Raw genomic sequence first — 72,089 nt, 5'->3', positions numbered from 1 at the left:
CCGTGATTTATCAAATCAAGGTCCATTTTATAAAAAAAATGACATTTTTAGCCCATGAAACTGTGAATTTCCAATTAAAGCCCATTTTTGTGTAAAATGATACTTTTGGCCCACTAAACCGTGGGTTTTGAAATAAGACCCATTTTTATGGAAATTTACACTTTAGGCCCAAAATGACCGTGAGTTGTCAGTTAGCCCACTAAAACTGAAAATGGCACTAAAAGCCCTTTTTGTTTATCTTTATTGTCAAATATGGCCCTTTTTGCATTCTTTCTTTGTTTTCCTAGCAACTTTACCATGTTTAATCTTTTCAACATTCTGTAAAGTTACTTCAAGTAGTTAGTTTACAAATATCAATAAGACTTGGAAGATATTTCATTTTTTGTGAGTGTTTAACATGTTTTCATGGCATAATCACAACCTATCATGAAAAATACACACATACATGCATAATACTAATATTAATCACAAAACTAGCTTGTATTCTCCCCCAAAAATATAATAAAACTCAAAAACAAGGGGGACATGAAACCCACCTTAGCTTGATCGATTTTTGATGAGGAAATGAAGGAGATTTTTGGCCTTGAATGCTCCTTAGGGAAGAGTTTTCCAAACATAGATGTTTTCGAGGAAGCAAAACACGAAAATGGAGTGTAAGAAGGAGGATTTTTAGTGTAAACTTGGATTAAGACAATAAGGCTTAATAAGAGCTTACCAAGAGGGAAAGCTCGGAAGAAAGCTTCTTGAAACACACATAAAATCACGAAAGAATTTTTAGAGAGTTTTGAGAGGAAGAGAGAGGTATGATTGAATCTTGAAAAGAAAATGGTGGTGATGGAGAGAGGTTTGGTCGAGAATAAGGAGGAGAGGAGAGAGATGAAGATTTTGCATGTTGGTTAATGTGTTCTTGCATGTTTATTTGAGAGGTAAAACTCAGGATTACTAATTGTGTTTACTTTAGGGTTTAGGTCATTTTTAGTCATTTAACTTTTCTGAGTGTTTTTATTTTGGTCATTATACTTTGTTTAAGCTATCATTAGTCATTGAACATGTTTATTTTTGGTCATTTTGGTCACTCGAACCGGTGATAGCCGATATATAACATTTTCAATGTTATAATTAGTCATTGAACTTTTTCTTGGTGTTTTATTTTAGTCATTATATTTTGTTTAAGCTACTATTGGTCAATGAACTTTTTTATTTTTTATCATTTTAGTCACTCAATTTTTTATTATCATTTATAAAAAATTAAAAAAAAAAAAACTACAATTTTTTTCCATTTCTCCACAACTAAACTTGTTATATCAGTTATTTTAAAGTAAATTATATGAATAACCCTTGTGGCTAAATGTGCATCCGACCGTGCAATAGTCTTTTTTTAAAGTCATTAGAAGCGTTCAAGTTAAAAAAGTTAATTACTAAATGTGCACCTTATCGTAAATCACAAGGATTATTCATATAATTTACTCTAAATAATTGATGTAACAAATTTAGTTGAGGAGAAATGAAAAAAAAAATAGTTTTTTAAATTTTTTATAAATGATAATTAAAAAGCTACAATGGTAAATGAAAAAAAAATAAAAAATAAAAATTCAGTGATCAATGATAGCTTAAACAAAATATAATGACTAAAATAAAACATCTAGAAAAGTTCAATAACTAATTATAACTTTTATAATGTCGTTCGATTTTATATATCTGCTATCACCGGTTAGAATGATCAAAATAAACAAGTTCAATGACAAATGATAGTTTAAACAAAGTATAATGACCAAAATAAAACATTCAGAAGTTCAGTGACTAAAAATAACCTAAACTCTTTACTTTATCAATTCAAAAATAACCATATTTTTTAATCCTCTTGTGTAAACTTCTACTACTAAATATTTTTGAATCGTATGTTGAAGCACAATTCAGTGGAAACATGATGTTCCATGGATCCCGAATTTCCACTTTATCAGATTGGGTTATGCCAAAATAATGTTTCTTGAATCCTAATCCTTCAAGTTTATACGAAAAATCCATATTCTAATAAATGAATAGGTTTATTCTCCTATTGTCAAGTGTCATACTATTAGAACTCCTCATTAATATTGTATGTTACATATCATGCCACATGTTAACATATTAATTATCAATTTCAAATTTCAAATTTTAAAATTTTTACTCTAATTACATTAAATTATTAATTGATTCTCCATTTTAAATTTTAAATTTTAAATTTTTTTTCACTCTAATTATATTAAATTAATAACATTGAATTAACAAATTAAATTAAATTAATACAGATTATAAGGTGATATAATTTTACGTATTTATTTAAATCAACTATTATAATTTTATAAAACTGAAAAAAATATATATCTTAAATAATAATTTATTTAAAACAATTGATTAATAATTTTGATTTTTTAATATGAAAGTTTAATTAGTTTTATAATCGTGGTTCTCACGGGTTATAAATTAGTGAGATTATAAAAGCATGATTTTTTTTTCAAAAGATGCGTGATAGATAGGGATTCAGATTTGCACCACAATCACAATATAAATACTTAAATATTACATGTGGAAAGTATTCCACAATACACGATTTTCATTTTCACCAAAAATAACTGGGGTAGCGTCAAGGATGCCCCTTGTAACCTCTGCTGCAATAAGCTCACACAGTCTCTCGTCAATGGGCTCAGTGGTATCACCCGACCCAAATTCAGATCCTGATCCCCCTGCTCCGAACCATGTCACCACTATACTATATTGCAATACCACAAAACATAATGATCAACATGTCCGTAGAGGGGATCTTCTCACACCGGTCCTCCTTAGAGCTTCCAGATCTAACATTGGTTCGGGTACAGGTATGTGCTTTCAATAGTACGGGTCCAATACTACCTTCCACACCTACTCGTACCTTCCCCAAGGCTCTACCTGATAACTCTAATTCGTCCCAAAACAAATCATATCCACAGACCACCACATAGCTCAAATCCTAAGTTAACCTAAGATTTCCTCCATCCATATCAAACCATAACTCAATCATACTAGGTTACCTTATGCATGCAAATTATAAACAGAACTTGATCAAATAGACTTTCGAATAATAGACTCTGCCCTAAGACCATAACCAGACAAAGAACATGAAATAAGGCCAAATCAATCATTCTGAGGCTATAAGACCCTAACCGTATACAATTTTGAAAGCATACACATAGCAAGATTCATACGATTATCATAACTCACATATCAGTATAACATGGCTAACATACTGGGGGAACTACTTACTTGGCTCGGCCGATCGCGCACATTACACTCTCCTTTTTCTCATTCTAAAAAGTTTTCAACTTTTATTTTTTTGAAAACAATTTTACCATTTCCTTAGTTTGAGTCCTGATACACCCGAGAGTGTGCCCGAATCCATCAAACCAAGGCTCTGATACCAACTTGTAACGACCCAAATTTTCAAAAGAAAATTTTCATTTTTAACTAATCAAAAACATTTACCATAAGCCATAAAATCTCATTACATTTGTTTTCAAATTCACAATAATAACAATATTATTTCAAATCATCAAAGTGTCCAAAAAACGCTTGAGAGAGAGAGTGCATGTCACGCCATCAAGCCTTGCCCTTGCCCTTGGGCTTAGATGTACCTGAAACAATTCCACACACCGTAAGTTAATACTTGGTGAGTTCCCTATAGCATACCCCACCCACAATCCACATAAACACATATCATATTAGCTATAGAAGATACATATACCACATAAGCCATGCATACCACATATAGGGATGTTGTGGGCTCGTCCTTAGGGTCTTACTCCAGGATGCCATGGGCTCTTCACATGGTCTTACACGTAAGTGTCATGGGCTCTCCCATGGTATTTATTAAGAAAGCCATGGGCTCTCCACATGGTCTTACATTCGGTTTCCATGGGCTCTCCCATAGTCTTTAGTAGGAAAGCCATGGGCTCTCCACATGGTCTTACATCCAGGCGTCATGGGCTCTCCCATGGTCTTCATACAACATACCACATATACAACTAGCATACTTCCTAGTACATAACCAATGATCATGACTCATAACATAATTCCACCTAGTATACCACATATCATAAAATGGGTCGGATTTGGTGCCTTCGACCCATTGGTATGGTAATGAGACTCACCTCACGTGAATGTTGAACTGAAAAGCTAAGATCAGATAAATCCCACGCGCTGCTCCAACTCAACTGCCTATAGTTATCATGTGATTAACTTGTCACAATCTCGGAATACATAAATATCCTCAAAGTCAACCCTGGTCAAAGTCAAGGTCAACAGTCCATGTTGACCTCAACTCGGCGAGCGGATCCAGCAACTCGTCGAGTTACCTGAGTAACTCGTCAACTCGTCGAGTTACCTGTGTAACTCGTCGAGTTCCTCAATGTCCAGAGAACCGAAAACCCATGTAGATCGAATACTCCAATCCTCCACAAACATCACTTGGAATATCGAACAACGGGTAAACCCTACCCAACTCGTCGAGTTGGCTAAGGGACTTGACAATTTCCTTCAATCCTTTTTGTGTTCAAACCTTTTTAAGCTACCCAAAGCTCCAACTTGCAGATCTAGCCTCCTAGAGCATGGTTTCCACATAAAGTTGCAAACTTTACGTGAATGCAAGCTCTTAAGAGCCAAAACCAAGCTAAGGGAGGGGTTTTAGACTAAGAGAAGGGACAATTCTTGATAAATTCAGTGACTTTATAGCTCTAAGGACTTAGAGGAGTCCAGATCTGAAGTTTCAACTCCAGATCTTACCCAACACCTAAAATGTTTCACAAATATACTAAGAATGGCCTAAAACCCAAGGAAAATAGGTTCTAATGCTAGAATGATCAAGGTAACAGCTTGTTACCTTCAAATAAGTGCCCAAACGTTGTAGATGTTGGATCTACAATCTCCTTCCCATTCCAAGCTTCTCAACCTTCAAACTTCTTCAACAAAATGCACCAAAAACCCTCTCTCTTAGCCTCTCAAGCACAAGGGACAACAAAGAACGGATTATGATCTCTTCTCTGGGTAGTGAAGTGGTAAGGGAGGCCACAAGGGACAGGTTAAGTCCTTTATATAGGGTGCAAACCCTAAAAATTAGGGTTTTCCTTTACAACGCCTACTCGTCAAGTCGGGGCCTTCCAACTCGTCGAGTAGGATCTAAATCTCACATCCACATAAATGTCTCTACTCGACGAGTTGTAACTCCCTAACTCGTCGAGTCCGAGCCTAAAACCCTAAACTTGAAAAATTAAATAATACCTGGAACATGTGTTACATAAATTACTTAGAAATCAAAATAAATAATTTTTTAATATATTATGAGAATAATATATTAATTGGAAATAGTATTATTTAATTAATAATTAATCATAAATTAATTGGATTAATTAAAAATAGGAGGACTAAAGGTGACAATGTTCAATAGTTGAGAATTGAGGAATTTTAAAACCTCCCATAAAGGAGGGGGGGGGGGGGGGGAACAAAATCTAGAAGCCTTCTAGGGTTTCCTTAGGCTTTAAGGGTGCCCTAGATTCCCTAGGGAGGAAGAAAATGGATTAGTGTTATCTTAAAGATACCTACCTGATCCAACACCTTCCTAGACTCCTATATAAACCCCTAAGGGTTAAGAATTTTGTTCATGACTCTTCCAAGAAGCTTAGGTCCAAAATCCTTCTCTAATCTTCTCTCTCTCTCTCTCTCTCTCTCTCTCTCTCTCTTCAAGATCCTTGGTTGCTAGGGTTTATGTGTGAACCATTAGAGGCGCGACACTTGTGGCGCTTGCTACCAAAGGTTTTCAAGTAATGATTCAAGATTTTTTACAATAACAATCTTTAAGGTTAGTTTTCTTATCTTGTGAATTAGTTTGTTCATAAGAAAGTTTTGTAGATTATCCATTCATAATATGTTGCTATACTTGAAAGACATAGATCAAACTAGGTTGCATGTGCACTAATTATTTTGATTGTTTGAATAAATTTCCGCTTCGTGAATTGACCTTGTAACCACAAAAGCACATCATCGTGCTCCTTAAAGTGGTAGAAGAAGAAGTTAGAAGAATCATTCCTTGTAGGAGAGCTTAGAGATCCAGATTTAGCTCCATATTTTGGTGAATTTAGATGTATAAAGTCCATATCTTGTCTACTCTTTGCTTTGATCTACTCTTTAGCGTGTTTATGGTCATTTTGGTCCCTTTTGGTTGGTCTTGATGAGCTAAGGCCATTGTAGAAGCTAAACCTTTTAGATCTGGACGTTTTCAGGGTCCCTTATGCATAAAAATGCAAACTTTATGGTATTTGTGGACTCATACAAGTGTTAAGTCATTTCATAAGGTCTTTTGAGCTCTAAGAGCCTCATTAAGCCATGTATGCACGTAAAGTTGGCAACTTTACGTGATAAACTACCTTAAGGAAGTCAGATTTAATATTTGGTTTAAGTCTTAATCGATTAGGAGTTGAATAATGGAAGTTGGCTAAGTTGGTGGAGTATGTTGGGTGTATAGGCAAGTACGTTGCGTGTACAAGCCCTAAAGCGAGTACACTAAGCGTACGAGTTGAGTACGCCCTGCGTACTCAGCAGTAGGCTTCAAATTTTTGGGCTTCTTAGTATCGGTTCATGTTGGACTTTAGTTGTCTTGGGCCTTGTTGGGCCATCAAAATTCTATTTTTTGGTTGTTGATATTTTATTGGACTCTTTTGGTTGAAGGCCCAAGAAATGGATTTGGCCCCGATTTGGAAAATTAGGTCATATTTGGGCTTTGGGTAATTATTTTGGAATCTGGGCATTTGGACAATTGGATTGGGCCTTGGCCTTGGGCCTAGTCGGGTAAAGGGTAAAAAGGTCTTTTATCCTAGTTTGGACTCTTAGTGTGAGTCGGGATCCAATAATTATTTGGATATTATTTTGTGATTGATAGTGCGGGGATTTTAGCGGGCCAACAACTAGAGATTTATTTGTGAGATTCAACAGTGTGAGGTGATTTTCCTCACCGTATTTAGCGGGTCGAAGGCACCAATGCCGGCCCATGGTTTATTGTGTTAGGATGTTAGGTGTCTACGTTGCTCATGCATGCGTATGCATTGCTATGTTACCAGGCGAGGCCCGATGACTGTATTGTATGATATTTTTTGTAATTATTGTATTTGTTTATATGTTTATGTGTTGATATGCTTACCGGGCGGGGCACGATACCAGGTCGGGTCTGATGACCGACAGATCTGTATACCGAGTGGGGCTCGATGTATGGCGGGGCCCAGTATGTATTTATTACCTATGATATGTGGTAGTTTGGGGAACTCACCAAGCTTTGTGCTTACGGTTGTCAGTTTATGTTTCAGGTACTTTTGGTTCCAAAAGGGAAGAGCCCGAGATGATTGCAGAGCACACACCACTCGATTCCGCATATTGTGATTTACTCTGATAATGATGATGTATTGGTAGAATTTGATTACCTTGGTTTTATGATAATGATATGGTTTACTGTTTTATTAATTTTAAAAAAATGAAAAACTAGTAGAGTATGAACACGTGAGAACAGATTATGATATAACTCACAAGACTTATGGTCTAATGTTGTAGATTTTTCATGTGTTGCAAGTTCAGGCAGTAACCGTTATACGGGAGGAGATAGAAAAACCAAGGACTTGGACTAGAAGTAGATTTTACTTTTGATACTTCCTTATTGCTTGATTTTTATGGTTATGATTCATTGTAAACTTGATAATATCCTGAGATGTAAATTGTTTTTGAAAGTTTACACTTCCGTATTTTATAGAAAACTCTAATAAATCTACAAATATTCAGATAGAACATTTTGGGTCGTTACATGATCCTCAAGCATCATATAGTTGTATTTATGTTTATTATTGTTTGTCAAAATGGATTTGACTATTGTAGTTACAAAATTTTAAATTTGGTATTTTTCCATTATGCCATGATCCTTCAATTATTTTAAAATTCATCAAACCCCAATAATATACACATTACTTAAGTACAATCTAGAACATTCTAACTAATTCTCAAAACCATCCCAAATTACCACTAACTGACTAATATCATTAGGACCAATCGAATACCTTTGTCTTTCAATTAGCTACGATCAACTATTTTACCTTTTAACCCAACCATCGAAAGTCAATAACACTTATCAATTTTGTACCAAAGTGATCTTTCTATACGTATATCATGATCCCATCACCGGTTCAAACAAATCCCATATTTTAATGCGACAATCAGATGTAATTTTATAGAATTACGAAAAAAAATAAAGAGTTAATACCAGAGGCGAGTCTACCTGTATCTAAAGGGTGTCTTGGGACACCCCTTAGTTTTAAATTTTATTTACTAGATATAGCATAATTTTTCTAGGACACCTGTTGGCAAAACAAAGTGGACACCCTTGATAGTAACAAAGAAAAAAAAATAAACGATATTGGCCAATCATAATCTATTTTCAATCTTTACAACTTTTAAAAAACTTAAGAGCAAAACAATAGGAGTTGTTTAAGCAACAAAATATTTTACGAAAATATAATAATAGATATTCTTTCAAACCCAAGACTCATCTAATTTAAATGTAGAAAAAATATCGAAATGGAAAAACAAAAAACCTAAAAAAAATTACGATTTTGTGGATTAGCCGCTGTCAAAGTTCCTTCGTCTTTCTCAACTTTGGATTGCCACCGACCGCCGACTTCTTTAGTGTTGCCGATAATCACGTTTTGGTCGCCTTTGTTCTTTAGTGCCGCAAATTGTCTTGAACAGTTCTTGGTGTCAAAGGTTTGGACTTCTGATTGTCTTTAACATCATTATCTCCGGTTGCATCCATACGATCTCCGTCGCCGGCCCGTTATCGAACCGGACGGAATTGAAGAACCTGCGGCCGTCGACTTCTTCTCAGCATTCCATTTACTTTTGGTAAACCCTTTACTCTTTTATATCTCGTTTTATTTAGAATTGTTATATGGTGTAGAAACTAGAAACAATAAAGTGGGCATAGTTCACTGTATATATATGAGAAGTCATTGTCTATGCCTCTATGGAAAAGTTATAGTCTGTTCACCTGCTCTTGCTTTTGTTATTGTGTATGTAGGCAAATTGCCTTTATTTGTTTAATAAAGAATTAGACCAATAGGCTAGGCATATCAAATTACTTTTACATATTTCATTTATGTAGTTTGCTTTATTTATATTACTTTTACATATTTCATTTGTAGCGGTTGTTTGGTTTATTTATTTATATGAGTAAATATTTATTTTATCATTTTAGGTATAATGTTGATGTATTATAAAAAAAAAAGATGAAAGAAGGTCATTTATATAAGATATATTTATATAGCTTATTTCATTTATATAACATGTTCTGTAATATATTTTTATTAGATCTATATATTTATTTGTAGCAGTTGTAATTATTATTTATTTAGATGAGTAATTATCTATTTTATCATTTTAGGCATAATGTTGAGATATTATAAAAAAAAGGGTGAAACAAGCTCTTTATCTCATGATCATGGCAATTCACAACAAAATGATGAACATCAAACACCTTCTTCAAAATATATGAAAGTTGATTTAAACACACTTCCTGCGGATCCCGGAGAAAGGCCAAGCATGGAAATTTATCATGTAAATCAACGAGATGAGATTAGAAGATCCTATTTACAAAAAGGGCCTTATCAACCGCGAACTCATTCTTTCCAACAAAGAGAGATTGGAGGAAAACTTCGTAGATTTGTTCCCTCTTGGTTTGATGATCACAAATACTGGCTAGAGTACAATATTAAACTTGAAGCCGCATTTTGTTTATGTTGTTATCTATTTAAATATGAGATTAAAAACCAAGGTGGTTCAGATCATTTTGTAAAAAATGGATTTAATACTTGGAACAAGAGAACGAGTCTAAATCATCACGAAGATGGAAGTCCACATAATATGGCAATCCAAAAGTGTCAAAATCTGATGAACCAAAGACAATCCATAGCTACTGCTTTTGATAAGCAAACTGATTTGATGAAGACCAACCAACGCATCAGATTAAATGCTTCTATAGATTGTATTAGATTCTTACTGCGACAAGGGTTAGCTTTTCGGGGTCATGATGAAAGTGAAGACTCAACTAATAGAGGCAACTTTCTTGAACTTCTTCAGTTCTATGCTGATAGAAATGATAAAGTGGGTGGTGTTGTTTTAAAGAATGCTCCTAAAAATTCACAAATGACATGTAGTTCAATTCAAAGGGATATTGTACATGCTGCAGCAAAAGAAACTATTAAGACTATTGTGAAAGGTATTGGGGATGAATTCTTTGCCATATTAGTAGACGAATCACGTGACGTGTCTTGTAAAGAGCAAATGGCATTGGTTTTGCGGTTTGTGAATAGCCAAGGGGTTATTGTGGAGAGCTTTATTGGCATAAAGCATGTCAGTGACACTTCAGCTATGTCATTGAAGGCAACTATTTATTCATTTTTGACAGAATGTGGATTAAGTCCACATAGGATCCGAGGACAAGGTTATGATGGAGCTAGTAATATGAGTGGTGCATTTAATGGATTGAAGACACTTATTATGAAAGAAGTGAAATCTGCACATTTTATTCATTGTTTTGCTCACCAATTACAATTAGCACTTGTATTTGTTGCAAAGAATCACCCTGACATCAATGACTTTTTTGATTTGACTTCTCGTTTGTTAAACATGATTGGTTCTTCTTATAAACGTCGACACAAATTAAGAGAGAAACAAGCAACAAAAGTGGTGGAAGCATTGGCCACGGGTTTCTTTTATTTTATTTTCTTATTATTTTATGGTGATTTATATATATTTTTTGCTAATTTATTTTTTATGTTAATTTTAGGTGACATTCAAAGTGGTACAGGTTTGAATCAAGAAGTTGGTATCAAATGACCATGTGATACTCGTTGGGGTTCTCATTTTGGTTCACTCTTAAATATCAAGAGAACGTATTCTTCAATTTGTGAAGTACTTGAAGACATTAAAGTGGATAGTTATTGTCAAGATCATAGAGCAGAAGCACGTCGTCTCTTGAAGTCATTACAAACCTTTTATTTTATTTTTTGCTTACACTTGATGGTTGATATCTTAGGGGTCACAAATGATTTGAACATCACGTTGCAAAAAAAAGATCAAGATATTGTAAATGCAATGCATCAAGTGAGATCCTCTAAGACCAGACTTAAACAAATGCGAGATGAAGGATGGGAACCACTCTTAAATGATGTTACTTTGTTTTGCGAAAAATGTGATATTGAAATTTTGAATATGGAAGATCCATATTACAATGGAGCAAGTCGTCGCAAAGGTTCACAGGTTAGCAACTATAAAGTTAATCCATTTCTTCAAGTTTCTAAATTAATCATTAACCCGTTGTTCTATTTAATTCGCAGATTAACCACTTACATCACTATAAAATTGATGTATTTATTGCAGTCATAGATATGCAATCTCAAGAGCTCAACAATCGATTTAATGAAGTAAACACATCATTACTTGTTTCTATGGCTTCCTTTTGTCCAAGTAAGTCTTTTCAAGCATTTAATGTGGAAGAACTACTTCAGATGGCAACCTTTTATCCAAACGAGTTCCCAGAACATGACATTGGAACACTTAGAGCAAGTCTTCAAAATTATATTGTGGATGTACGTGGAGATGCAAGGTTTAATAACTTGAAGGGAATTGGAAACTTGGCAAAAATGATGGTTGAAACGAACAAACATACGATATATCCAATGGTGTATCTTCTACTAAAATTAGCATTGATATTGCCCGTTGCAACATCCACAGTGGAACGTGCTTTTTCTGCAATGAAGTTGATAAAGAACGATTTGCGTAATAAAATGGGTGATCAATTTATGAATGATTGTCTAGTTTCTTATATTGAGAAAGATGTGTTAGATGGTATTAGCAACGACATACTTATAGATTTTTTTAGGGATATGAAAACTCGTCGTGAACAATTGTAAGAAATTTATGATTTTTTTTAATTAGTTTGATCTTTGGTATTCAAGTTAATAAATATTTTCCTAAGATGGTATTACCGACAAACCGACCCAATAACCATTTTTTTGACACATTTATTTTATCATTTCATTTATGGGACACACGTTAGTTTGAATCCTGGATTCGCCACTGGTTAATACACAAACTCTTGTCAAGTTCTAGTAACAAATATATGTGATCCATTTACGAGGTGACAAACACCTCTAACTTTGTGGAATTATCACAAAGAAATCAAGAATCAATCCAACAACTCATGTCAAGTTTTATGAATACTCATGAATTTTCATCATTTTGCATGGTTGTTTAATTCTAGTTGTTGTAATCATAAAACACCAAAGACTCTTTCATCACTAAACAATTACAATTCAAGTAAGGTGGTTTCTTGAGTATATGGTTCATCTGTCTCTCCCTACCACACTATGTTGCAAAAACCAGAGTGTCATACAAATTGATGATAACGTCTTTCATGAGTGTACAAAAGAGATGGTCCAAAAAAATCCTACCTTTCTCACACTTCATTTGCCAACATATGGTTGGTAATTAAGAAGATTTATCTCTTGTCTCTCTCTAAAATAATTTTATGAAGGCACACATGTCTATCAGTTTTCATTTCTTAGTTTCCATACTCAAGTTTGATCATTCCTCCGCTTGAGTTTGAAAGGGTTGTTAGTGTATATTTTCATATTGTCCCATATTTCAAGGTTGTACTGGTATTTTTATCGTAGTTAGTAGTAGTTTATAAATATCTCTTAGATCATGCTTATTTGCATGATCATTTAGAAAACACTATAACGATAATCGAATTCTCAATACGATGAACAACCAAACTTTCGGTGCTCCGTCTTCATCTTCTTAAATCGATCAGTTGGTGGCCAATATTTGCTAACACTTTCAACCATCATTTTCCTAATTTTTTTGTTAATAAATGTTAGTGTGGTCTTAATTCAATCCGACATTTCATCAAACTCGAAATTTTTAAATTTGGCATTCACTTGACTTTAAATCTTTAATCACACCAAGTCTTTTTTGGTTATGCACTTCTAATGACAAATATTTGTCACCTTTTAAGTCCAACTATAGACTTCCATGAGAGTTATCCACGATAACCAATAAGCTAGCGCCACGTATACATTCAACCATAGAGAAACGGCTGCTTTTCATTAATTGCTTTCTTTCCTCGAAGTTTGAAAGGTCAAACTCCCAATCCATAAATTTCCAAATAAAAATACTTGAATAAAGAATTCCAAGACAGCAGGCTACAAGAATCCATACATCCGTACAAAACCCAAAGGGGGAAAGATAGCGGACATTGATAGGTTGTTGCTTGGAACCTCCGATTTACATACAGAAAGGTCAGTTGTTTCTCTTTCTGTCAGATTGTAATAAGACAATCATTCAATCACTTTTCAGGAGATCTTCAGTTTGGGATTGGGGATTTAGATAAGATCTCTATGGGTTTAGTCAAATTGTTCGATTTCCACTTTCTTTTTGTTTATTCTGTACTTGGATCTTAAAAGCGTATGTTTTTTCATTCGATTCCTCTTTGATTTGGGTTCTTCGTTCATGATTTTCGGTTTGCATACCAAGTGCTCGACGAAATTCCTCTGTGAGTTGGCGTGTTAAGTGTGATTATCTTTTGTTCTTTTGTTCTTTTGTTCTTTTGTATATTCGGATATGGTAGGATTTAATCCTACAATGGAAACACTTGAAGAAGATAATTTAATCGCTGCTGCTAATGTTATTGTCATGGCGCTTGATTCCAACAAGAAAATCACTAGCGAAACTAGAAAAATCTTAATGGATTTAGGCACCCGATTGACTTCCATGGCCAAAGTTAGTGTACACGAAGATGATGAAGAAAATGAAGATGAAGATGAAGAACTTGGTGATATCAAAGAACGGGTCAATTCGATTCAAGAAAAGATCATGAATTGGGAACGTGATGAATCCATGATATGGGATTCCGATCCTGAAGAAGCTAAAGAATATTTGAAAACAGTCGATGATGCCAGAAGATTATCAGAGAGCTTAGAGAATTTGAAACTCGGAAGAGACGATAACGCCCTTTTGAGAAACGTTAACGCTCTTCTTCAAACATCAATGGCGAGGATCGAAGAAGAATTCCGACATATGCTTGTTCATAATCGTCAAAACTTCGAGCCTGAACATTTCTCATTCCGTTCCAGTGAAGATGATGGTTTGGATGAGAATTCCGTTCTTTCGTTTGGGGATGATTCAATTGACGATTCCGTTCAACGAGATAGCATAAGCCGTGGAGCTGAAGTTTTTATAATGGATTTGGTCAATCCGGTGGTGATTCCGGACTTGAAAGGAATCGCGAATTCCATGTTTGATTCCAATTATGGTCGGGAATGTTCTCAAGCGTTCATTAGTGTCCGAAAAGATGCATTGGATGATTGTCTTTTTATACTCGAAATCGAAAAATTAAGCATTGAAGATGTTGTGAAAATGGAATGGGTTTCATTGAATTCAAAGATTAGAAGATGGACAAAAGCGATTAAGATCTTCGTTAGGGTTTATCTCGCAAGTGAGAAGTTTTTATGCGAGCAGATATTCGGGCAGGGGGAATCGGTGAGTTCGCTCTGTTTTACAGAGTCGTCAAAAGCTTCAATGTTGCAGCTTTTGAACTTTGCAGAAGCGATCGCCATCGGGCCACACCAACCGGAAAAGCTTTTGAGAATTCTCGACATGTATGAAGTTTTATCAGATCTCATGCCGGATATTGAAAATCTGTATTCCGATGAAAACGGGAGTTACATTAGAACGGAATGTCACGACGCTTTGATGCGGGTAGGAGATTGTGTGAAGGCGACGTTTATCGAATTCGAGAACAAAGTAGGGGCGAATACGTCAAACACCGCCTTCCCCGGCGGCGGAAACCACCATCTTACTCGTTACGTGATGAATTACATCAAAACCCTAACTGATTTCAGCGATGAATTAAACGCGTGCCTGAGTGACCACCGTGTCGGAGACAATCTAGATTCGTCGTCTTCACCGGACACAAGTCCTGGACACGAAGACGATTCGAATAACGGAAACTCATCTTCATCACCAATGGCGTTACATTTCCGATCATTAATGTCGATTCTGGAATGCAACCTCGAGGAAAAGTCAAAATTGTACAAAGACGAAGCCCTAGGGCACCTTTTCATGATGAACAACATCAACTACATGGCTGAAAAGGTGAAAAATTCAGAGTTGAGAAACGTACTTGGGGACGATTGGATTCGGAAACGAAACTGGAAGTTTCAGCAATACGCGATGAGCTATGAACGAGCCACGTGGAGTTCGATTTTGAATTTGCTTAGAGAAGACAGTCTTCATAATTCTGGAAGCTCAAATTCAACCTCGAAGACTGTGCTTAAGGAAAGATTGCAGGCGTTTTACACTGCGTTTGAAGATATTTACAAGAATCAAACTGGATGGTCGATTCCGAATACTCAACTTCGTGATGATTTGAGGATCTCGATGTCGCTTAAAGTGATTCAAGCTTATCGGACTTTTGTTGGTAGACATGCGAATACGATTAGTGAGAAATACATTAAGTATACTGCTGATGATCTTGAGAATTATATTATGGATTTGTTTGAAGGAGCTCCAAAATCATTGCAGAGCTTCCATAGAAGGTGACGTCACTAGTTTCTGAAGGTTAAATATGGTTTGTTTATATATGTTAGAACTCATTGGGTCGGGTTTGTTTGGGGTTTGGGTTTTTGGGGTCCGAATTCGAATTACCCCTCTATTGTACAATAGTATTTAATATTAGTATGAGAAAAGTTAAGCATGACTTGTTTAATATTTTATTTCGTAGGGTAACACATATGTTGTTTTAGTAAGGTATTTGTATATGGATCTTAATTGGTCTTGGATTTGAATTCAAAGAGATCTAGGGGCCATGTGTGCACCATTTAATCTTAAGGAAGAGATACTAAAGTGAAATATGTGAATGAATTAGGCTCTTTTTGGTGTGCATAAACTATTTATGTTTTGAGTTTATTGCATTTTGATGACTATCTAAGATATTATTGTATTCATAATTTAGCTGGCACGTTAACTACAGACTTATTCAACAAGTTACAATACACTAAAATATGAACTGACCAAGTCTGGGACGGAGCTTGAACATTTGAGTTGGGGACCGAAAGTAAAATATGTAGAAAAAGTGGAGAATAGGGGAGGCCACAGTCAATTTTTTTAGTTTAAGGTCTAATATGTAAAATTTTGAAAAATAAAGGGACTAGTTCTTGAAAAAAAAAAAAAAAAAAAAAAAAAAACCAGGGGGCCAAAGCCCCCCTTGTCCTAACGAAGATTCGTCCCTGGACCAAGTGACATGAAGACGTAGATCAATTAGTCAAGGCTTTGATTCGAGCTAAACAAACTACAACTTGACTTTGAAAAATCTTTTTTATAACTGATAAGTATTTGCGTTAATCAAATGTTTATCTGATGCATTTAATATCGTTGAGATCTCAGATATCATACCTAGACAAAATATCGGTCCTAAGAATTCGCCGATTGCACCCAGATTAGGCCTAGATTTGGCTAAGAATCTCACCGAGATTTGGTCAGTAGTATGGTAACCGACTAGTTTTGCTTATTTCTATTTGATTTCACAATTTTGGTTCTTGTCTTCTCGAGTCTTAACACTTAACACCTAATGGTTTTTGAGTTAGATTTTTGGTTTTTTTAGTTAAGTGCTAGAAGGTTACAACAATATAATGTTATTGTTTACTTGATTAGCTTATTAGCTCAGTTGAGTTTTGCATTTTTTTTTTTCATTTTGACTTGACCTTGACTTTGGTGATTCAATTTCAAGTTTGATTTTGCCTGATGCTACTAATTACTTGACTTAAAATTATTATTATTATTATTATTAATATATATATATATATATATATATATATATATATATATATATATATATATATATATATATAAAACCGATATCCCACCGCAATAGTTATCTCAAATCTCGGCCCTTGACTGATATCTTATTTTTGACTGCGATGATTGTTTGGGGTTTATCAAGATTGACTTATCAACTAGAATAATATTGCATGGATAGATAAACCAATCACGCGAGGCTAGACTTGGATTAGAGAGTGAAAAATATCAATTCAAGTCAACAAAACATAGCCTAACTTTGAAAATTGCTCTGAGTATTTGAGTTATTAAATGGTTTGAAAGAAACGATCAAATGAAATCACATGTATTGATATGTAAACCGACCACATAAGACCAAGACTAAGATCAGAGAGTAATGACTAAAGACTTAATTTAGATAACAGTTTTTTTAGAGAAACAATTTGATAAAAATCACATTCCGTTAAAATATAAAACAACTCATGGGACCAAGATACAGATAGACTACCTATATTGGTGATAAAAATCAATTGGCTCAACAATATTATATATTAAACAAATTGAAAAAAAGAAGAAGCTGTCCACACAAGAATGGTTTTGATTGTATATAATGTTTCCTATATCGAATGAATTGGATGAAACTATATCGGATTAGGCTACAGTTAATTGGATATGATTGAACAACTTTTCTGTATAATGTTTGGTAAGATTTATATATATATATATATATATATATATATATATATATATATATAGGTTCAGGTTCATTTGAGACCATTCTAATTTTGTGAGACCGTGAGATCAAATCTAAAAATAATTTTAAAATGCAAAATAAATGGAAAAATCCAAAAATTCTTTTTTTAAATGTTATTTTCGGAACTTGAATTAACTAAAAAAAATATAAAAAAAATAAAAAAAAATCCGTTTTTTTTTTTTGAAAAATACGTGAAATATTCTAAATAGAATATTTCACTGACATATTCTAAAAAATAATTTTAAAATGCAAAATAAATGGAAAAATCTAAAAATTCTTTTTTTAAATATTATTTTCGGAACTTGAATTAACTAAAAAAAATAAAAAAAAAATTAAAAAAATATTCTATTTTTTTTGAAAAATACGTGAAATATTCTAAATAGAATATTACACTGTACATATTCTAAAAATAATTTTAAAATGCAAAATACATGGAAAAATCAAAAATTCTTTTTTTAAATATTATTTTCGGAACATGAATTAACTAAAAAAAATAAAAAAAAATAAAAAAAATTAAAAAAAATAAACAAATGCGTCTCACGGTCTCACAAAATATAAGTGGTCTCAAATGAACCTATCCATATATATATATATATATATATATATATATATATATATATATATATATATATATATTACTTTGAAACTTTTCTTGATATAAATTATAACTTATTGTGTGCATCTATTACTTGAAATGAGATTTTTGTTTACTTTTTATTTATTTTTAATTTGGATTTTATAGTGTTTATTTTTTTAATAATCATTCAAGAAATTGATTCAATTATTTTATAAAAAAAAATATTAAAGTCAGCAAAAAATAATATAAATACGTAAAATAGTTATTTTCATCATTCAAAACAATAATTTACGGTTTCCAACCATATAACATAGTTTCCAACCATATAACATGTTAAAAATTTAAAATCTTAAAAATTCAGATTTTATCAAAGAGTCCATTATCATCATTCCAATGAACAAAGACGGCTAAAAAAGTTTATTTTTAATTTTATAAAGTGCAGAAATAAGTATTGAATTCTCGTGAATACTTCAACTTATTTTATACCTCCTTCAAATATATTTGGAGCTGATTTGCTATGGTCAAATGAATTATTGATGTGTTAAATGGATGGGTTTTTTTTTTTTCATTTTCATTCAGTGGACGTTGTACATTGTGTCTTGTTGAATATTTTATTTGTGAATGATTTTTTTAATGGTGTAGTTGTAATTTATAATTTTTAATAAGTTTGATTTTCCTATTTGTCTCTAACAGGTACTCGTGAACCGTACCGCGGTTACCTGCTTCCTAATGGTTCAGTTTAAATAGTTGGTCGGTCAAGTGAGGACACCGTCCCGTGTTCACGGTTCACAATTTTATTATTACCCGAATCGAACTGCCCATTAACACCCACACCTCCCAAAAACCATCACCTTTCGCTCCGACAAGAAAACATCTCTCAAAGTAAGTCTCCAGGTAGTCTTCTCGTCTCCAGGGCCGTTCCAAGTATATTTTGGGCCCGGGGCAAAAACAAAAATGGGTCCTTCGAAAAACAAATTGATTCTAGTGCAACTGTATCAAATGTTTTCCTTTCTTTTTTGAGATGGAGAGTTTACGTCTTATTTAAAACATAGATAAAATTAAAAATAATTTAGAAGTGAATTATATTTTTCGGTTAAAAAATAATAATTAAATATAAACAAATTTTTTTAAAAATAAACTATTGTCAAGTTCTAAAACTGGCCCTCTTGAATAAAACTCATTTTATAAATTTTTGGTGAGTATGATTTTTATCAAAAATGGATAAATAGTTAACTTTTATTTAATAAGAAAATAAATAGACTTGATAATTTATAATTATGTATGATATTAAAAAATAATTTAAGTGCGGAAAGTCTAAACTAATTGTCATTAAATATGTAAACCAACATTTGGGCCAGCATATCAAAGGTTTAAAACAGTTAATCTAAATTCAAAAAGCCAACATTTGGGCCACGTTAACTACAAGAATTGAACTCAAGACACGTACAAAGACTAAACAGAGACAACGTCTTTTCTAGTTGATTTGTATTTATGTTCGTTTAAAATGTAACATTAATTATATATAACTATTAACGTCCATTTTTTTGGGGCTCAATCCAATGATGGGCCATGGGCCGTCGCCCAGCTTGCCCACCCCCATGTGTCGGGCCTGCTCATCTCTCTGGTACTGATACTTACATTCCAACAAGAAACGTCTCGAGTTTCGTATATACATACACATGAAGTCATCTATGTGAAGTAATCATTATATCTTTGTGGATGCATGAATGCCAATATCTACTTCTCATACTCTGTTACAATCGGAGTTCAAGGGTCAATTGCTCTTAATGTTGCTTGATTTTTGTTTTCCTAAGTTCGTTGTACTTATTTATTCCAATTGCTAGAATAATGTGCATTAAAGCATAAGATTTGACATCCCATAATAATCGGTTCCACATTAGCAACATATGATAAATTTGAATACATTCTACTAATAAATTTTGCTAATGTTTTGTAAAGTAGGGTTTGTTTTGCTAGCCTATGGTTTTGCCGATTGTCACTCTTACTTACATTTTCACAATTTTAGGTAATGCAAAATATGACGGCTTAAAAAATAATAGAATATTGTGAAGGGATTTTAATGTAATTCTTACAAAGATAAAGCAAAAAAAATGTAAAACAGGAAAAGAAACCTCATTATTAATATTAGATATTACTAAAAAGGTGTTTTGAGCTTAAATGAACGAGTCATCGGTTCCATTTAAAAAAATGTTAGGGTAAATGATTTATCAAGGCAGTCATATTTGTCGTTTTGTTTATATTTAGGTAAATTCTTTATTTTTGTATACATTTAACCATTTAACTTATCATATGTGTTCTGACAAAGCTTAAATGAATGAGTTATCGGTTCCACTTAAAAAAACGTTAGGGTAAATGACTTATCAGGGTAGTCATCTTTGTCGTTTTGTTCATATTTAGGTAACTTCTTTATTTTTGTACACATTTAACCATTTAACTTGTTATATGTGTTCACATATTTTTCATCGGATAAGCAGGATATTACATATGCAGTCAATCGCGTATGTCAATTCATGCACTCCCCAACCGTTCAACATTAGCAAGCTACAAAACGCATCCTTCGTTATCTAAAAGGAACAATACATCATTGTCTACATTTCTGACCAACAAAAGTTGACTCTCTTCTTGCCTACCTGGATGCCGGTTGGATCTTAAACCACGAGGACAGTCGGTCTCAATACGGATATGCAATCTTTCATGGCTCAAACCTTATCAGTTGGACCTCGAGAAAGCAACGCGTCATCGCACGGTCAAGTACCGAGGCAAAATACCGGTCCTTAGCATACACAACAACTGAGTTATTATGGCTCAAACAGTTAATCAAAGAACTACATGCTCCTATTCTGCAGCCACCACAACTCCTTTGTGACAACGTAGGTGCCATATTTATGAGCAAAAATCCTGTCATCAGCACAAGATCCAAGCACATCGCCTTAGACTTTCACTTCATTCGAGAACAAATTGAGACCGGAGCACTAAAAATTTGTTATATCTCCTCAGTTGACCAGTTGGCTGACATATTCACCAAACCACTGTCAAAGGATAAAGTACAACTGCTTCGTTCCAAGCTTCAAGTTTGCCACAACCTTCAGCTTGCCGGGGGCTAATAACCACGTGTTCAGTATATGTTGAAGTATTCAATTTACCGTTCCTATTCTATTGTATATCGTTGGATAGTGCCGTATAGTTAGGCATGTATTTTCCATTCTACTGTATATATATTTTGTACCATTTTCTGTATCAATAAACAGAGAGCTTTACTTTATAAACACGCTAAATGATAAAAAAAACCACACAAATCATTTTTCCAACCATTTTTAATAAATCACTTATATTTGACCTATTAAAAACTCTTTGTTTCACCAAAACTCCTTATTTCACCGTTTAGAAAATTTGACCACTATACCCTTAACCTAAACCTTATACATCGACACAAACAGAACGCCTCCAATCCATCGCTGCTTCTGCCACTCCTCAAGCGCATCCCTGCTTGTCGCCGTTAGCCATATCCTCACCGGAGATCGTCGCAGCCCATAGCAACACCGGAGCTGTCGATTTTCCTTCGCCCCCACATCTAAGGTTCGTGTTTTTTCTTTTCTCTTTCTTCTTTCATTCGTGTTCGTGCTGTTGTCGATTTTTCCAGCGCCGAGTTCTTGAACAATTCACTGTTAATTGCAGCTAAACTGCGTTTTCAGATGGATATCGATGGAGATGTTGAAGATGTTTCAAGAAGAGTACAGGTGCGATTCATTACGAAGCTTAAACCGTCGTTCAAAGCTCCGACGACAACCATTGCCCTCCCTTCTACCCTCACAAGGAAGGGTCTTTCGTCTGTGGTTAATAGCCTTCTTCAATCAGGTCCGACTAGTCGCTTCTGGCGAAGCTTCTAGAAGGTCGACCACTACATAGAGAGATCCATATACCAGTCATGAGCGATAGCGAAGCCTAGAGAGGCGCAGGGCAGGATCCAAGAGCTTAGAAAGGGTCAGGAAAGGAGCAGAGAAGGGGTTGGATTTCACCTATGATCAGATCAGTGGGCAACCATAGTTTACTTTTTTCGTAGTGTTGTTAACGTTGTTGAAAGCTCATTACTTATTTAAGTAGGCCTCGCTTTTTGGAGCTGCTCCCAGCTCACACTATGGTGGAGGAGGTTCCGTGAAGATCTAGGAGTGTGAGTAGTACGAGCTGAAAGGCTCCCATACTGTTTGGAGGGCAAGGGGCATAGATGCCAAACAAACCTGGCTAGGTAACATAATGGAAATGTATCGGACTGCAAATCCTGGAATGACGGTTGAAGCTATAAAGCTTGATAATGGGGAATGGTCATATGATGCCAAGGAAATCATGGAGATGGGTACAAAGTGATTCGAGACTCTTTACACGGATGAAAGCGATCGGGATGTGAACTTCTCTTTTGGATGCACCTATGCCTCTATTGATCAGCACTTGTTAGTTGGCGTTGGGAGGGGTCTTTGGTAGTGATACTGCTATTAAAGAAGGAGATCTTGTCAAGCGCACTGGCTCTATTGTGGATGTCCCTACGGGAAAGGCTATGCTAGGGCGTGTGGTCGACGCCTTGGGAGTACCTATTGATGGAAGAGGGGCTCTAAGAGATCACGAGCGAAGACGTGTCGAAGTGAAAGCCCCTGGGATTATTGAACGTAAATATGTGCACGAGCCTATGCAAACTGGGTTAAAAGCGGTAGATAGCCTGGTTCCTATAGGTCGTGGTCAACGAGAACTTATAATCGGGGACCGACAAACTGGAAAAACAGCTATTGCTATCGATACCATATTAAACCCAAAGCAAATGAACTCAAGGAGCACCTCTGAGAGTGAGACATTGTATTGTGTCTATGTAGCGATTGGACAGAAACGCTCAACTGTGGCACAATTAGTTCAAATTCTTTCCGATGAGACTTTCCAGCTCGAGGCTAGAAGCTACCAACACTTTAATACAAACAAAAATAGAAATCGGAATTTGTGGGGCTATCTATCTGTACAATGCCAGTTCAAGCTACCTTCTGGATGGAGCAAGAAAAGGTATGCGCAGGCGCAGTAGTTCAAGGCGGACAGGTAAGGGTAGGTAGTAAAGGCTTAGCATAGGCAGGTTCCACATTGTGCCGAACCATTTCTTGTCGATCACGGATCTGGAGAAGCTTCCGGTGGGGACTGCTCCGCCGACATTGGAACGAGGCAAATTGCTGCTTATCACAACCTCTGGTGCCGGTGGAGGTTTGACCTCGGCGCTGATGAGGATGAACTATGTGAGGATTAAGGTGCCGGATGTCATCCGCAACGTCAAGATCGTGTTGCACAGTGTGTACTTGCCATTTCCACATATTAATCCTGTGGCTGCGGCTTACGACAGTATCCTAGGAGGCTCAGAAGTCTCAGGAGGAGATCAGACGATGGAAGGAACATGTGCTGCTCTGGATGGGCATGGGCCATTCGTTGAAGATAAAAGTATATCGAACCCATATGAAGTTTTACCATGAGCAGATTATATCCATTGAGCAAATATAGGTTCGATTAAGATTTGCTTCTCCGGAGTACCAAAGGCAAGCATGACATCATTATGAACATAAAGTCCCAAGGTCGTCCGTCTGAACATTGGGGCAGTAACGAGAAAAATGCCCCACTCCTCCACATTCATAACAGTTACCGGATCTCCTCTGCAGCAAGCTTTGCTGGCCTCGCGCTCCAAACTGATGGCGTCTCGACGTTCTCCTTGAAGTCGTCCTGTCGCTCTCCCCCTTTAAGAAGTTTGTAAAAAGGTCTTTGCACTACGTTTCTGCTTAGCCTGACTTGAACCATTTTTCCACCAGTAAAACTTAAGTTCTGCTTGTGTAAAAACAGCATGAACTTCGGTAACAGTTCCATGAAATTATTTGCAATTTGAAGATCAATGATTCAATGCTATAAGTTAGTTGTTCACCGATTAGTTTTTACACATTTAAGTCATCTAACCTTAACTTTTGTTTAGGAAACGATGATTGGAAACATGAACCATTTGATTTCTTGATTGATGGTGAGCTAGTGAGGATATCACTTGAAGACTTTCTTCTTGCCAAAGGAATCTCAGCGGTATACTTATTTTTCTTCCCTAAGTCGCCATAGCCCGACAAAACAGGTGAGAGTATGATTGTGAATATAATGAGAGTGGTCCATGGACTAAGTCGCCATAGCTCGACAAAACAGGTGAGAGTATGATTGAAATAGAGATCTAATAATAGAAGGATGAAAGCATTTGGATAAAGATTTCCCAAAAGATTAGATGTATGTCAATAACATCAGCATTAAAGATGTAACAAGTTCGGGAAAATGACCTAGGAGTAGGTCTTACATCAAACCATAAAGAGAAAATTTGACAGAACTAAGACCTGATAGACTGAGGGTTCAAGGTCTTAAAATAAGCGGGAAATTAATACTAGAGTCTATACATAGACCTAATTATGTCCAAAAGACAAAGTAGAGTAGACTCTACTTGCGACGAGAACCGCTCGGATGAGCCTTTGATTCTGCCAGATGACGCTCCATTTCCAGCATACGCCTTTCGAACGTTGCCTGACGTGCTCGAAGTTCCCTGACTTCAGCTTTGGTTGCAGTAAGTTTTCTCTACAGGACCTCATCATGGTCTAGAGTTCTTCCATGAGCAGCTTGTAGATGGCGAATGCGGACTGTATTGACTCCCGCATCGACATCAACTTCCATGACTCGGTTGATGGCTGCCCTACCCTGCTCATTATTTCGAGCAACCCTGCGAACCAGAATAGGCAGGATTCTGTCTGCTGAGCCTCCTTCACTCAAATTGTAAAAGCTTTTTTCCCCGTTGTAGGGTAAGGGTTGACCCTGCTCTTGACTCCATTTGCCCAAGTTCTCCGCCCACAAAGGTGACGGGCCTTGAAAAGCCGAACAAGGGTTAGGATTTGGGATTGGAGCCACTAGGGGTAGATCATTGACTTCTAGCTCGGAGTCAGAATCCTCCGGGAAGTTTTCTGCGAAGTCATCATCTAAAGGAATTGCATGATTCTCTTCTGGCTCCGCATCGAGCCATTTACCATTTCCTTGGTTGGGAAAGTACGGGTCGCCGGGGAGATGGAATCTAGCCATGTTATCTATGCGAGAATAGGGGTAAAAGAAATAGTTAATAGACGTACTAGTTAAGATAAATATAGGATGATCCTTACCAGCTACTTCAATACTCGAGTAGTGCATACCAGTCATATGTAATCAAAACAGAATAGACCTTCGAATAAGTGACCCTAACTCTAAGTCCACAACCAAACAAGGAATAGGAAATAAAACAAAGATCACATATTCTAATTCTATGACACCCAAGTCACATATAACCTTAGCGTATCCACTCAACAACTATTGACATACTAACAAAGACATTTTAGTTCTCAAATAAGTAATTATAGTAACACAAAATACTTCTATAGTATTTTAAGTTTATGTTATGTTCTAAAGTTTTCATTGTAGTAGTGTCGGTAAGTTTTTAGACTTGCTGCAACACCACAACCATTCCTAGGCACATGCTAATCACTTCCAGGAAAGATATAGTTGTGTAGATGTAAAATTGTAAAAGTCGAATATAGTGTTTTGTATAGTTTCGCATTTTATGTTATTTTACTAAGTCATCTTTATGCGAAGTGAAATGTCTAGACTTAGTATATTTTTTGTACACTCATGTTCCCTATAAATAGGGACTGAGGTTAGAAGTAGAGAGAGATTTTTTTCGTAACATATATCTCTTTTCTGCTTATGTTGTAATTAGTCTTTATCAATATGAGATCTGATTAATATTTACTCTTCGTGTTCTAAATTTTCATTTACTGAAATCAAACTTTGCTTTCTCAAATCTCGATAACAATTCTCATCAATTGGTATCAGAGCAGGATTCAAACTGCTTCGATCTGATTTTCGTGTTAGAATCATTTGCTTTTTGAGTTGCAACTTTACTCAAAATTTTCCGCGCATTTTGGTTTTGAAAATCACATTTAATCTTCAGATTTGAATTGATTCTGTTTTTGAATTGTTAAATCGAGTAATCGATTAGTGATTTGTGATCAATTCAATTGATCAAATTCTCAATTTCATCAAGTTTTTCAAGCTTTCTGAAAATTTCTGTGTTCATCAATGGCGAACTTCAACATGAATACAATGACTTCCTTTTCTCACTTGCTTGGTTCTTCAACCAAAATTCTGATGTTAATTCCAGAATACTATGATCAGTGGGCTGATAGAATGGAAGATTACTTAAATGGAATTGATGAAGAACTTTGGAATTGTATCGATGGAACAGTGCAAGCTCCTGTTAATGTTCAACCAATTGGTCCATCTATTACATCTACTGAAGTTGCTGATCAAGAAAAACGGTTGAAGAATAACGAAAAGAGGTGCATGAGGGAACTAAGAGGTGCTCTTCCTCCTGTGGTTTATAATTACATTCGTAGTTGTAAAACAGCAAAGGACATCTGGAATACTCTAAAAGAGAAGTATCAAGGTAGCGAAAAGACGAAGATCAACTCTATGAAGCAATGTCTAGTTGAACTGAAGGAATTCAGACAAAAGGATGCAGAAACTCTTGAAAATTACTATGATCGTCTGAATGAGCTTATGTTTCGCTGCAATAGGTATGGAATCACTAGGTCTCTCATGGAGTTCAATTTAACTTTCATTATGGGTCTTCGCAAGGAATGGCGAAGTGTGAGCATGATGATTAAGAATCAACAGATTTTTGATACAACTAAATTGAATGATCTCTACAATCAACTGAAAACACATGAATGTGAAGTTTCAAAAATGTATGAAGAATCAAAACAAAGTATTGGAGGTCCTTTGTCTCTTGTTTCAAAGGTATCAGAAACTGATGTTAATGAAAAAGATGGTTCAGATGATGAAGGATTTTTTATGAACTCTGATGATGAAGCTGTGGCATTCTATTCAAACAACAGAGTTAAGAAGTTTTTCAAAAAGCCTTTTAATCCAAAAGGAAAGGCTAGTGATGTGAAGAATGCAGTCACAAAAACTGGAGGGGGGGAGAGGAAGAAATTGGAGAAAGCTGATGAGAAAGAAGAGAAGAAGGAAAAAGTTAAAGATGAAGCATACTACTCTGAAAAGATTGAAGAGATACGTGCTAAGACCAAATGAGTGTCTTTGGTTGCGAAGGGTGAAACTGATAATGAAGAAAGTGGTACGTATCAGATCTGGTCTTCAGGATCTGATGATGAGGAAATGAGGCATCCCACACATGGAGCAATGTTCGCAAGTTTTGAAGATTGCGAAGAGGAAATTTCAAGAAGGTGCTTCATATCCAAATCCACGGACAAATCACCCATGACAACCAAGGTACGTGCAATACTTGAATCTTTTAATATTCCTTTATCTGCTTATGATACTGAAATTGTTTCATTTGATGAAACTGTGGCTTATTTTGATTCTGTTATTGTGTCTGCTAGTACTGAAGCTCAAAAATTAAGTATGCAACTAGGTGAGACACGGAGAGAATTAGAAATAAAGAGGAGCAGAGTAGAAAAACTTGAAATGCAGATCAAAAATATAGATTGTGATAGGAATAATCTTACAAATGATGTTAGGTTGTTGCTAGCACAAAGGAACATATATTGTAATTCTGCCAAATGGCTATATGCAAAATTAACTGCTTTACATCATTCTTCTAACATTAGCAAAGAACAACATAGGAAACTGTTACCTTTTCTTGAATATGAACGTGAAAAAGTTGATGTTGTTTCTTATGATTGTGAAAGTACAATTGCTCAATTTGACAAAATACCTGATGATAGATATACATATGGTATTGTCAAAATTGATGAATTTTTGAATGCTGATGAGTTAATTAACATTGTCAATGAAAGTTTGACAAAGAGTGAACAAGTGAATATCTTAAAGAAAACAGAAAATTCAACTCTTGCCTCTCAATTCAATTATGCTGATATTGATGAAAATTCAGATAATGTGAGTGAAATCAGTGAGATAGAAGAGGAAGAAGAGGTAGATTGTTCTCAATTGTCAATAGTTAATATCACATCTAAGATTAAAGGTAAAAAAATTATTGTTGATTCGATAGTAGAGGAAGAAATTGATAAACCTTTAACTTCGCAACATTGTAAGTTTGATAATGTGGAAGTTGAAAGCTGGAAATCAGATGATAATGAAGAAAACAGAGTAGACAAGAAAGATTCAGATGAAACACCTCAACGAGTTGTGGTTGATCAAGTGTTTGAAAATACAAAAGAATTTGACAAAATTTTAAATGACAAAGGCGCACATTATTTGGAAACCAACACAGTGGTATATCCAAATTTTGTATGTACTGATAAAACCATTTTTCCAAATCAAGTTTTGTTGATAAAAGTCCATATGTTCGCAAATAATAAACAAACAAATTTTGTTGATATAAGTCCATATGTTCGCAAATATGACAACAATTGAAAATTTGAGAATTCGCAAAAATTTGCAAATAATCAAAAGTTTCAAAATGTTGGCAAATTCACGAAAACTTCATCAAGTTTGACAGATTCAACTCAAGCAAAAATAAAATTTTCACCAAAACAACCAAATTTTCCAAATCCTTCAGTTTCAAAACAGACCAAAGTTTTATATACAAAAGGAAAATCTGATGTAAGTACAATCAATCGATGGTTTGAAGGGAAAGGAAGAAAATATCAAAGTGGGAAGTTTTCAGAGCAACAAATCAAGAATGCATTTGACAAGTTCGCAAATAACTCTTCCACTGCTAGTTCATCATCTTATCATTCGCAAGTTCCAGTTCAAAAATGGAAACCAGTTATCAAAAATGTGAATGTTGTGAAGGATAAGATTACAATCAATGGAAATCCAAAACTATTGAATGACTATATCTCAATATCTAGATCTGATGATGTTGATATAATGGATTCTGTTACAAACAAAGTGAAAACATGGTTTTTAAATTCAAAGAATTTGTTTCAATCTACTAATGATGGACCCAACAAGTCTTGGGTTCCTAAATTCTTTCAATAAATGCAGGTGATGTGTGACGAGCAATATGATTCGAAATGGTATATTGATAGTGGTTGCTCTCTTCATATGACTGGAAGAAAGGAAAACTTGCGAGATTATAGAAGCTTGGAAAATGCAAGAGTAGTCAAATTTGGGAATAATCACAAGTGTCAAGTGAAAGTCTATGGGAAAATCACAAATAGAAAATTCACTGTGAACAGAGTTGCTTATGTTGAAGGACTTCAACATAATTTGATAAGTGTGTCACAACTTGTTGTTGGTACTGGAAATCAAGTTGTATTTAATGAAGATGGAAGTATCATTTCAAATGCGAAGTCAAATGAAATACTTCTCAAATACAAAAGATATGGTGATATGTTTACACTGGACATCAAACCAATTGTGGGAAAACCTGTTGTATGTTTACTATCAAAAGCATCTAATGATCTTAGTTGGCTTTGGATGGGAAGTTGGTGAGTTGGCAATCAAAGAAACAAACTTGTGTGGCTATATCAACCGCTGAGGCAGAATACATTGCTGCTGCTTGCACTTCGCAAATTATTTGGATTCAGAGTCAACTTCGTGACTATGCAATAAACATGAAAAAGATTCCTTTGTATTGGGATTCGCAAAGTGCAATTCACATTTGTCATAATCCAGTACAACATTCAAAGACAAAACACATTGCTCTTCGATATCATTTTATCAAAGATCATGTGGAAGATGGGAATATTGAAATTCATTTTGTTAAAACAACTGAACAACTTGCTGATATTTTTACAAAACCTCTTGATGAAAAATCATTTGTTAGAATTTTAGTAGGTTCGGGGATGATTAATGCGAATTCAATTTCAAAAACTCATGACTAAAAGTCTTGTTCAGCAGTTATGAGTCAAATTTGTTCAGATGTTACTGTTCATTCAGAGGCTTCGTATGGCTTCGCATCCACATCTTTTCGCATCTGAGATCATCACAACTAAGGTAAGGTTTACGACTAATTTTGTAGTTTTTTTTTTTTTTAACTTTTGAAAAATTAAAAATCCAAAAAGATTTTATTTTGTTATGTTTTTTTAATTTTGAAAAATTAAAAATCCAAAAAGATTTTATTTTGTTATGTTTTTAATTTTGAAAAATTAAAAATCCAAAAAGATTTTATTTTGTTATGTTCTTACTTTTGAAAAATTCAAAAATCACAAAAATATTTTTGTTTTCTTTGTTTTTTAAACTTTGTGTGCTGAGAATTTAATACAGGGCTAAAATGCGAAGATGTCATACTTATGTGTTTCTACGGGAAGGTATTAAATTTCTTTTAAAAACTAGTTAGGATGTCCCTAGAAGCATGTTGCTGTATGTAGACCAAAAGCCTCAACAAGACTCTATGTGTGAAAAGAAAGCCTTAATGAAATTATCACATGAAAATTTCTTCCCAAAAAGGCTTATATTCGCATAAGTCAAAAAGAGCTACCTTACTCTTCTCAAATGAGTTAAGAGTTTTCTGTTTTGTCCATTATAACAGAGGTACACTCCGATTCTTATCCAATCTTTTTATATCAAACAATTCTTACACTCCAAATTTTTGAAGAGATTTGTCCTTGAGGTCTTTGATCAAACCAATCAAAACCTAGACAAATCACAAGTCTGTGTTTATGATCTAACATCATGAGTCCGTGATGTAAGTGAAATCCAAAAATCATAAACCTTAAGGAATTGACAGGGAACTTTGTTCCAGATTTTTACGAAACCTTTGTTTCAGTATCAAAAATTTCGAAACTTCAAATCATATTCAATTCGCATGTGTGGTCTTGATCAAATATTCACAACCAACAATGTTTGTTACCCAATAAGATCCATAACAAATTTTCTTTTGAATATGATTTGTGTAAGTTTTATTCGCAAATCCTAGTCATGATAAATATTTTGACAAGCCAACTTGTCACTGACTACACTGGTCAAACAAGTAATTTCATTTACAATTTATCACCTTATGTTAAGGCTGATATGTAATGAAATTTCAAACCAATCCAAAATGTCTTTTAAAAGAAGCCCTTCGATACTTCTCTACAAGTATTCGATTGTAATTCACGGGAAACTATACAAGGTGTTGATTATCTCTCTTGATGATTAACGAAGCAACCTTTGCCTGGGGTTTAACTGCATTCATGTCAAATTCAATTTTTTGACATCACAAAAATTCCAAATTTTTTGTTTCTCATCTTATTCTATTGACACAATGCACACACGAAATCCTTGAGGATTTGAGTTAAACCAACTCAGACTGATGATTTCGCAAATTTGGCATATGACTTCACTTTACATCCCAAAAGTGAAAGAGCCTTGACTACATGCGAAGGGTTTTAACGGTTCAGATTCTATAACGGGAAACTTGACAGGCTGTGTACTCAAGATGGTTGGTATTCTATCCGGTTTTCAAGGAGATGTGACAGTTACTTTTTAAAGCATGGTTATCTTTTGCAGTCATGATCCGATTTTCAAGGTGCCACATCGGATAACATTAAATGCATCCCGCTTTAATTTCAAATCAATTTGAGTAAACTATAAAAGGGGGATCAAGAACACTATATACGATTACGCAAACAAAACTCTCAAAAACCTCCAAAGTTTCAATCTTGATCAAACTTCATCTCTTTCAAACCCTAAAAATGGCAGCCACTCAATCCAATACTGATGAAGTTCTTTCTCAATCCCTGATGAAAATCCAAAGCACAAACTATCGTTGATCCAAATGTATCTTCTTATCCTGAAGGTTTGAAGATGCTTATCGTTGCCCTGAAACGATCACCTCTGTTTACTGCCATGTTTAGTTCCTTCTCTGTTCCGATGACATGGTTATCCTTGGCAGCTTCAACTGCATCATACAATCATACAGCGGATGTGATCACATTCAACTTGATCAACAACAAACGAGTCAAACTTTCCAAGAAGATGTTTGTTGAATTCTTGCAGATTCCAAACAACCCTCCATTTGTTAAACCTGTCAACTCTCAAATCATTCACATGTTCAACGAGATGGGCCATCAACCAAAGCTTGAGAAGATCAGTGACTTTCGAAAGTCTGGGTTGCTGTGCATATATAATTTCTTATTTGGAATTTTTCTTAGATGCCTAACAGGAAGATCAGTTGGACTGGGTAGAGGACGAATGGAAGTATATGCCATGGTTATGGGCACATACTATGATATAAACGTTGATTATGCCACCCAATTATGGAAGGAATTTGTTAAGAGTCTCGAAAACACAAATTTGGAAAAGGGGATTTCGTGTGCAAGATATTGGATCTTGATTCTGGAGAAGGTCTATGAAAAAGAAGCAATTCCAGTAATGGAGGATGTTGAAGTTGCAGAATTTTCTTTGTATCAGTTTCCAAAGGCAGTAGAAGATGATGAGGCAATTTTTACTCATGTGGCTCGCATTCCAGATGCGATGCTTCACAAGGTATCTCAAACTCACAAAGTCTTGGTGAGATATTTGCGAACAATTGATCAATCAGAGCAGACTGGAGTATTATTGGATGTTGTTGCTCCGTCAAAGAAGAAGAAGCTCATAAAGAAGGATGCGAAGGGTTCATCTTCACAACAAGTTCAAGATGAAGATATTTAGATTGAAGAAACTTCATCGGAATCAAAGAAAGAAATAATACCTTCTAAGTCTGGGGTATTGAAGAAAATTCGCAAGGCTGAGGTAAGCAGTAAAGGCGTTACTATTCGCAGTATTCCAGCTCCGGTTTCTCCAGGAAAGAAAAGACAAAGAGCTGAAGATGTTGCCAAAAACATGAAACGTACTCTCATCAAAAGAAGAAAGATGGTGATTCGCAATGAATCATCTGATGAAGAAATAGTACCAGAAACTCCACCAGTGACATCTACGGTAAATGTTTCATTACCTATCATTCATACTTCGCAAATCTCTACCACCTTACCACTCACCAAACCACTCGAAATAGTCACTACCAAATCAGTTTCTGAGGAGGTACCTATTTCTGATACGGTTGTCAACGTATCTAATACGGGGGCACCTATCCTAAGTGTTGCAACCACAATCCCAATCTCCTTACCTATTTCATTACCAATTGTTTCAATTCCATTTACAACTTTATCCACCACCTCATCAATTTTTTATCATGCTCTTCAAAACCCATTTACAAAACTTTTTCCATCTCAATCACCCGAAAATCCTCAACCTTCGCAACCTTTATCTGATAATGAAGCTGAAGGAGGTGCCTTTGGAGGGATAATTGAAGACATTCATTTTGATTCAGAGGAGGAGGATATTCCTGATCATATGCTTATGACAGGAAAACAATTTAAAATCCTGAATCAGAAATTGAATGCTATTATTCAGTCGCAAGTTGATTCTGGCAGGATGTCTTCTATTTCAGCTATGGAGGTTGATGTAATGATCAAAGGTGCTGAGAAGCGTATTATGGAGAAGGTTGATCAATCCGACAAGAATAATGAACTTCGCATTCAAGCACAAGGGAACAATTTTTCTTCAGAGGTCAAGGATTTGAAAGCTGTTGCAAAAGAACATCATGTTCTTTTTGTACAAGATGTGAAGAAAGTTCAGGAAGATGTCAACTATAAGCTTCAAGAGTTGAAATCTGAACTTGCGAAGGAGCTTCAGGATATTCATACTCAAAATGCTGAAGTTCAAAAGCAGATTGCAGAGGTTCTTCAAGAGTACAAAAGTTTGTTGATGTTCCTATTCTTGAAGCCCATAACAAAGAAACAAAGCAGAAGTTTGATCAACTGACCAAGTTGATGACTGAGCTTAAAATGGTGGTTTCGCAATCTTCAACAACACAAATTCTCACTCCTGAGTTCTTGTCTCTAAAGATTAATACTTTAGAACAAGCAATTCAGAAAGCTCTTGCTCCACTTGCCAATTTTACTTCTTTACTACCAAGGAGTGCCCCACCTGTTTTCACAGGGGTGAAAGGGGGAGAGAAAAGCTTAAGTAAAGAAGAGGATGCGAAGACAGTTGGAAAAGTTATATCTACTCAACTTAAAACTACTCTTCCCATACTTACGAAGCCAATTTCCTCAACTACAATAACCACAAAAGCGATTGCCAAAGGAATCGTTATTGGAGAAAAAGAAGGAGGTTCAAGTTCAAAACCTCAAACAGATATGGTGGGAAAAGGAAAAGGGATATTGTATGAAAAATCAAAGGAGGAGAAGAAAGCTGAGGCTGAAGCAGAGTTGGAAAGAATGTGGCAAATACAAAGCATTATGAGGCAGAGGGCAAGTGATCCTCCCACAATGAACAAAGGAGATCCTGCGAAGCTTTACTCTTACGAAACTATAGAGTCAAAAGTTGTGGGGAGGGAAATGTACGAATTCGAGAAGAAGCCAAAGAGAAGTTATGATATTGCGAATTCAGACAATTGTCAGCTGGATTTTCCAATCAATGAAATGCTATTCATCACTGCTCAGTACAAGATTAGTGAGAAGTTTGATAATCCTGATGATTATACACACATGAAAATCAGATTTCATGCTGTCTTGGGGAAGAATCCAGATGAAGTTTGGTCTTTAATGAAGATCAAAAAGGTGCTGAAAATCAAGAAAGATGTATTGTTTGAAGACATGCTTCAAAATTTTCGTTATTTTGTTATCCGAGTAGACAATAAGCAGTATAACTTCACGGTAGCTGATTTTCCTTTGATGAACTGCAATGATTTAATTCAAGTGGCTCTGATTTTGAAGCATATGGAAGAAAATAAACTCAAAGGCTCTGAGACTGAAGTGTTCAAGATATGCTTCGCACATGTGAAGACATACATCGACAATTACTTCGATTGTTTGGCTCTTACAGATGAAGAACTGGCTAATGTGTTGGGAAGAGAAGTGAAAGTTCCTTGGGAAGAAACTTTATCTCAATCAGCATTATCAAAATATGTTGTTGGGGAAATATGCCTGAAACCTTTCGGCATGGTGTTTTCAGGAAGAGATACAAAAGGGAAACCTAAGAAGTTCTTGTTTAAAGTCTCAGAGGTGGAAAGATATAATTCTTCGCAATATACGCACTTTATTGTTCGTATGAACAATTGCAAGAAGAACAATGAAGGAGACAAGAAAGATCTCAAGAAGGTGATCTCCTGGTATGGAGAAGTGCGAAAGACAATCCACTCGGCTGTTCAAAAGCTTATGGGATGAATAGCTTCGACTGTTTACAAAGGGGGAGATTGTAGATGTAAAATTGTAAAAGTCAAATATAGTGTTTTGTATAGTTTCACATTTTATGTTATTTTACTAAGTCATCTTTATGCGAAGTGAAATGTCTAGACTTAGTATTTTTTGTACACTCATGTTCCCTATAAATAGGGACTGAGGTTAGAAGTAGAGAGAGATTTTTTTCGTAACAAATATCTCTTTTTTGCTTATGTTGTAATCAGTCTTTATCAATATGAGATCTGATTAATATTTACTCTTCGTGTTCTAAATTTTCATTTACTGAAATCAAACTTTGCTTTCTCAAATCTCGATAACAATTCTCATCAAGTTGATCAGGCTATATAATCTGATTATATGTCCCCAAGCCTACTCGTGCTGTCCAACAACCGCAATAGTTTTGTTCTGTTCTAGTATGACATTGATCCTAGTATGGATGCTTGTATGTATACTTTAGTTAAATATTTTATTATTTAAAAGTATAAACTCTTGATCAGAGTATTTTAATCCCGATGTGTTTATAGTTGTATATCTTTTATGGGTTGATATACTCAATTCACTATAAACAAAGCTCTGATACCAATCTGTCACACCCCCAAACCAGAACGACGGAAACGTTCGAGACGGAGGACGTCGTCATGTATAGTATCATAACAATGCACAATAGTAAACAAGCAACAACATCATCCATTGCATTAATATTATAATTTAATACAAGTGTGTTATGTGTATAGTTTCAAAGACACTAAAATATGAATCAAAATAAAAGATGAGTCTTGAATGTGCTCCGTATTCTCAAAACCTGGTCCAATGTACCTGTCTACTAGTGACCTGAGAATACAAGTTATTTTGAAAGAGTAGATCAACATTTAAGCTGGTGAGTTCACAAGTATTTTAGTGTCAAATGTTTGTATAAGTTTGAAGAAAGTGTTTGTAAGTGTTTGATGTAAATGTTTGTCAGTGTTTGATGTAAATGTTTGTATCTCCTAGAAAATCCTATATTTTCTACTTACAATGAAATGTAGTCTTCTACCAAGACTCGATTGTTCTGTATGTTTGTCCTTTTGTAAAAGCGAGTGTTTTTCCCAAGTATGATTATCATTACCAGAAAATAGTTTACATTACCGTTTATGTGAGAAGATCACTATATGTATGTAATGGGAAAATGAAGATGTACTGTAGTATTGTATATAGTAACTACCGATGTACTAACTACCTTAAACCAATTGTTTAATTAAGGTAAAATGTGATGAGATTATAACCATACTTGATTGACTAGTAAAACACCACGTTCGAAGACGTCGAAATGGTATGGAATTCGTCACCCGTAGACCTGCAGGTCCCACTATAGCTAGCAACAAGGTGTAGGATGGTCAATCCCATATAGATCTATACACAAACTCTTGCTCTACCTCTAGGAGAATCTGGTTACAAAACATGACACATCAGTATATTGCCATGCCATGAAGTAGTGGCTCACATTAATCTTATATTGTTCTTGTATTAGTGTAGTATGTTCTTTGTGTTTCTCGTTATAGTATGTTCTTTGTTTTTCTCGTTATAGTATGTTTGAACTGACTCATGTATGAACTGACTCTTGTAAGTTTCATTATTCTAGAAATAGTGAGTGGTAATCCTCTAAACTATACCTATTATAGTTTACTAGTACTGTTGTGTGAATGACTGATCATGTTTGTACACCTTTGCTACCCAAAGGTATTGAACTGGTTGGAAGAACTTTTATATCTACATACATATACATAATATATAACTAAGATTTAAACGACGCTCGGACAAACAACCAATACCCTAAGTTCACAACCAAACAAGGAACAGGAAATAAAGCGAGTTATCAGTCCTAAGCCCTTTCAACCTTATTTATATAACTATATCTATATAGACATGATTTTGACAATATATAAGTTTAAAAGAGTTTTGTAAAATGATAAAGAGTTTATCATATAAAAGAGTTTTAACCATTTGAATAGTTATTGATGACTTGTTGTCAGTTTATAAAATGATTTGAAATAGTTTGTTTGATAACATAGTTTTGAAGTATAAGAAACCCTCTTGTTTGATAGTTATAAATCACATGTGATTGATACTATAACTATAATGTTTTCTTCTTGTATCCCCCCTAAAAGGATTTAAAATCATTTAAAAGATAATTTTAGGGGTATGAACTCACCTGTAGTGAGTGATTCGAATGTAAGATCGATTAGGATGCTAAGTGTGTTAAGTGAAGTCTTGAGCACAAACGGATCTTATTAAGCATATAATGACACATGTATGTATATAATTAGTGTACATAACAACTAATCATGTATTGGAAACATCCGTAGGGACTAGGAAACACTTGGAATGAAGTGTTACAATCACATATGATTGTACAAAAAGTGTTCACGGCCACATAAGGGTGTGTTTACGGCCAAGGGGTGTTCACGGCCAATATGTTTACGGCCCAAGAGTGTTCATGGCCAAGGATTTTACGACCAACACATGAACTTGAAGGGTTTTCGACCATGGCTTGAAGGGTTCACGACCACCTTATGAACTAAGAAGGGTTTACGGCCACCTTATGAACTTAGAAGGGTTTATGACTGTAAAATCTTGATGTTCATGCATAATATGGTTGATGCTTGGTTGCTAATCATGTGCTTCTAATGGAAAACATGTATATGGAAAGGATACTTACGTTTTGGAAGCTTAAAGGGGGTGATTGCGACCCAAAGAACTAGTGTGTGTTCTTGGTGATTTGAAGATCTAAACCCAAAAGAGATGAATCCATGGATGAAATCATAGGGTTTCATAAGATCAAGAAGGATATCAAGAAACAATGGAAGAATCACTTACAAATTTGAAGAGAAAAGGAAGTGTTCCTGATGATACTTGAGAGATAAATGAGTGTTCTTGACTTGAAGATGTGAGAAGTGAAGAAATAATGAAGGAAGTATATTATATAGGGAAAGGTTCACGGCTGCCAAGAGTTTACGACCGTAAACTCTAGTTTGCGACCATAAACTCCTTGTGATGGAGTTTCCGACTTGAATGCAACACAATGAACTTTAGTTAACACATCCTAAAACACAATCCTTGAATGTACCAGGCTTAGAACACTCAAACAGACCCTTAACAATGCTAAAAGATAGAAGAATCAAGTTTGACTTTTGATTGAATTGTTTGGCTTTACAAGATAGAAATTTCGGGTTGTCATAATAGGCAAGATCTGATTGTTGCCATCCATGGCTACTGCATGCAAGATGGTGCCTTTGTACTTTCCCTTCAAACGAGCACCATCCATAATAATAACTTTTCTACAACACTCTCTGAAAGCACGTATCTGTAACAACAATATAAAAACCATTAATATATCAACAATATAATTTGTTTATAAACATTTAAGAAAATAACAAATATATTTAAAAATATATTACCGCGCATCTAATAGCGAAAAAGCAATACTCAAAACGATCATCCAAATCAGTTTTTATGTACGCCACAGTACCAGGATTATGTTTCTTCATATTGTGAAAATAAACTGGAAGTTTGGAGAAACTTTCTTTGGGGGTCCCCATCATCAATTCCAAAGCAAATTCTCTAGCATGCCACGCTTGTGAATAACTCATATTTATTTGTAGCAAAGCATTCATATCTCTAATTATATCATTAGGCCTCCAAAATCTCGAACTTCCTTGACTCATAACGTCATGTATTATGGTTCCCAAAACTTTGCTATTTGATTGCCTATGATTTGGGTGTATAAGCAATGAAGAACATGTATGCTCGTCATTAAACGTCTTAATTTCAAACATTTCTGTTCCTTTAATGAGAGATGCGTATAAACGCCAATGACAATTTTCTTGCATACAAACAACCTGGTACCGAGATTTTGAAGATTTTTGAACCTTTATCTGAAACTTTTCTCTAATGGCTTTGAATTTAACAGCAAAAGCTAGGTCTTTTTGGTGTTATAGGTTTGATTAACAATTAATTTATCATTCGTACCTAAACTCTGAAATGGTCCAGGTTCAAGAATAGGTTCTGGACAATTAGGAATAGAAGGAATATAATACCATGGATTAAAAGCAATTTTTCGTTGCGTGTACTCATCATCCGACCACCCTTCATTTGATTTTTCCTCACATCTTCGATCATCAATTTTAGGAATTTCTTCAAACTCGAACAAATTTTGACGTTGTAATTCAGTCATGCCCATTTTTGCTTCTTTATCATTATCTGATACAAAAGTATCATTATCAGATACAAATTTATCATTAACCAAAACTTTTTTTTTCATAACACACCGTCACTTCATTTCCTCTTCCCCTTGAACGGTTTCCATCACATTGGCTTTCTCTACGACCTCTATTAGTTTTTGCTAGATTAAACTGGTTGTTAACCACTGCTTGTTCTTCAACTTCTTCACCTACCACCGTTAAATACAAATGCACCGCCTTCTTTGATTCAGATATTACATGTCTCAATTGAAATACATCAATTTCATCTCCAAGCTCCATGACATACCCTAACTCCGGGTGTTTAAAAGACAAACATATATGACTATTTAACACACCTGCCATAATTCTAACCATTTGTAATAACATTTCATGGTCAATGTTAGGAGGAAGATTTAAACCATAGTTTTTCACATTATTTCTAATGTAAACCTCATCTCCATTAACTAACTGCCACGACTCTCCCGTACGCAAAATAATAAAACTCATTTTACAAATCACTCTCCACAAACACAATGAAAAAACAACTTCTACTGGTAATTGAAACTTACAAACTCACAAAAAACCACTTAAATACGTCTATAACTTCTATAACTGATTCGCAGATGTGTACACCGATCCGCATAAAACAGTTTTGCATATTCCCTAACAGTTATGCAGAGGTGTATATTGATCCGCGGAAAACAGTTCTGCGTATTCCCTAACAGTTATGTAGAGGTGTACATTGATCCATAGAAAACAGTTCTATAACTGATCTGCAGAGGTGTACATTGATCCGCAGAGGTGTACACTGATCCGCAGAAAACAGTTCTTACGTGGCTAAGTGATGTGTCAAAAACTCCTTACCTGGACTTTTGCATATCAAAGTTTTCGTGGTTCGATTTGAATGAATGAAGTTTATTTCTAAGTATGTTTATTATGAAGGTTGTAACATATCAAAGTTTCCGTAGTTTGATTTGAATGAATGAACTTTATTTCAAAGTATGTTTATTACGAAGGTTGTATGTTTATGTTTTCTAAAGTATGTTTTGTAACCTAGTTAAAGTATATTTATCATTCAGAATACCAATGTGTGTAATTTTATATAAAACATAAAATATTTGTATAATTTTTATTAAACACACAAGTTTTTAAAAAATGTAATTAAATAAGAAAAAGGAAAAACGAAAACAATTTTTTTTACATAATAATCACATAATACCTTATGTGATTAAAAAAATAATAATATTAACAAACGAAAAAAAAAATGAAAAAACGAAAAAATAAAAATAAAAAACCAAAATCCGTAGAAGGGTTCATGGTTCCGCAGAGGTGTTTATGGTTCTGCAGAACCCCTCTGCGGAACCTGTGGTCATTTTCCAAAATCTTCGAAAAAACCCCATATTTTTTATTATTTCTTGATTTTTTAAAAAAAAAAAACAATTTATAGGTGCCTCGGGTGTCCGATAAATCATTTTTAATAAATCACTTATATCTAAATTATCAAAAACTATTTGTTTCAACAAAACTTCTTTTTTTCACCGTTTAGAAAAATTGACCGATATACCCTTAACCTAAACAGGGCCGGCCTTGAGATTTTGAAGGCCTTGTGGGATAACAAAAAAAAATAGGCCCTAAAATTTGAAATATTTCAAAATTTAAGCAAAACAATTATAAATTTTAATTTTCTATTGCAAATACATAAAACAACAAACATAATGTCCTCATATAAAAAACAACAATCATAATGTCATCCTTACAAAATAACTTAATACACTATATTCTAATTTTCAGCAAGTAAATGAACACAAATAGATTTAACTTTAAACAACCAATATCTTGTACAAATTAGAACTTCAACAATATCATGCTTCAAGGAACTTCGACCTCAACATCCTTAAATAATGTAACCAAATATGTAAAACGTTAGGTATACAACTGAATAACAACTGCTAAAATGCAATAGATTAAAAATATAATAAAATGTTGAAATACATGTAGAGCCACATCTAAGGCATGAGGTGAGTGTGTCTTATCGAAACTTTTCCCTCTTCATAACTAAAATGTCACAAAACAAAACAAGAGAAAAATCCAAAAATAAGAACAAGATATAATCCAATAAAATAAAATCAAAACATGACACTTATCTTCAAATTCGATTATGTAACTACTTAAACATAATTAAAAAGTTAGAAATGAGACGAGAAAAACAAGATATCAAAAAAGATATCCATAAATCAGACACGAATTGTAAACATTAACATTTGTCAAAACGTTAAAACACTGTATATAAGAGCAAATCAAACTTTACTGTAGTTTCAAAGACTTTGTTCCTATCTCCGGTGCGTTGCATTGTGCCTGACAACTTTCTCCCGTACTTCCCCTTCCCCACCATCCCTTGAAAAATCCTCACACGCTTCATAAGGAAATATATTTGTTGTAATTCAAAGAACACTGATCGTCACCCCACAACCACCATTAACGTCGTCGGCGAATGCAGGCATCGGAAGTCATCAGTCGACATCAAGAGCCTTTCACTTTCAAGGGCCATAAAAGAAGCAGCTGACATGACGGTGGTTGAAATAGAGCTCCCAAGACAGCAAGGTAGAGGTAACAATTCCTCATTTTAGTTCATTATTCACATATTCATTGAATTTTAGTTCTTATTAACCATCAACTAATCACACCAATGCTTTCTCCTTCTTTTTCATCTAATTCATTTCTATAAAAACCCAACACGATTTCATTTTCAAAGAACCCTACTGCAACATGTCTAAAGTTTTGGTTAATCGATTTGTTATTTAGGAGTTTTATTTAATTTTGATTTGTGGAATTTTAAATGTTTTGCAACCTCTGAAAGAAGACCATTTGACAAAAAACGCACTCAATCAGGTTCTCTAGCTTTCCCCTGTTCTATCTTATTATTCTTTTTTTTTAAAAATTTGTTGTACAGCTGTTGTGTGTAGCAGCAAAAGGATGAACATGAATAATCTTTTGTTATTTTTAGTTTGCCTGAATACAACATTGAAAATGACTTATTTCTGACATGGATTTATGAAATATGTTGAAAAAATGGTATTTTCATATTGGGGCTTTGTAGCTTCAGGTACTTTTGTTATTTCATATTGCTTTTACTGCCATTTTCTATGTTGAATAATATGTGTTCGATTTAATATTACACTTTTAATGAATGAAATGAATTTCTCAAACTGAAATGAAAGGTTACAGATCGTTTATATACAAGAGGAAAGAGAGTCAAACTAACTAACTCTCAATATATACAAACAGGTCCTTCATCTTTCAATAAGTACAATTATAACTTCTATTATTAAATGCCTCAAATGGTTTCCAAATATGGCTTTTGAAAGATACTATGAATACTGATGTTGCTATCTCAAAAGCATCTTTCCGGTAAACTTGAGTATTGTTGGTAACATTTTTGGGTTTCTCCTCCCATTTTATTTATTTTATGGTCAATAGAGATGGGATTTCCATTTTTCGAGGGTGAAGGCCTTTCTGTTGAGGTACAAATAAAGTTTGTTTCATCATATTCTCATGGATTAATTATGTAATAAACTAATTGTTTCAGGATCTTAGAGATGAGTTTCAGAAATATTTCCAGGCATACTATTTCACTATCTGAATATAAATTTGATCATTGATTGAGTGCTTTAAAAAATCAACCAGTTGATATGATCTAATTATGACGAAGCATAAGAAATGTAGAGACTTCATTATCTAAATGAGATGCTCTTGGTAAGTTCTGCACTCATTTTTCCTTAAATAGGTTTTCAAGTTTTTTTCTTGAATATACCGACTCCCTTTTTGAAAACTCACATATCGCCTCTCATACCTCTTTGTTTAATTTCATTTCTTTTATAAAGTTTTGTGCAATTCTTTGTATCTATGAAAACCTTTCCTTTTATCTTCATCTTTTTTATAAATCTACTCAACTACAACATCGCACATTCAATTTTTTTGCTTACTAGGACATGTAAATTTGAAAAAAAAAATACTTATTATTTTTTTTTTTAGAATCGGTACCTGTTGGGCACCCGCTAGGGACCGGTTTCTAGACTATGTATCCGAAACTGCTGGATGCCTAGAACCGAACCATCGGGTACCATTATTTCATTAATGAAAATATATATATTTTTTTTATTTTTAATGCACTAAAACTAATTGTATTACTTAAGTGAATAATGATTCATGCATTAATTAATATTTGCTCCTTCGAGTCAAGTATTTTGATGATTTACTTTAAAGTATTATGTTAAATCTATAAATATTTTGATGGTTTAAGCTTTAGCCGTTGGCAAGTATATTGAATTTTGGTTGGTTTAACTGCAATTAACATGTAAAAAAGATGGTAAAATGTTAGATTTTTTTTATGGGTATATAATGCTAATGAATAAAGAAAAACAGGTTGATGATGAAATGGAAAAACATTACAGCCGGAAGCATCATCCCTTCATTGCTTTTCATTTAAGATTAAGTTATGATTTAACTTTTTCCTCGATTTATAAACTAAAGATCCGTGATTATGGTTATGTCACAAAAACATATTGCTTAAACTTCCGGCCTTAAAACCTCGTTCATAACAACATACAAATGATAAATAAAGGCAAATAGAATATTAACCTAATTTTTTTTTTACATAGCTGCTAAAAAAATTGGGCCTTCCGACTTTTTGGGGCCCTGTTCTTATATGCACCTTGTGAAGGGCCGGCCCTGAACCTAAACCTTATACATCGACACAAAAAGAACGCCTCCAATCCATCGCTGCTGCTTCTGCCACTCCTCAAGCGCATCCCTGCTTGCCGCCATTAGCCATATCCTCACCGGAGATCGTCGCAGCCCATAGCAACACCGAAGCTGTCGATTTTCCTTCGCCCCCACAGCTAAGGTTCGTGTTTTTTGCTTTTCTCTTTCTTCTTTCATTCGTCTTTGTGCTGCTGTCGATTTTTCCAGGGCCGAGTTCTTGAACAATTCACTGTTAATTGCAGCTAAAACTGCGTTTTCAGATGGATATCGATGGAGATGTTGAAGATGTTTCAAGAAGAGTACAGGTGCGGTTTGTTACGAAGCTTAAACCGCCGTTCAAAGCTCCGACGACAACCATTGCCCTCCCTTCTACCCTCACAAGGAAGGGTCTTTCGTCTGTGGTTAATAGCCTTCTTCAATCAGGTTATTCATCTTTACACTACGTTTCTGCTTAACCTGACTTGAACAATTTTGCCACCGATAAAACATATATTCTGTTCGTGTAAAAACAGCTTGAACTTCGGTAACAGTTCTATGAAATTATCTGCAATTCGAAGATCAATGATTCAATGCTATAAGTTAGTTGTTCACTGATTAGTTTTTACACTTTTAAGTCATCTAACCTTAACTTTTGTGTAGGAAACGATGATTGGAAACATGAACCATTTGATTTCTTGATTGATGGTGAGCTAGTGAGGATGTCACTTGAAGACTTTCTTCTCGCCAAAGGAATCTCAGCGGTATACTTATTTTTCTTCCCTAAAATTCAGAGCGATTAATCACACATTCTGACATTCATCATCTAAATAATTCGAATCAAAAGCTTGTAATCTGAGAAATATACATTGATAAAACAAAACAAGAAGATTTACATTTAAGCGATGTTATTAATCTTCTCAACCTATCTTCACATCATGATTCCTGACTACTACTTCTGTTCAACAACAGGAAAAAACCCTAGAAATTGAATACATAAAAGCTGTAGCTCCACGCAAGGAAGAAGATCCTTCATTACATGATGATTGGGTCAGTTCAGTTGATGGCTCAAATCAGTAAGCCCTAGACTTATCCCTCTTTTTCTCCAAATTCACCTTTCTTCTTCTTCTTCTTCTTCTGTCAACTCAACATACAATTTCTTGAAGCTGAGTAAATTTCTTTCTTTCTGCAAGGTTCATTTTGACAGGTTGCTACGATGGATTAGGAAGGTAATTGACTAATTTCATAAATCTTCCCACATCTTCAATACTTTTTTTTTCATGAAATAACAAAAACATATGTTTCTCTTTAAATATATAAATTCAGGATATGGAAAGGTCCAGGAAATTGTACACATATTTTAGAAGGTCATAATGGTGCAATTACATCAGTTGGTGTTGTGAATTCAAAAGGTATGAATTATGAAACTCTTCACTTGTTTTACAAACTAAATCTTCATTTTTTAAAAAAAATTTTATTCTCATTATTTCTCACTAAATCTTCAGATAATGAAACCGACACCAATAAGGTTGTTGCAACTGGATCAAAAGACAGAACTGTGAAACTCTGGAAGGTAATTTTTAATTTTTCACAAAGATATTTGATTTCACAAATTAAGTTAATTAACAACTAAAAAATAAAAATATTTTTTTTTTTCAACTTGAAGTTTGATCCAGAGCCTCTATTAGAAAACCTAAAGATTAGTTCTTTCAGAACTCTTGTTGGGCATACTGCTTCAGTTCAAAGCCTTGCATCACAACCTGATGGCAATTTGGTAATTTTTCTTTTTTCTCGATAATCTTTAATGTTTTTTACATTTTTGCCACTATCTCACCTCTCTCCTCCATTACAGATATGTTCAGGTTCTTGGGATTGCAGAATCAATGTATGGCAAACAGAGTGTAATGAAGCAGATATTGTATCAGTAAAGAAAAGGAAAAAAGGGAATAAGGAAGAAGAATCTCAATCAGAGGTATATTTTTATATTTTAATTTATATTTTCATTAAGTTTATTGATAATTTGGTTAAAAAATAAATATATATATTGTAGGGGGAGGCTGTATCTACACTTGTGGGCCATACTCAATGTGTATCTTCAGTTGTTTGGCCTGAATATGGAACAATTTATTCAGCATCATGGGATCATTCTATTAGAAGATGGGATATTGAAACAGGAAAAGATACAATAAACATGGTACTATATATTATTATTATTATTATATTTTGTATTTTTTTCTTTTTTCCAAAAAAAACCCTTAACTTTGTATTTTTTTTTTTCGAATTTTTTTCCAACCTTCTAAATGCTTCCAAATAAACCCTCAACGTTTTTTAGTTTTTCTTGAAAAAACCCCCACACATTTAGTCTTTTTTTTTGGCAAAAACTGACTAAAAGGGCAAGATTGGAAAAAATGAAAAAAATACAAGGTCTTTTTAAAAAAAAAATATTAAGGTTTAATCCAGAAAAATTTAAGGTTGTTTTTTTGCGATTAACCCTTTAAATTAAAAACATTATTTGGTTTTTTTTAGGTTAATATCATAAAAAACCTCGAATTTTTTCTTTGGGGCAATTTTCATTTTTTCCAAAAAAACCCTCAACTTTTCTCTTTTTCCTAACACACCCTCAACCTTTTAATTTTTTCCAAAATAAAACCCTCAACCTTTTATTCTTTTCCCGAAAAAAGCCTCCTCACATTTGACAAGTTTCTTCATAAAAAGACCTTGATTTTTTTTTCATTTTTTCCAAAAAAAACCCTCAAACTTTTTATTTTTTTCCTTAAAAACCCTAAACCTTTTATTTTCCCCCCCAAAAAGCCCTCACACTTGACAAGTTTTTTCGTAAAAAAAAAAACTACTAAAAGTGCCAAATCGAAAGAAATAGAAAAATACAAGGTCTTTTTCAGGAAAAAGAATAAAGCTGTATAAGTTTTTTTTTTTTTTTTAATGATATTAACCCTTTTTATTCAAATAAAAGGTTAGAAATTTACTAAAAGAATATATATTTATATTTATATAAAAAATATAGTTTTGTGGGAAAGTGGTGAATTGCATTGACATCGGCGGTGAAAGCTCTGCTCTTATTGCTGGTGGATGTTCCGATCCAGTCCTCAGGATTTGGGATCCTCGCAAACCAGGTACACACACACACTAAAAACACCCTAACTTTACACACAGTAAACCCTAATTTTTTTTTAATAATAATAAATAATTATATTATATTCAGGAACTTTGGCTCCTAGCTTCCAGTTTTCATCACATACTTCTTGGATAACCGCTTGCAAGTGGCATAAAACTTCATGGTTTCATTTGCTTTCTTCATCTTACGATGGGAAAGTAATGTTATGGGACTTGAGAACTGCGGTATTTAATTTAATTTAATTTAATTTTTTTTTTTGGCATAAAAAATGGTTTGACATAAATAAATAAAAAAATTTAATATGTGTAAATATTTGATCTCTTTGTATTTGTTGCAGTGGCCATTGGCTATAATTGATTCACATGAGGATAAGGTATTTAATTTTTTTTACTAGCTTACACATTTTTTTAATTATAATTATATAACATTAATCTTTTTATAAAAAAATCAATAGGTACTTTGTGCTGATTGGTGGAATGGAGATAGTGTTGTAAGTGGAGGGGCAGATTCAAAGCTTAGAATTTCTTCTGAAATTGCTATCCCATAATTAATTAAGGTAAATCAATACCATCTTTTAATTTTTACATTAAATTTATATGAAATATTGTTTGAATAAATTTATAAAAAAAAAGGGTAACATATTGTGTATTTGATTTACAGTGTCTTTACCTTAAAATCGAAGAGATGAAATGGAGGTGCGATTGAAAATGCTCAACACTTTTTAAACCGAAGATGATGGTGTTTTACTACACTTGAGAATATTTTTGGTAATTTTTGATTTTTTTTTTATTTCAAGAATTGAGAATTTTGTATTAGAATGTTGAAAGCTAGTTTGTGTTAACTATGATGGTTTTGTAGAGCTCCTTTTTTTTTTTTTTTTACCAAACATATGATATTTAAATTAAAATATGGGAGACAATTATTTCTGAAATGAAGGTAACATTTACAAAATATGTTGAAAGAAAAGAGTTAGAATCACAATTTTTTTAGGTCTGGTCAAAATGCTTCAGTACCGGGTAACTTGAATAACAAGAAAATATTTAATCACATACTATAATTAGCATTTTTCATCTTTTTGGAAACCATCAATTACAACTTTATTTGTGAAATTTTAGTCTTCTTTTAAAACGACATAATAAATGAATATAAGATGAATGATATAACTAGATTAAAAAAATTAAACAAGAGTATTTAAAGAAATTATTTGGGACCGGTCTGAGACCTACACAAAAGGACCGAGACCGTACTGGAAAATGACAGGTCCTAAAAAAGACCGCAGGAGAACGAAAGAGACCGGTCCGAAAAAAGACCGGACCGTTCTAAGTTCGGTCCCAAAAAAGGCCGGACTGTTTGGAGACCTACATGAGACCGACCCGAGACCGGTCTGAGACCGCTAGTCAAAGTTTATAAATATATTATTTTTGTGTTAATTACACACTTTTTAATCTCATACTATCTAACTTCATTTCTTTTTTTCTTTTATTAAACTCTAATAAAGTTTAGTCTATCATTTTTTTTGTTAATCACACATTTGTTAAGGGAAAAACTTTAAACTTAAAAAAAGAAAAAAAAAACCAACAAATACCAAAATCGAGCCGAAAAAACCCAAAAACCGAACCGAAAATGGCGCTCGGAAAGAACGTGAGACCGGACTGAAAAAGATTGAGATCGGTCCCAAAAAAGATCGTACCAAAGAGACCGATCTGAAAAAAGATCGGCCCGAGATCGGTACGAAACGGACCGCTCTAAGACCGACCACAAAAAGACCGGACCGTTTCAAAACTGATCCAAGACCGATCCAGAACCGCAAATGTGTAGGTCTATTATATCATATGATATATACGCTCGGTAACAGAAGAGAGAAGAAAGCGGACTTTATATTTCTTCAACTTTAGCCCAACACACCAAAAACATCGAGGGCATGACATATTAAAAAAAAACTCCAAATCTGATTGTAATATATATATATATATATATATATATATATATATATATATATATATATATATATATATATATATATATATATATATAGGAAAAACATCTTTATGACAATTTTAGTGAATAACAACAAAATCATTGTATAAATGAATCATCGAGATATTTTTTTGAGAATTTTTTCTTGTGAATCATCTAATGATTCATTTAGTTTGTTCGTGGAAAAAATATGTAGAAAAAAAACTTCTTACCTTCCTACCAAAAATTTCCTTCTTATTTGATCTTGACTCTCTCTCTCTCTCTCTCTCTCTCTCTCTCTATATATATATATATATATATATATATATATATATATATATATATATATATATATATATATATATATATATATATATAGGTAAAGGTTCAAATAAGAACCAAAAAAGGTTAAGAAACTCTAATTTTAGATGTTTATAAAGGGATTAGAGTTTAGGGTGTTTATAAAGTGTTTAGGGTTTAGGGTGTTTATAAAGGGTTTTGGGTTTAGGGTGTTTACAAAGGGTTTAAGGTTTAGGGTTACCCTAAACCCTTTATAAATATCTAAAGTTAGAGGTTCTTACGGTGTTAACCTTTTTTGGTTCTCATTTGAACCACTCCTTATATATATATATATATATATATATATATATATATATATATATATATATATATATATATATATATATATATATATATATATATATAGGGTTAGGTTCATGTGAGACGGCCTAATTTTGTGTGACCGTGAGACGTATTTTTTTATTTTATTTTTATTTTTTTTAGTTAATTCAAGTTCCGAAAATAATATTTGAATTTTTTTTTTTTGAATTTTTCCATTTATTTTGCATTTTAAAATTATTTTTTAGAATATGTACAGTGTAATATTCTATTAGAATATTTCACGTATTTTTTAAAAAAATGGAATTTTTTTTATTCTTTTTTAATTAATTCAAGTTTCAAAAATAATATTTAAAAAAAGAATTTTTAGATTTTTCCATTTATTTTGCATTTTAAAATTATTTTTTAGAATATGTCAGTGTAATATTCTATTAAAATATTTCACGTATTTTTCAAAAAAAAAAAAAACGGGATTTTTTTTATGTTTTTTATTTTTTTTAGTTAATTCAAGTTTCGAAAATAATATTTAAAAAAAGAATTTTTGGATTTTCCATTTATTTTGCATTTTAAAATTATTTTTAGATTTGGTCTAACGGTCTCACAAAATTAGAATGATCTCAAATGAACCTATATATATATATATATATATATATATATATATATATATATATATATATATATATATATACACTAGAAAGGTTTTCGAGCCGTGCTAAGCACGACCTATGGATATAGTTGAAGAAATGACATAGAAGATGTACATAGATGATATTATTGGTAGAATTTTAGAAGTGCAATGTTGTAACAAGTAAAAAAAATGAAAGTAGGTTGTATTATTGACATATGATAAAAAAGTCAGCGTTCTTTGTTGTGTTTGGTAACAATGACGATGCCAATGAATTGAGTATATTTTTCAAGTTAATGTCCTAATAAGCAGACTAATATGGTATAGACTTAATAAGGAAAGAACGACTTAAAAGATAAAATTACATGAAAGAGGCTTTTCTTGGTAAGTTCTAACTTTTTACCTGACTTTATCAAATATTTTGTGAACATTATTTATCCCGACAAGACTTTATCCATATAAAACTTATTATGGAATAAAAAACAAATCCTTATTCCTTTATCAGCCCACCAGGCTGCCATCTTTGCTACATAAAAATCCAAAAAGAACCAGCAACAAACATCTTTGTAAAATAACAACTCATCAATCATTATTTATTTTGTAAAATTTAAACAAATTAAGCAGACAACCTCTAAAATAAAACACATCTCAGGTCACAAAGATGAACCTCCAAGTAATCCTCCAGTCTCATTTCTATCATTGCATTCATCACTATCTTCAATCCTATTTAAAATAAACAAATGCATATTGATAGGGTGATATTCTGACAAGAAAAATGTATATAATCCTGAAATGTAATGTTAATTTATGCTAAATCATATCATCAATTACGAAAACCATTAATATTGATTTCACAACAGAAACAGTTATTCAAAAATAACAGGGCATATTAAACAAACATGTTTGGAAAACATCAAAAATAGGAACAAACAGATGAGGATGAATCAACCATGTCTGTTCATATTGTGGAGCGGAAGAGAAGATAGGGGCGTACTCCAGCCATTCATTAATCTAAAAAATTGGTGAGTATCAACCAAATATGATTAGTAATTCTTGACAAATACAAAACTACACCAACCTAATATCTTTATTTAATTAGCTGTTTCGAATAGGTAACTTCTTTGAAAAAGGAAAAGAAAAAAGAAATTCACCTGGATGGTGGATACAAAGCAGATAATCAACATGCCCATCAGAAACGGTCTGTCAAATCTTCAAAAAAATAAAAGTAAATTAAAAAAAGTAAAGGATTAACAATACATAGACACAGATAGCCACTTCAACAAATTAAAAAACTTTAAATTATTGAAAAAAAGATACGATGAAATAATCATATCTACAATATCAAAAAACCATAACAACCAAAAAATTGAAAAATCAACTATTAGAGTTTGAGAGCGAGGCCAGAGAACAGGAGCGAGACAAATTAGAAAACCACGGCGTCGTTTTCTAATTTTAAGGAATCCTAAAACAGAAAACTGAATTGGTTTTGTTGAGGAACCCTAAAAAAGAAATCTCAATTGGTTTTATTACCGTTGAATAAGGCCAACATTAACCGATCCCCAAAAAATAAAGATGAAGAAGCGAATGCTCTCCCCACCAAATCAGTTTGAGAATTTTTTTGGGGGGCTGTGATCGACGGCGGAAGATGACAATCGTAGAAAGAGAAAGCATGTGGAATAGAAACAGAGAATTCTCGCATGGAAATTTATAAAACGGAAACGACATACTGGATGATGAGGCGTTATGAATCGACTTTGATATGCATGGCGTCGTTCACAAGACGCCATCTGCAATTCTTAAACCATCTCTCACGCAGGCTGATACGACAAAACGGAAGATGAATTGGTATGAGTCGATGTTGAAAATTATAGCGTCGTTTAGAAGGTGGGTTACGTGGCGTTAAATTAAGTGGGTTAAATTGATTTACAAGGCACGAGATAAAAAAAGACTTTCATATATAGTAATGATATATATATATATATATATATATATATATATATATATATATATATATATATATATATATATAATTCAAGATGTTAGGGCACATGCCCCCAGTCTTTTATTTGTATTAGGTCTGATAATTCTCGATATGACCACAACACGACACGAAATAAACGGGTTTTGGTTGAGTTTTTCAACTCATCAACCTGCCAACCCGATAACCCGCCAACATGTTTATTAGATAGGTCATATATACGCTTTTCAAAAAACATATGGGTTGACACATCAACCCGCTTAAAATTTTATTTAAAAAATTTATATATTTTTAAATGTATTAAGTGTTATTCATAGGAATGTATGATTAATGTTTGTATTAACGTGGTTACTACATTATCCCTTGAATTTATCTATGTTTGTATTAATATTTTAGTTTGAACGGGTCATATATACGTTTATGTTCTAAACCCGTCAACCCTGACATGTATAGTTAAATGGGTCGTGTTCGAGTTTGTGTATTTTGACTCGTCAACCTGTGACCTGCCAACCCGAACACGACACGATTGACATGCCTAACTTGTATCCGCCCTTTTGAAAACTTTCCATTGATTTTTATGCTTGTTATAGTGTCAAAATCCTTATATAATTTTTAAAGGTGTAATCGATAGTTTAAATGGATTGATTTTTTTTGTCAACATAACCATGATATAAATAAAAATATAGCAAAATTTGAAGATAACAAACACTCATTTTTAATATATGATAATGAATACTAACATTGAAATTCAACTTATAAATCATTAAGTTGACTTCTATCTTGAGGCTACTAACCCATCAAACTAGTGCTTCTTCAAGAGTACCTACTTTGATGACTATTGGCTCCTTGTGGTTTACAGAGAGTTAGTAAAAAAGTATGAGAGTTCAAACGTATTTAGACAAACTTTCAATTTATAAAGAAATCGACTATGCTTATAATATAACTACCCAAAAATTTACACAACTATATATTTTAAAATAGTGGTAAGAAAGAGAATATTTGGGTCAATATAAAGTCCTAGTCTCAACTACTAAGGATGTACTAATTGTCCAAATGAGTTGTGTAGCTTAAAATGTTGTTTTTCTCTTAATGACATGATATAAATGCTCGAATATGTATGTTGACTCATGATTAGTGCAAAATGTCGATGATGCTAAATGATTACTATGATTCGATAGAGTAAAGAAAACAACGTGGATCTAGAAGAAGGCGTACACCATCTAAAAGCTGAGATTTTAAAAGGAAAAATAGATAGAATGTCGACGACAATGACTGCATATACTAGCATTGACGTTGAAGATGATTTCATTACAGGCACTTAAGAACAACATGAAAATTTCAAAAGTACACAGTCCAATGCCACTCCCGACAAAAAAATTCCAATATTACAAAGACAGCCTACAAAATTTTGAAATTACCTTAAGATATGACATTTTGAGGTTTTGTTTATATTTTACAAGTTATAAAATTTATAAGTTTTATATATTAATGACATGTTTAAGTTTTATAAGTTATATAATGTTATGAATCAATTTCCAAGTATTTTATATTATTGATATGTTTATGTTTTACAAGTTATATACTGTTATAAATATTTAAGTTTAAGAGTAGTTTCATATTTTATTAACTCATTTGTTTCAATAAAGAAAAAGAAAAAGAAAAGATAAACAAGAAATGAAATGATAAAGATAAACAAGTACAAAATACATACGACTCTTAAATATGAGTTAATTTAATTGTTGTTGAATATAGTCGCATGCCCCACACAAGAGAGAGTGATGTGATGTGCAAGCTTAGAATTCCCTTTACTCATAAACAAAGCACCGTAACTTTTGCAATGCTGCAACCCATAAGTTATTTCAACAACTCAAAAGTTTGTCAAACATCCCACTTGAGGCGCACACACGATTGGAAAGAAGATGCAACAATATCATTTGGGACTACAATCATTATTTTGAATTAAGAAAGTTCTTTTCTTTTAAGTATGATAACTAACCAACCATCACCTCTTTATAGTATATTTAGGGGTAAAATGGTCAAAATGTTCACACTCCCATTAATGAAGCACCCAACTCCAATTTAACACGACCAGTTATGAAATCACTCAACTTCATCCTAACTTAATCTTTTATCAATTGTTAATGTGTGACTTAGAATTTGGTGTCTCATATGAATAACTTAGACCCTAAAGGAAGTAAAGTAACTCAACACCATATATCGACGAGATTCTTTGTGTGGTTGCTAGGGTTTTGGGGTTATACATATTCATGGCTAGGGGTTCTAAATAAATAATTTTGATACAATCAAGTAATAGAAGAGTTATTCGGTTTCTGCATGTGAATGTAGGTCACATCTGTAACACTCGCAAATTCGGGTTAGTTAATTTAGAGATAATAAACGTTAAAAATGACCTTTTGATGGAAGATTATTTAGAATAAATAATTTTAAACAAAGTTTTAGTATATGTCACAAGGATCTCGTACATATAAAAAACGCTGAAATCCGACTTATAACGAAAAAGTTATGACCCGTCGAAGTTTCGCGATTAAACCGACATAGCTCCGCGTATCGTAAAAAGTAATTTTTGACGAAATACTTTTTAGCCTTATATATCTAAACAAGATTCGTAGTAGATGTTAAACCAAGATCATGCATATAGAAAACGTCCAAATCTGACTTTGCTAGAGGAAATTATGATTTTTCTAAGATTCATAGTATACAACTCAAAAATCGAATTTTAGATCGATTAAATATTAGATGACACAACCTAAACGAGAATTGAAGATATCGTTCATAGGAGCTCAACGATATAAAGACAGTAAAAAATGGACATTGGATGACAAAGTTATGAATTTTTAACGAACTTTAACTGTCTAGGCATGTTAAAATATAAATTTAAAAATAAAGTTAAATTAGCCAATAGAGTCTAAACCAAAGTTGTAGATCACGTCAATACCTACATGTAGATATAAAGAACGTAAAAAACGGAGCTCGTATGCGGAAGTTACAGATTTTAGAAGATAATTAATTTTCAGATTAACCTCGGAGTGACACGTGACAAAATGTAGGCCATACCTTCTTCCCCATGACTTGCCACCTGATCGCGGCATGTAGCATGCGTACAACCAACATCTTCAGTACGCCTACTGTACACATTAGGTACGCTCCGCGTACGTGCTTTCTTCAGCCTATAAATAGAACTTATTTTTTCACTCAAAATCTCACACTCTCTTTAACCAATTCTCTCCTAAACACCCCCAAAGCCCCTATTCCTTTCCCTAGAACCTCCTAGGTGTTAGAAGCAAATCCCCGGAGCGCTGGAAAGCCCCGGGAAGTAGAGCTTTCGACTTAGAAGTTCTGCCCGCGCAGAGTCCGATTCCACGCTAAACCACCTGTAAGTTGAGTTATGTTTATCGTACTTTAAATATAACTTATGTTTATGTTCATTATTGTTATTATGAACTTATAAACAAGATTTATCAGTGATTCAAAGTCATTATACTAATCGATTTACATACGAGAGAGGTGTCTAGAATGGCCACGTTGACTTGGTTGTTAGATTAAGCTATATGCCGAAATGGTCCTGCCTCCCAACCGTCCTGTCTGGCCGATCCTTACTTGATAGCTCTTGAAGTATACTTTGAGTTAATGATGAATCTGGATTAATAATTATTTGTAATAAATATTAGACTAAGACTTAGTAATAACGATACTAGGTTATGTCAAAGGAAAAGATAATTGCTAGAAGCAAAGTGCTGTCCGAATTTCAAGTCGTCACTTTAACAAGTGAGTGCATAGTCCCTTTCATGAACATGATTTTAATACAAGTATTAAATAAATGTTTATGTGTGAGATATTTGATATTGTCTGAAATACGTGTTAAGAGCATATTTGATAATATATGATGATTTGGGACTTACAGAATAAACCTAAATTAATTCAGATGAATATCGGGTGGTATCTCCTTATGAGTACGGGTGAGATATACACGGAGGGTAGAACTTTAAAATTTTTCATTGATCTGAGAGCATGGATTAGACATAGTCATTCGTCCCTAGTCCGAGAGTATGGAGTGCGCATAGTCATTTGTCATTGATCCGAGAGCATGGATTAGACGTAGTCGTTCATACCTAATCCGGGAGTATGGATTAGGTAAGGTCGTTCATTTTAGATACAAGAGTATGGGTCGTGTCGTTGTGAGGATCGACGGGGTGGGGTAAACTGCTTATATGAGGTGAAATTGTATCTTGCGAGTTCATATTAGGGATGAGCATAGGCGGGTACCCGCCTCATTTGGTGAGAATAGGAACCGGAACCGGAACTGGCGGTTCCTAAAAAGTTAGAACCGGAACCGAAACCGCTCTAGGCAGTTCTTAAATGTTTGGAACCAGTCCCAAAACCGGCGGTTCCGGTTTCGGGAGCGGGTAACCTGGTCGCATTAATTTTGTTAACTTTTTCGACAAAACCGCAATTTAGTTCAATCCAAATCAAATCAATTTGGACCAAAGACGACAAAATTGGACCAATATATTCTAAACCGGTCTAAGTAACACACATTTATATGAAATTATATATATATATATATATATATAAACCGGTTTCGGCAGGTACCCAGCAGGTAGCGGTTCCGAAAAAATGAGAACCGGAACCGGAACCGCTTAAGGCGGTTCCATAAACCGGCAGTTCCGAGGCGGTTCCGGTTCCAAAAGCGGGTACCCGGTTCCGATGCTCATCCCTAGTTCATATATATATATATATATATATATATATATATATATATATATATATATATATATATATATATATATATATATGTGTGTGTGTGTGTGTGTGTGTGTTATAACATTGTGGGATTGAAATCCCTATTACTCACCAAGTTTCCCAACTTGACTCACTCAGTTTATTGTATCACAGGTAGCGGTATGGAAGATACATTCTGCTGAGAGATTCAAGGAATATTAGGCCACTAGTTTAATTCCTGTAAGACTTATAATATTTCTTTATACTTATGTTTCTGTATTGACGATGATATTCCAATGTTTTAAAATAAATAAATTACATTTCTTCGGAAATACTTTGATAATATCATTACCATGTTTTCTGAGACAAATTCCGCAATATTATTTTTCAAAAAGAATACTCTGATTTTTAAATAAGCGTAAACAAATCGGTCTTTCTAGCAGTGAAATTGGGGGTGTCACAACATCGACGAACCACATAAATTTCTTGTGTCGTTTTATAGTTTTCTATTGCTTTATTGTGTAACAAAAATCAAATAACTCCTACATACAACATATCTAACCAATTTTCTATATGAATCGAAACCAAAAAAAAATGAAATCGAAACAAAAACAAAATAAAAAACAAAAAAATTGAAAACCCCAAGTCCGAACCGAAAAAAGCGAACAACAAGATTGTGAGACCATACTGGTCTAGAACGAGACCAAAACGAAAAAACCATTTGACACAGTCTAAGACCGGTCGAAAAAAAGTCCAAAGTCTAGATCATTGCAATACCAAACCAAAAAATATAAGACCATTATGAGACCGCTAATTTGTAGGTCTAGATGTGGTTATAGAAGACCTCTCTATTTTATTGTACGACATAATTCATATCTGTGGTTGTCGGGGATATTGATCCTAAAATGTGTTACCCATTAAAAAGCTTACCATTTTTTATATCCCAACTAGTTAAACTTTCAAATTTTGAAACTAGCATGACATTTAGTTTGTTAAATACAACTTACCATATATATATATATATATATGTGTGTGTGTGTGTGTGTGTGTGTGTGTGATGGTGTGACTACAAAAGGATTGAATACAGATGTATTATTAATTTTTGACATGCAACCAAACTCTAGTCGAATGAGATTTCTTTTGAGATTTAAAGAAAGGCACCATTGTGTATTTTTTTGCCGATGACATTGTGTTGATGGTGGAAACTACGATTGAGTTGAATGCTAGGTATACTTGAATGACATCATTGGACAAGAAACGATTGAGAATCAAAACGATTTAGACATATATCTTCGATGATAGGGTATATGTATGTATGGAGTAGTAAACAATTCATTCACTGGAGATTCATAAGTACTTAAGGTTCTATTATTTAAGATTGTTGATGACGACGTTGCCAATTCGTAAGTAGTTTCGTAGCGTGCGTTGGACCGTTGGTGCATTTGTTTCGGAAACCAGATTCAGAAACCTTGATTCGAACTGTGACTCTGGATTTCATGAACGACACACTTTTTCAACAAAATGACACTGGAGGGTTGTAGATATGACAAAAGTGAGTCGGAAACTATTCGGATTCGCCGGAAAACTGACCGGAGGCTCGTTGGAAAATTTCCAAAAATTTCACCATTGAACAAAAAAGATTGTCGGAAAAGTATTTTTCTGGCGGCAGATGGAGGTGGGACCTGAATTCGTTGGTCAAGGGGCTCAAGGAGGTCCTCTTGGTCGGTTTTGGTGGCTGTTGGTAGTGGTTGACTGTGGAAGTCGGCGACGACATCAGCTGCCATAGCTGTTTTTGGCTTCGCTGGAGTTTCTGAAAGAGAAGAGAGGGTGGTGGGAGCAAGGGGGTGACTGGAGGGTGCTCCGGTGGTGTTTCGGTGGCAGCTCATGACGACAACACGATGGAGGGTGGCTGATGGTGGTTCCAGTGGAGAGACTAAGAGAGATCTAGAATGAGAGAGAGAAAGAAAGAGGGGGGAGATGCACAAAATATGACTCATCTCTCCTCCTATGTAGGCAAAAATGTGAAATGGGCCCTTCTAAAATGGTGACAAGTGTCACCATTCTAATGGTGACACTTGGCGCTTCCTCGATATGTGTGCTAAAACTTAACGAAAAGCAACTTCGCTCAAATTTTCCGAATATACTAGTCCGATGTCCTAAACATGGTGATTCCGAATATGCAAACGATTTTTTCTAACGAAAGACGAAACTACATTTAAAACCCATTTGGAGTTATATATATATATATATATATATATATATATATATATATATATATATATATATACATATATTTGTCCCGAACATGGTATCCTAGCTACCGCGCCACGGTAGAGCTGAGATTTCAAACATATAACAACTACTCAAAAAGACATTTAATAACATTCTACAATTCAAATATTATCACTAGGACCAAAATGCCCTTTAACACAAAATAACAATCTAAAATACTTACACCAAAATTTTAGCTTCTTACAATATAAATAAATAACAACATTATTGAAATGAAAATCAAATCGACATGTAATTAATAACATTTAAACATGTAAATTAATAACATTTAAACATGAATGTGGAACACTAAGGTGCTGTTTGTTTTTTGAAAGAAATCTCTTCAAACCTCTTATTGTTGCACGGCGCAACACACGCGCAACACTTTTCATCTCGCAACTGTTTGTTTTTTAGAAGTCTTCTAAGTCAAAAACCTCTGCACGTGCTCTGTTTGGTGCAACACTTGTACTGCCTCTTCCAACCTCTTCTTCTTCTTTTTTTATTGCTGAAATTTTGACTATATGTTGTTAAAATTTTATTTCACATTTTTTTTTCGTTTATTCTTATTGAATTTATTTTTCGTTTTTTTAGATTCAATAATGACAATTTCTTGATGAAATATCATTATTTTTTACTAAAATATCTTTAACTTTTGTTGAAATATCATTATTTTTTACTGAAATATCATTAATTTTTACCGAAATGTTATACATTATTAATTTTACGTATTAAAAAGCTATTTTCAGTTTATAAAATTAGTTTATTTTAATTTTTTAATATTTGCAGCAGTATGCAGATGTTAAAAAAACAAATACGCTTCTTATTACAGTCTGCAGCCGTTTGGTCCACCTCTTCTACTGCAGAGGGTTGCAGAGGTGGTCCGCAGACTTCATGAATTTTTGCTTCAGAAAATCAAACAACACCTAAATCTTCTATCTTTCGATCATTTCAACATGAATTTAAGTATACAAAACTTTCATCCTCGGTGAGCAAAATTTGTTTCTAAAATCCAATTACCACAATAAGTGACGAATTATGTATCTGCATTTATAATATGCGGTGAACTTCAACTTGATTTTTTTAAATATGCGGTGAACTTCAACTTGATTTTTTTAAACCCGAACGATTTGATAAGTTATATCAACATATTCTTGTGAGCATAATTTAGGTGTTAAAAGTTGTATAAATTTTAGACAAAATTGTAAAAATGGTCCCTGTAGTATGCATTTTTTTGGGGGTTTTCGTCTAAACCTTGACTTTTTTGGATTAGTGGTCATTTTGAGCTAGTTTCATTGCGGATTTGGTCCCTCGGTAAACTAAAATGACTATAATACCCTTGGGGTATTTATTTTCTATTTTTCTTTCATTTTTCTTAAATCTAATAATTAATTATTTATTTAAACAATAAAAAAATAAGAGGGCCCACCAATCTCTCTCTCTCTATTCCATTTCTTACGGTTCTATCTTTCTTCTTCTTGATTTCCAGTAAGACCACCCATCGAAAACGATGTTTTCCGGCCACCAAGGAAGATAAACAGCTATCATCATCCTCTTTGCTTATTCTGTCGACAATCACCACCCAAACACCCTTATTTTCTGTTGCTAATTCTCGATTCCCCTCTCCCTCTTTTCTTCTTCGATTCACCAGAAAAACAAAACAAAATAAAGGAGACGATTGCCTCCATTTTAGTCACCTATGATGGTAGATATGTCGAGGGAGAAAGGCACCCGTTTTTATGACGATCCTCTTGGCTTCCTTGACTTCGTTGTCGGCAGCCATATATCAAGGGGAAGGTAAGCAACTAGGAGTAGCACTGAAAAATGACAGAAGGGGTTGTGTACGTCGACGAGGAGGGGCAGTAGTTGGCGTCTTCGACAAGCAAAGGGAGCAAGGATCTTCGGGGGTGTTTTGTCGTTTAGTCGATGAGCACACGGTGGAGGGGATAGCTACTTTTTGGCATGCCCTTATGGGTTCCTTTCTTGTCGTCGCCAGTAAAGAAAAAGAAGGAACAAAGCAGCGATAGCAACGCCAGAGGGGGAGGGGGGTTTGGATGTTTATGTTCGACAAGAAAGAACGAGGGATGATGGGAGTTTGATTTTCCGGTGGTGAATCACGAAGGAAATGAAGGTTGATCTGGCGGCTTCCCTTGTCTTCTTTCCTCTTGTCGCCGACAATTAAACACAAAGGGGCTGGGGTGTTTGGGTGGTGCTTCTCGAAAATCGTAGAGGTGTTTGGCAGCTGGGATTGAAGAAGCAGAAAGGAAGGGTTTAGACTAAAAGAAAATAGTGTCGTTGTATGATATATAATACTATTTTTGGACTAGTCCATTTTCACATACTAACTAGTCCAAAAAAACCACGAAGCCAAAAAAGTCGTGGTTTGAACTAAAACCCAAAAAAATGCATACCACAGGGACAATTTTGCAATTTTGTCTAAATTTTACTATCATACTCAACAATACCACCATGATAAAAACACAAAAATTACAAGGGAAAATACCAATAATAGACATAATATAAGGGCCATTTTATAAATTTAGACACAAAAAACGAAATTTCCACCTATAGACATGCATTCCGCGGACCTCCGCGGATCTATGAAACCTCCGCGAAGAGGGGGTAAATTCGTAATTTCAACTTGTTTTTTTTTGAAAAAAAAGAGAATCCCTCTTTTGGTCCCCACTGGTCCCCTCTTTCGTCTTCGTCCCTCCGCATCGGGTCGCAGAGGTTTGATCAAAGACTTCAATCGACGACGACTTCAACTCCAGCGAAGACTTCAACTCCGGCGCCGACGAATTCAAGTGGATACGACTTCAAATTCCGGTGAAATCGAGTCGTAGAGCTCCTTCCGTCACTGATGGAGCCCGAATTCCCCGATGTTATGGCAGATGGCTATGGTTCTCGGGTATTTCTCACATTCTCATTACACTTAATGTCGAAATCAGAGAAGAACCCATTTTATTAAACTGAATATGTATACAAATTTCGGATTTTTAGGTTTAAAAATTAACAGTTTAGTTTTTGGAGATGATCCATTCCGCGTAGGCGGACGTCACTCCGCAGAGCTTGCTCCGCGGAGTGATGTCTTCCTCCGCGGAATGGATTAATCAAATAATTGGTCCCTCCGCATAGGTTAGATGTCACTCCGCAGAGTTGCCTCCGCGGAATGAGGTCTAGCCTCCGCGGAGTGATGGTTTTTGACAAAAATTTTTTTTCTACTTTTAAGTATGTTGCTATTTTTTTCATAATGGATTAATATATATTTTTTTATTTCTATTAGTAATTTTTTAAATGTCCTAATATATATATATATATATATATATATATATATATATATATATATTTGTTGTGTAGCACAAAGATCTCAATCAAAAAGCGGAGTTAACTTTGAAAGGCGTGGTTGGGACTATGATTAAAAAGTATTTTCTGCTCCTAACACAATCACAACGAGTATTATTCGAAGCTTCCCCCTTTGGAATATTTTTAGGAAGGCATATCCCACATGGTGATCCATTACTTGTGCATATGATGATGTTGCACGAAGTAAGGTCTCAACCAATATTTGAAATAGGGAGGTTTCTGTTTGATATACAGGGGATCCAGTTGGATTTTGGTGAAACTGATATATTCTGATTTCTGGTTTAAAAGTTGGTCCTTATGTGGATTTAATCTATGACGAAAAGGGCCAGTCAAATTCACAGCTCCGTGCTCGGTTGTTCCCAGATATTTCAGATTCACATTTGCGGCTGAAAGATTTAGAAGACCTGATTATGTCCCCGAATTATTCGGCACTACAAGATGAAGATGTTGTGATGCTTATCCAACTTGTTTTTATGTTGAAGGGTCTACACGGACGGGATGTTAAAACGGGCATTCCTGCAGCAGTATACAAGCTTGCTGATAATATAGATGATTGGAACAGGTATTACATTTAAAACAGGAATGCCTGCAGTATTATGCCGTGCATTAATTATAATTAATAAATTGAAAATTGCAGGTTTGCATGGGGTACGTATTTTTGGAAATATACTTCACGTATGATGCATGGAATGTTTGAGAAAATAGAAGAGTTTAGACAATTCAAGCAGGCGAATCCCGAATCGAGGAAAGGACACAAGTATATTGTTCCTGGTTTTATGCTTCCATTTAAGGTTACTTTCTAATGCATTTTAATAGTTATGATTGTTTAGTTTTTTATTCAATAAAAATTTTAACTTGGTTTTGTATTATATAATAAGTTTGTATCATGACTTTTTTTTCATATATATGGATTTTGGAGACGTTCCCAGAGGCAACCATGTTTTATATACGCACGCCGACAGAATTGCCACGGATGAGGGCGTGGAGAAGTAAAACACTGTTAAATTGGGAACAATGTTGTCGAATAATTAACGTGTCTGTGGTATGGTTTTTATATTAAGAATAATTTATATTTACAAATTTCAATGTATTTTCATGTTAAACTAACCATCTGATTTTTTCAGCCAAACAACCAACCTATTAATGTCGTGGCAAACCCGGAGGAGCTGATGTTGCCGTTTTATGTTCGTTATGTCAATTGGACTCTTAACCCTGTAGAGTCTCCCCCACGACAACATAGTCATGTTCCAAATAGTCCACCTCATGTTGACACGCCTGCTCGAAGAACGATGTACAAGTCCGAAATAGAAACATCTACAACTGAATCTACCACAAATGCTTCTTCCTCACAACATCTTGAAACTAGTTATATGTCAAACGACACATCAAGATTAACAAAGAAGAAGAAGACGAGCACAAAGGCATTAGTGAAGCATCTCATAGGCGTTGTGGCGGATTTAACTTCTAAAGTAGACTGTGCATTGCAGAAAAAAGATGTACCAGACACAAATGTTATACCAGACAGAGGGTTTCAAGAGGAGGAAGAGATGATAAATGAAGAGGAGGAAGAAAAATATCAACATCATACATATTTTGACTATGATGATATCGGGACTCATGGTTTGGAGGGGGATTTTGGGCCTACACCTACGCATGTTGATCAGTCATCGAAAGTGGGTGAAGATCACACAAAAGAAATGACTCCCATTGGTAGGTCGCAACGAAAGAGGGGTGTTCCATGGTTTCAGCGGACTCCGTTCACAGAGGTACAAAACTCATATTTTAAATTTGATATATTTTTAAAATATTAATGTATTGATAATTATTTAACATGTTAATTTTTTAGTTGCAATCCACACCAAAAGTGAAGAAAATCACCAAACCAAAGAAAAAAAAGTGGTGAAGAGTCCTGAAAAACCAAATGAAGACATTGTGAATGAAGAGAGTAATGATGTTTCAAATCATCTCCTGCTCGACAGTGTTGAAGCTGCCAGTACGTTGAGTTTTTGGAAAGAATGAAATTCGATCTCTTCCAACCTAATCACTAAGCATAGGCTGCATATGCTCACACTGGATCTCGAGTTTTGGTCGAGGTTACTTGCCGTTACTGACCTTGGGTGGTTACTTTCTTCGGTAACATTCGTTAAATATAATTGTAACTTCCCAAAATTCAAGACTAAAAATTTCTTTTAATAAAATATTACTTAAAGTAAAATCGTCGATTCAAAGCATAATCAAAGTAATAGTTTTCAAAACACATGTTCATTATCAGAGTACTACATCCCAGGCTGTCTAAAATATGGTGTGTGCCATGCGATCATCCCGAGCTCCATCATCCGCTACCGGAAGTACCTGAAACCAAAACTGAAAACTGTAAGCACGAAGATTAGTGAGTTCCCCACCCTACCACATACCATGCAAACATACAACATACATACTGCCAGACTATTCTGGGGTGCCTGACTACCCTGTACGACCATTCTGGGGTGCCGACTACCCGTGTCAAGCCATTTTGGGGTGCTGACTGCCCGTGTCAAGCCATTCTGGGGTGCTGACTGCTCGTGTCAAGCCATTCTGGGGTTCTGACTACCCATCGGTCCTAACAACCGATCCTCGGGGACTATTTCACCCCTTACTGCTACTAGCACATATATCGTAACATAACATATTATCAGACACATCTGGGGTGTCTGACCAACCCTTCGGTCCTAACAACCGAACTCTACTACTATCACATACACATATCATAACGTAACAGATTATCAGACATATCTGGGGTGTCTGAACTACCCTTCGGTCCTAACAACCGAACTTGGGGATTGGTCCCCTCCTACTACCTCTATCGCATATAACATAACAGGACAACATGCAAACATATCATCACATACTGTCAGACGTTTCTGGGGTGTCTGACTACCCTCCGGTCCTAACAAACGAACTCTACTGATGAGCCAGGGAGCCCCGTCCATGCTCCTACTGATAGTGAGATACGGGCCCAGCCCGCACTCACACTTTCCCTAACTTGGGTCTCACCCCTAATCTGCTACTAATGAGATGTGGAACACCATCCACACTCTACTATTGGTGAGGTATGGGACCTCGCCCACACTTACCACCCTACCAGGCACATACAAGTATCACACAGACAACAAGTATAAACTATCACATAAACCATTCCTTGGGCACCCGCCCGCTAACATTGGACCTCGTCCTGAACAACATACTAGCATACGATGCCTAGGGCTAACCCCCGGGTCTTCTACTCATATCTACATGGGCCGGCATTGTGGCCGTAGACCCATTCACACAAAGGGAAACTCACCTGATACTGCTGAACTGCTGCTGCTAATCCCTTTGACCGCTACCTGATCACTGACTTCGAACTGCTGCTCCACTAGCTCCCCGAGCTACCAATATCAACATAACACTTAGTCTAACTGACCTCCAAAGGTCAACTAAGTCAACTCTTGCCAATGACAAAGTCATGGTCAAAGTCAACCTTTCCAGGTCAACCCTACTCGCCGAGTCCACATACTGACTCGCCGAGTCCAACGATTTCCGAGTCCTAACCTATCCAACTCGCTGAGTCTCCACCCGACTCACTGATTCAAATCTCAACTCGAAGGGTTTGGGGCTACGCGAACTGACTCGCCGAGTCCAAGAACAGACTCGCCGAGCACAATGAAATCTTCATCCAACTCGCCGAGCTGTTCATCCAACTCGCCGAGTTCATGCCCATCTTCATCCGACTCGACGAGTTGTTCATCCCACTCGTCGAGTTCCTCCTCACCTTCATGTTACTCGCCGAGTCCACTCGAAGGACTCGCCGAGTCCATTCAGATCTACATACATGTAGAGGACTTTTGAGTCATGCATGGACTCCAAACTGTAGATCTACCCTTCCCAAGCCTATTCCCCACGTAAAGTTGCAAACTTTACGTATAGAGAAGGAGATCTAGGCACAATCCACCATAAACTAGGGTTTAAGACCAAGAGGCTCTGAAATCGACTCAATGGCTGATACTTGTGCTTCTCTAGGCCATAACACACTTGGATCTAAAGTAGCAACTCCAGATCCGGCTTCTAACTCAATTGGGTGGCAAACCATGGCTTAAAACCCCCAAATCTCACAACCATAGAAGATCTAAAAGAGAGAAACGACTTATTACCTTCAGATGCTCAGAAATGTTCCCCAATTTTCAGATCCAAGACCAATTCTTGAAGCCTCAATGATTTCCCCTTCTTCTTCTTCCTTCAAATCACTCAATATGGCTTGGGAGCTTGAATGGGCAACAATGGGGCTTGGGGTTCGATGCTTTGGGTGCAAGAGGCAGTAAAGGGACCCTAGGAAGGAGATTAAGGCGTTTATAAAGGCTCCAAGTCCCGAATTTAGGGTTTTCCTCGCACAGACCAGACTCGCCGAGTCACCTTGGCCGACTCGCCGAGTCGGTCACTTACTCCTCGACTCGGATCCCGCTCGGACTCGCCGAGTTCCTCCTTGGACTCGCCGAGTCGCCCCTAAAAATTAGGGTTTCTTTCCTTTCTTGGCCTTCCAGATTTTGGGTGTTACAATAATTTTTAGCTACAATTTTAGACCATAATTTATATAAAAAACTGTAACATTTTTATCTTAAAATGTACAACATATTGCGATATGGGGTGCCTTGCTCATGGAAAGATGGCCGGCGAACGCAAGGTGGACGATATTCCCTGTAGAACTTATTTTGCAAAAGGGAAAAACATATTTACTTAGGAATATCGCAAATGGTCTCGAAGGCCATCCTAAATGGAAGGATGTGGATAAGGTTAGTTAATTTTATTAATTATTTATTTTATATACGAAATGAATTAATGACTATTAAATTTGTTTTTGTTTGCAGGTTGTATTCCCCCTAATCCTTCCTCATGTCCATTGGTTTTTGGCAGTGCTAAATTTAGATACTTGGAAAGTAGACATCTATGATTCAGCACGATGTATGAATAACTTCACAAAGTACAGCGCTGGTGGAGAATTCAAAAGTTTTGGGGATAGTATAATCGAAGAGCTAGATGCGATTGAATACTGGAAGGATTTCCCTGATGAACACAGAGACAACGCAGTTGTGGAGTTTATTGATATTGTAGATGCGCCACAACAAGACATTATTAGTGAAAGAGGGGATTGTGGAGTATTCGTCTGCATGTTTATGGAAATGATTGCTTCGGGGGTACCGGTGATGAGTGATAAGCCATGTAGAGATGCAGCATTTCTCTACAGAAATAGGATGACAAATATAATTTGGGATACTAAATAACTTGATGTTTGGTAGTTTGTATACATTATTATGAAAGACTTGTTTCTAGTAGAACATGACATAAAACATTACAAATAAAAGATTAACGACTAACAAACATTACATAGAACATTACATAAAAACATTACAAATAAAAGATTAACGACTAACAAACATTACATAGAACATTATGAATAAAAGAGTCGTCTACATGAAAAAGGGTTTTTTTTTCTAACCAGATTCCAAATGTCTGTATACTCGAACTCAGTTTCATCAAACTGGCACAGATAGTATCTGTTCACGTATTCAAGAAGTTCTTCATCATTATCATCAGAGCATAGCATTTTCTCATAATTGTAGCATCGATTGTACCATGTGACTTTAGTTTTTAAATCCATCCATTTACTTACAATATCGGGTTTTAGTCGTTGTTGTCCTTGTCCCACTTTAAAGTTGAACAAAGCTACTAAGCGGGACCATTCATCACCAACAAAGCAATTAAGGGGAGCCATTACCGGCAGACCCTCGTAAATAGTAATCCAGCATCGTGTTAGAAGCAACACCTCTGTTGTCGTCCATGGAGATGCACCATTTGTTGGAGCAGATGCATTAGACAGATTACCTACATTAGAAGACATTGGTACATTGGATGCCATTTTATGAAGAGATCCGTTATCTCTAATTCGGACGTATAGATACGTGATTTACTATATATAAAATGATAGGTAATGCGGACTGACAACGCAGTAACGCGGACTGACTAGTCAGTAACGTGGACTGAGCATTCGCTTTGCGGACTGACAAGACAGTAACGCGGACTGACAACGCAGTAACGCGGGCTGACAAGTCAGTAACGCGGACTGAGCATTCGCTTTACGAACTGACAAAACAGTAACGCGGACTGACAACGCAGTAACACGGACTGACAAGTCAGTAACGCGGACTGAGCATTCGATTTGAGGACTCACAAGTCAGTAACGCGAACTGAGCATTCGCTTTGCGGACTGACAAGACAGTAACGCGGACTGACAACGCAGTAACGCGGACTGACAAGTCAGTAACGCGGACTGAGCATTCGCTTTGCGGACTCACAATTCAGTAACGCGGACTGAGCATTCGCTTTGTGGACTAACAAGACAGTAACGCGGACTGACAATGCAGTAACGTGGACTGACAAGTCAGTAACGACTAGACAAAAAACTATGCGAACTGACAAACGCAGTAACACGGACTGATAAAAACCTCTATGGACTGACAACAGCTCTCTGCGGAGTGGAAGGGACTATATATAGTCATGGATGGTCGTCGGATTTTTCGTATAGAGTTATAATTTTTTTTTTTAAATTTAAAATGACTTCATCTTCATCTTTGTATATTTGCTCGTGCAACGAAGTTGATTGTTTCTATTGTGATCCGATCGACCCTTTTCTTGCACCATCACCAAATTTAAGAGAGCCATATATGTCGGAGGATACTTTGCAACAACTACAATGGGCTGAAGAACAACAAAAAAAAAAGATAAAGACTCGTCTCGGGCTCTCACTGAACGTCGTGACCTCATTGCGGCGGAGTGCAAAGATGTTGAGGAAAGGATGACGATTACAAAAAAAATCAAGGATCATGAGGAATGGATAAAAAACTAAGAAGAATCTCAAATTGTCTGAAAAATGGCTTGCTGACAAGGATGCAGAAATGATAGAACTTGGTTGGCAAAAGGACCGTATGGAAGATAAAATAAGAATAAGGGACGACTACATAACAATGGAGAAAGAAAAGTATCCTTTGCAATTCCCTTAAGTTAATTACCGTTGTTGTAAATTTACTATATGTTTCTAGTTTGTTGAATGTATTAACTTCGAGTATTAGTTATTATTCTACTAGTAATTATGCAGTAATATAATCATAATATTACCCATCATCTTTAAAATAAACACACCAACTCAAAGTAGACAAATTAATGTCCTCTAAAACAAAACATAATTAATTATAAATACAACATCAATCATTCAAATCAAACGTTGAACAATAGTCTTCTCTCTGAGTCCCACTCGTCCAACTCGTCTCTTGTGTCCCGTGCGTCTCTAGCGTCTCCTGAGTCCTTTCTGTCCCTTTCCCTTTTCCTTTTTTGTTACTACCTGATGCCGCACTAGTTTTCTAGCCTTTTTTTGTTTCTTTGGGACCAATGTCGGACAAGTCGCTGCATTATGTGTTGTACTATCACATCTACTACCCCTTCTTACTATAGGTTCCTCACCTTGTGACGGAATACGATTTCTGTTTCTCGGTCTACCAGCTTGACGTGTATCCATTATTGGGGGTTTCACAACCATCATGTCAGCAGGAATCTCCCAATCACACGGTTCTGGAAGGGGGTAAACCGGCTCCTCATACGTACTTCGGTATGTTTCCATTTTGTAAGCATCTATAGCCAGATGTCCGAAGTTAGTTTTTTTCAAGTGCTTCAAGACCATTATCACATGACCACAAGGCAACCCAGTTCCTTCCCAATATTTGCATGTACAAGTCTCTTGCCTCAGATCAACTATGCCACCATGTTTGAAATCATGAACTTCATAAAGTGCATCTGAAACACCAGAAACAGACCATCCTGTTGTACGCTCTTCATTTTTACTAACTAATTTTTCAGCCCACTCGGTTAGCACTGTTGAACGTTTCCCTATAAAGAAGATATATATAATTAACTAATTATTCGACCTAATTAAAGTCAAAATAAAATTCATACCTCCTTCGATGCGACGCTTGTTACACCATTCCTGTGAAAGACGTCGGAAGAACTCAAGAAGGGGTATTATAGGCATCTTCCTTCCATCTACAGATAAAGCATTCATGGACTCTGCATTGTTCGAGGTCATGTAATCGTAACGTTTCGACGACGAATATGCTCTAGTCCATTTAGCATGGGGAATTTCACTTAGATACGCTGCTACTTGCGACCTAGTAGAACTAAATCTATACCACAATTCTTCAAAAACATTTCTTTTGTAAGCTTTCACAAGCCTCCAAAACAACACTTTTGTTTTATCATTTTTCCCAAACTTGTGTACTATGTTTCCTAGTATATGAAAAGCACACAAGCCATGATGAGCATGTGGAAAAACATTTTCAATACTAACGCGAATTGCATCGGCCCTATCAGTTACAAAAGTCAATTCTTGACAATCACCAACACATTCATACAACTTTTCAAGAAACCATGTCCACGTAAGACCACTCTCTTTTTTGCATATTTCGTGCGCAAGGGGCAGTATCTGGTTGTTCCCATCCATAGCTACAGCATGCAATATGGTTCCCTTAAAATCACCCTTCAAATGGGCACCATCCATAATTATAACTTTACGAAAAAAACTTTTGAACACTCGTATTTGCAATATATAAAAATGGAACACATAAACACTCTATAATTTGTTTACAAAAATTATATATTAAATAACAACAAGTTTTTTGTATTTACCGTGCTCCCAATGGCATAAAAACAACACTCGAAACAATCTTTAGAATCTGTTTGAATATACGCAACTGTACCGAGATTATGCCTCTTCAAATTGTGAAAATAAATAGGAAGTTTGGAAAAACATTCTTCAGAGGATCCCAACAACAGTTCCATAGCATATTGTTTTGCACGCCAAGCTTGTTTGTAATCTACGTTGATTTCCAGCAAAGCATTCAAATCCCTTGATA

The 72,089-nt window shown here is 34.8% G+C and overlaps 5 protein-coding genes and 1 long non-coding RNA gene across 7 annotated transcripts in view; 4 read left to right on the top strand and 2 right to left on the bottom strand.

Annotated features, from left to right (window-relative positions):
* Positions 1-9,486: 9,486 nt before the first annotated feature.
* Positions 9,487-12,011, top strand: LOC145099757 (uncharacterized). The gene is made up of 4 exons (XM_079037270.1): positions 9,487-10,804; positions 10,886-10,906; positions 11,135-11,358; positions 11,436-12,011. The coding sequence occupies exons 1-4, from the start codon at positions 9,487-9,489 to the stop codon at positions 12,009-12,011; spliced, it is 2,139 nt and encodes a 712-aa protein (XP_078893396.1).
* A 1,385-nt stretch (positions 12,012-13,396) lies between these two features.
* On the top strand, positions 13,397-15,990 carry LOC145097696 (exocyst complex component EXO70E2-like). Its single transcript, XM_079035333.1, has one exon. It carries the CDS (start codon positions 13,723-13,725, stop codon positions 15,700-15,702), a length of 1,980 nt encoding a protein of 659 aa, XP_078891459.1. The 5' UTR covers positions 13,397-13,722; the 3' UTR covers positions 15,703-15,990.
* Positions 15,991-22,538: 6,548 nt separating this feature from the next.
* Positions 22,539-23,346, top strand: LOC145099756 (ATP synthase subunit alpha, mitochondrial-like). The gene is made up of 2 exons (XM_079037269.1): positions 22,539-22,638; positions 22,751-23,346. Exons 1-2 carry the CDS (start codon positions 22,539-22,541, stop codon positions 23,344-23,346), a joined length of 696 nt encoding a protein of 231 aa, XP_078893395.1.
* Positions 23,347-42,163: 18,817 nt separating this feature from the next.
* Positions 42,164-48,428, top strand: LOC145097695 (ribosome biogenesis protein WDR12 homolog). Of its 2 annotated transcripts, none has more exons than XM_079035332.1 (17): positions 42,164-42,306; positions 43,286-43,452; positions 44,358-44,602; positions 44,721-44,883; positions 45,100-45,200; positions 45,409-45,512; positions 45,630-45,665; positions 45,763-45,848; positions 45,942-46,009; positions 46,103-46,210; positions 46,289-46,408; positions 46,487-46,630; positions 47,459-47,567; positions 47,657-47,793; positions 47,907-47,942; positions 48,024-48,125; positions 48,230-48,428. In XM_079035332.1, the coding sequence occupies exons 4-16, from the start codon at positions 44,721-44,723 to the stop codon at positions 48,114-48,116; spliced, it is 1,305 nt and encodes a 434-aa protein (XP_078891458.1). In that variant the 5' UTR covers positions 42,164-42,306; positions 43,286-43,452; positions 44,358-44,602; the 3' UTR covers positions 48,117-48,125; positions 48,230-48,428. The 2 variants fall into 2 exon arrangements, with proteins under 2 accessions (XP_078891458.1, XP_078891456.1); XM_079035330.1 differs by having other exon boundaries at positions 42,166-42,306; positions 44,703-44,883.
* Positions 48,429-51,631: 3,203 nt separating this feature from the next.
* LOC145100763 (uncharacterized) lies at positions 51,632-52,626 on the bottom strand. The gene is made up of 3 exons (XR_013705241.1): positions 52,496-52,626; positions 51,920-51,977; positions 51,632-51,779 (listed from the first exon to the last, which is right to left on the bottom strand). It is a non-coding gene; the product is annotated as an uncharacterized LOC145100763 (long non-coding RNA).
* A 17,845-nt stretch (positions 52,627-70,471) lies between these two features.
* The window catches only part of LOC145099755 (uncharacterized), a 2,363-nt gene continuing 745 nt past the window's right edge, over positions 70,472-72,089 (bottom strand). The window contains exons 1-3 of the mRNA XM_079037268.1: positions 71,863-72,089; positions 71,134-71,713; positions 70,472-71,067 (exon numbers count right to left, since the gene is read on the bottom strand). The exon at positions 71,863-72,089 is cut by the window's right edge and continues 745 nt beyond it. Coding sequence (XP_078893394.1) covers positions 70,472-71,067; positions 71,134-71,713; positions 71,863-72,089 — 1,403 coding nt within the window. The remainder of the gene's footprint in view (positions 71,068-71,133; positions 71,714-71,862) is intronic.

Source organism: Lactuca serriola, chromosome 4, assembly GCF_051521515.1.
Source record: "Lactuca serriola cultivar US96UC23 chromosome 4, Lser_US96UC23_V15, whole genome shotgun sequence".
Lineage (NCBI taxonomy): Eukaryota > Viridiplantae > Streptophyta > Magnoliopsida > Asterales > Asteraceae > Lactuca > Lactuca serriola.
Note: the sequence above shows the minus strand (reverse complement) of the source record. Positions and strands in the feature narration are given on the sequence as shown.

What these genes read in the sequence shown, in the direction of transcription:
- LOC145099757 (XM_079037270.1), top strand. Translation starts at nt 9,487, where the DNA reads ATGTTGAGATATTATAAAAAAAAGGGTGAAACAAGCTCTTTATCTCAT. An exon ending in GGTGGAAGCATTGGCCACGG is followed by an intron (nt 10,805 to 10,885) that starts GTTTCTTTTATT and finishes TGTTAATTTTAG; the next exon opens with GTGACATTCAAAGTGGTACA. An exon ending in GTCGTCGCAAAGGTTCACAG is followed by an intron (nt 11,359 to 11,435) that starts GTTAGCAACTAT and finishes TTTAATTCGCAG; the next exon opens with ATTAACCACTTACATCACTA.
- LOC145097696 (XM_079035333.1), top strand. Translation starts at nt 13,723, where the DNA reads ATGGTAGGATTTAATCCTACAATGGAAACACTTGAAGAAGATAATTTA.
- LOC145099756 (XM_079037269.1), top strand. Translation starts at nt 22,539, where the DNA reads ATGGAAATGTATCGGACTGCAAATCCTGGAATGACGGTTGAAGCTATA. An exon ending in CAAGGAAATCATGGAGATGG is followed by an intron (nt 22,639 to 22,750) that starts GTACAAAGTGAT and finishes TGGCGTTGGGAG; the next exon opens with GGGTCTTTGGTAGTGATACT.
- LOC145097695 (XM_079035332.1), top strand. Translation starts at nt 44,721, where the DNA reads ATGGATATCGATGGAGATGTTGAAGATGTTTCAAGAAGAGTACAGGTG. An exon ending in GAACTGTGAAACTCTGGAAG is followed by an intron (nt 46,010 to 46,102) that starts GTAATTTTTAAT and finishes TTCAACTTGAAG; the next exon opens with TTTGATCCAGAGCCTCTATT. An exon ending in AAGAAGAATCTCAATCAGAG is followed by an intron (nt 46,409 to 46,486) that starts GTATATTTTTAT and finishes TATATATTGTAG; the next exon opens with GGGGAGGCTGTATCTACACT.